The sequence below is a fragment of the Carex rostrata genome, chromosome 3 (assembly GCF_964058835.1).
Source record: "Carex rostrata chromosome 3, lpCarRost1.2, whole genome shotgun sequence".
Lineage (NCBI taxonomy): Eukaryota > Viridiplantae > Streptophyta > Magnoliopsida > Poales > Cyperaceae > Carex > Carex rostrata.
Genome location: NC_135920.1, coordinates 14,470,937 through 14,540,502, shown reverse-complemented (window position 1 = coordinate 14,540,502; position 69,566 = coordinate 14,470,937). Strand labels below are relative to the sequence as shown.

General features: G+C 35.2%; 7 protein-coding genes across 12 annotated transcripts in view; 6 read left to right on the top strand and 1 right to left on the bottom strand.

Moving 5' to 3' along the window:
* The window catches only part of LOC144551683 (serine/threonine-protein kinase SAPK3-like), a 4,387-nt gene extending 733 nt beyond the window's left edge, over positions 1-3,654 (top strand). Inside the window, exons 3-9 of the mRNA XM_078299750.1 lie at positions 828-929; positions 1,169-1,222; positions 1,341-1,433; positions 2,146-2,238; positions 2,477-2,581; positions 2,671-2,769; positions 3,187-3,654. Coding sequence (XP_078155876.1) covers positions 828-929; positions 1,169-1,222; positions 1,341-1,433; positions 2,146-2,238; positions 2,477-2,581; positions 2,671-2,769; positions 3,187-3,474 — 834 coding nt within the window. The 3' untranslated portion in view covers positions 3,475-3,654. The remainder of the gene's footprint in view (positions 1-827; positions 930-1,168; positions 1,223-1,340; positions 1,434-2,145; positions 2,239-2,476; positions 2,582-2,670; positions 2,770-3,186) is intronic.
* A 2,270-nt stretch (positions 3,655-5,924) lies between these two features.
* Positions 5,925-9,282, top strand: LOC144551682 (peptidyl-prolyl cis-trans isomerase). Its single transcript, XM_078299749.1, has 5 exons — positions 5,925-6,423; positions 7,173-7,271; positions 7,586-7,630; positions 8,050-8,187; positions 8,733-9,282. Exons 1-5 carry the CDS (start codon positions 6,052-6,054, stop codon positions 9,069-9,071), a joined length of 993 nt encoding a protein of 330 aa, XP_078155875.1. The 5' UTR covers positions 5,925-6,051; the 3' UTR covers positions 9,072-9,282.
* Positions 9,283-13,926: 4,644 nt separating this feature from the next.
* On the top strand, positions 13,927-21,382 carry UVH1 (Restriction endonuclease, type II-like superfamily protein). Of its 2 annotated transcripts, XR_013510855.1 has the most exons (11): positions 13,927-14,537; positions 15,245-15,510; positions 16,031-16,254; positions 16,633-16,724; positions 16,874-17,038; positions 18,355-19,110; positions 19,237-19,347; positions 19,639-19,899; positions 20,270-20,493; positions 20,835-21,206; positions 21,242-21,382. XR_013510855.1 is itself a non-coding variant. In XM_078299747.1 (10 exons), exons 1-10 carry the CDS (start codon positions 13,962-13,964, stop codon positions 21,043-21,045), a joined length of 2,886 nt encoding a protein of 961 aa, XP_078155873.1. In that variant the 5' UTR covers positions 13,927-13,961; the 3' UTR covers positions 21,046-21,382. The 2 variants fall into 2 exon arrangements, 1 of the variants encoding a protein (XP_078155873.1); XM_078299747.1 differs by having other exon boundaries at positions 20,835-21,382.
* Positions 21,383-26,218: 4,836 nt separating this feature from the next.
* On the top strand, positions 26,219-32,248 carry LOC144551701 (polyadenylate-binding protein 1-like). The gene is made up of 6 exons (XM_078299774.1): positions 26,219-26,431; positions 26,733-26,841; positions 30,511-30,587; positions 30,989-31,180; positions 31,553-31,677; positions 32,018-32,248. Exons 1-6 carry the CDS (start codon positions 26,333-26,335, stop codon positions 32,061-32,063), a joined length of 648 nt encoding a protein of 215 aa, XP_078155900.1. The 5' UTR covers positions 26,219-26,332; the 3' UTR covers positions 32,064-32,248.
* A 981-nt stretch (positions 32,249-33,229) lies between these two features.
* Positions 33,230-55,531, top strand: LOC144551680 (tRNA/rRNA methyltransferase (SpoU) family protein). Its single transcript, XM_078299746.1, has 35 exons — positions 33,230-33,528; positions 33,819-33,882; positions 33,977-34,071; positions 35,137-35,567; positions 36,495-36,690; positions 37,157-37,522; positions 39,046-39,202; positions 39,290-39,421; positions 39,536-39,617; positions 40,076-40,323; positions 40,639-40,752; positions 41,099-41,340; positions 41,662-41,859; positions 42,156-42,314; positions 43,891-44,028; positions 44,899-45,138; positions 45,507-45,628; positions 45,997-46,108; positions 46,187-46,351; positions 47,000-47,147; positions 47,610-47,710; positions 48,163-48,321; positions 49,228-49,275; positions 49,364-49,471; positions 49,845-49,919; positions 50,057-50,107; positions 50,334-50,480; positions 51,890-52,020; positions 52,303-52,390; positions 52,768-52,827; positions 52,915-53,095; positions 53,490-53,641; positions 54,071-54,141; positions 54,523-54,679; positions 55,132-55,531. The coding sequence occupies exons 1-35, from the start codon at positions 33,355-33,357 to the stop codon at positions 55,297-55,299; spliced, it is 5,280 nt and encodes a 1,759-aa protein (XP_078155872.1). The 5' UTR covers positions 33,230-33,354; the 3' UTR covers positions 55,300-55,531.
* Positions 55,532-56,892: 1,361 nt separating this feature from the next.
* On the top strand, positions 56,893-59,210 carry MED31 (SOH1 family protein). 2 transcript variants are annotated; one of them, XM_078299744.1, is made up of 6 exons: positions 56,896-57,054; positions 57,131-57,228; positions 57,673-57,769; positions 57,870-57,948; positions 58,309-58,583; positions 58,913-59,210. In XM_078299744.1, exons 1-6 carry the CDS (start codon positions 56,996-56,998, stop codon positions 58,923-58,925), a joined length of 621 nt encoding a protein of 206 aa, XP_078155870.1. In that variant the 5' UTR covers positions 56,896-56,995; the 3' UTR covers positions 58,926-59,210. The 2 variants fall into 2 exon arrangements, with proteins under 2 accessions (XP_078155871.1, XP_078155870.1); XM_078299745.1 differs by lacking the exon at positions 57,870-57,948 and having other exon boundaries at positions 56,893-57,054; positions 57,673-57,797.
* A 1,515-nt stretch (positions 59,211-60,725) lies between these two features.
* Positions 60,726-65,049, bottom strand: LOC144551699 (RNA-binding KH domain-containing protein PEPPER-like). 4 transcript variants are annotated; one of them, XM_078299770.1, is made up of 7 exons: positions 64,919-65,049; positions 64,304-64,829; positions 63,676-63,934; positions 62,902-63,050; positions 62,357-62,674; positions 61,903-62,097; positions 60,726-61,063 (listed from the first exon to the last, which is right to left on the bottom strand). In XM_078299770.1, the coding sequence occupies exons 2-7, from the start codon at positions 64,754-64,756 to the stop codon at positions 60,881-60,883; spliced, it is 1,557 nt and encodes a 518-aa protein (XP_078155896.1). In that variant the 5' UTR covers positions 64,757-64,829; positions 64,919-65,049; the 3' UTR covers positions 60,726-60,880. The 4 variants fall into 4 exon arrangements, with proteins under 4 accessions (XP_078155896.1, XP_078155898.1, XP_078155895.1 ...); XM_078299772.1 differs by lacking the exon at positions 64,919-65,049 and having other exon boundaries at positions 62,357-62,663; positions 62,894-63,050; positions 64,304-64,890; XM_078299769.1 differs by lacking the exon at positions 64,919-65,049 and having other exon boundaries at positions 64,304-64,890.
* Between the last annotated feature and the right edge of the window lie 4,517 nt (positions 65,050-69,566).

Genomic DNA, 69,566 nt, shown 5'->3' with positions numbered 1-69,566 from the left:
TGTTCTAATTGAATGAGAAATAACCAATATGTCTCATAAAGTACTCACTTAATTGGCTAATGTTTTTACCATGAAATTTCTTATAAGAAGCATTGAAAAAATTAAAGAAAAGCTCCTGACCATGTTGCAAGTTTGGAAAAACTTTTTGCATTTTTGCAACAAAAAATTCTCAAACGACCCTTATAAACAACATGAAGAGTTTAACCGTATGATTAACCTGTTTAGTCTGCAATTCAAAGATTTTTCTGTTTGCAATTTAATTTGTACTAGATACATGGTGGGGTCAATAGTTCTATGCAGGGGTCAAGTACGATATACAGGTGCTACTTTTACCAATTATCCAGTCCCGATCAGATCCCAAATGGATCCAATCCGGACCCGGTCAAAATGGGTAGAAATAGTTAAAAAATATATATGGTTTAGTTATGGGTACTCTTATTGAATAATTTTTTTATATCCAAACCGAGTCCTACCTTAGACCCGACACTATAACGGGTAGGATATAGTGTTAATGTAGCCACCCAATCCGAATCCGAATCCGTTCTGATAACCATACAATTACCCGATTATAGTACATGGGACATCCACAATAATTTTATATTATTGATTAGAAAAGTTATAAAAAAAAATCAAAAGTATTTAAATTGAAAATGAATTCTTTTGTTAATTATAAAAACAAATCAAAAGAATTAGTTTTCAACACAAATCATCGTACGGAATAAATAAGAACAAGACCAAACTTCATATCCCGGCCTATGTAAGTAATTTGACCTCTTCTTATTCCCTTTTTCCCTATTTTGATAATTACTCTGCTCGGATGAATCCAGATAGTGGTAACTCCAACTCACCTGGCTATTATAATGGAATATGCTGCTGGTGGTGAGCTCTTTGAGAGAATTTGCTCTGCTGGCAGATTCAGTGAAGATGAGGTGATTAACTTCTTTTTATCTTCAACACTAAATGTAGGATATGCAGACAGGTACTAGAGGGTTTGGTACCACGTCTGAAAAACTTTGTAGGTTTCGTTTCTTAATGAAATCGGTGGTATATACCACTTTTATCAAAAAAAAAATCTTCTACACTAAATTTTCACTTGCTTTAAATTTATCTTCCTATAATTTCCCTGACATTACACATTTGTTGATAAATTCAATATTGTTTTCAACAGGCAAGATTTTTCTTTCAGCAGCTAATATCAGGAGTCAGCTACTGCCATTCTATGGTACAGACTACAGAACCTTTTGTTTTCAGCGCATGCATAATTCTTGTCAAATAATTGAACACACAAGATTGGAAAAAACAAAACCAAAATTTTCATCTTCTTCTTTTTACTATTGCAGGAAATTTGTCACCGTGATCTTAAGCTTGAAAACACACTCTTGGATGGAAGCCCCACACCACGACTGAAAATTTGTGATTTTGGATACTCTAAGGTGATATTTTAATAGCCCGAGGTGATGTATTCTGGTCAATGGTTTGCAAGAACGACAACCACAACTAACATACAGAAATCCAGAGACCCAATTATAAGTAGTTCAGCAATGTGGTCCAGGAATTACTGTTGGATAATGTCCAAATTACTACCAATATGGTATCAGGTATGGCTGGTTCGTTTTTAGGCCAGTGCACTATTGCCTAACCAGAATGTGCAGTGTAAATCTTAGTTGAACTCGATTTGATCTTCAAGATGCATTTAGTTCTAGTTACAAAGCAGTGCACTATTGCCTAACCAGAATGTGCAGTGTAAATCTTAGTTGAACTCGATTTGATCTTCAAGATGCATTTAGTTCTAGTTACAAAGCAGTGCACTATTGCCTAACCAGAATGTGTAGTGTAAATCTTAGTTGAACTCGATTTGATCTTCAAGATGCATTTAGTTCTAGTTACTCTCCGTATAATCACGATCTACCTTATTTCACCCTAAATTATGCAAACCCTGCTTTGTACTGGTACTGACAGCATCGGTCACTCAGTGCAGCAATCCTCTCTTTTGTCAAGCTAAACAAGAGTGCGCGCGCACTCAAACCATTCACAAAAAGTGGTCCTGATATACATTTTTATTATTCTGATGGTCTTACTGATGTTAAACAATACCGAGTGGCTAAGTTAATGCTTTTCTTATTACCTGCTTTATATGGATTGCAGTCTGCACTGTTACACTCTCAGCCAAAATCCACTGTTGGAACCCCTGCTTACATAGCACCAGAAGTTCTTTCGAGGAAGGAGTATGACGGGAAGGTACTTCTTCTCTGTAGGTTGCAACCAAACTATCTTTGGAGGATCTGCTGTTTATATACCGATTAAACTCGCTGAATATTTATTTTTTGAATTAATGATTAAAAAGGTGTGAGGGGTTAGCTGATGTTTTTATTGATGGTTTTTTTTTTTTTTGAAGAAAAATTGTTTTTATTGATGTTAATGATCGTTAAAATCTTTCTAACTGCCATCCACTCTTTGTGCTTTCTAATTCAACCAGATAGCAGATGTTTGGTCATGTGGTGTTACCTTATATGTAATGTTGGTTGGTTCATATCCCTTCGAGGACCCAGAGGACCCGCGGAACTTCAGAAAGACTATAAGTGTGCGTTTATATTTTCTTTTCAACTGTTAAGCGCTTATTTATTCTATGTCATCTTGGCACTTGAGTTGACATAAATGTTCATGCTTCAGAGAATTTTAGGTATTCAGTACTCGGTTCCAGATTATGTGCGAATCTCTCTTGATTGCAGGAAGCTTCTTTCACAAATTTTTGTTGCCAATCCTTCCAAGGTATAGTATTCTGCCTCTTTTTTATTTGATTGTTTGGTTTCTCTCTCTCTCTCTCTTTTTCTAATACAGCCTGAAGTATCTTAGTCATGGTTTTATGGTTTAAAAAAGGCTTGAAATCAAAGTCTTTGAAAACCGTCTTTTTGAACAAATAGTGTGCTTAAAAAGCAGCTTAAGTAGGCACTAATACCAAAAAAAAAAAAAAAAGCTGGTTTCAGCTACTGATGCAGTTTTTGCCTTTTATCGACCCTGCTAATTAATATTACATTTTACTCTTCCCACTTAGCGATGGATTGAGCCAATTAATCATTAATCCCCATGTAGGAACTTAATTAGCAATGCAGGCCATTTATTGTGTCATCTCCACTACTCTTGCCATTTATTTGTTAATATTTTGATGTTTTTCAAAATTTGTTTCAGAGGATAACAATTCCAGAGATAAAGAAGCACCCATGGTTTTTGAAAAGCCTCCCGAGAGAAATTGCAGAAGGAGAGAAAACAAACTTCAGTAGTACGAAAGAAGATAAGGATACGACCATGCAAAGTGTGGAGGAAATAATGGAAATAATCCAAGAAGCAATGAAACCTGCTAGTAATGCTGCGAAGAAAGAGGCTGATCCATCCGGCGCTGAGCTAGCAGAGGTTGATGATGATGATGAATCTGATACTGACGTTGATACCAGTGAAGAATTCGAGCCGCCAATTTGAGTTCCTCCATGAGCAACAGTAATCATATACAAGTACAGTAATTAAATTTTGCAAAAAGTATATCTGTTATTTATGTCATGTTTGCGCTGTGCTAGTAAAAGTGTAATGGATGTAAAAATTCGCATTTGTGTTTTGAACATTTATTGATTATTATGAAATTATTGTTTATATACCATACAATTAAATTATTTGCAATGGTGCCAATTTTAGTTTTGTTGTTATCACATTTTGAATCGCCGATTCCATTGCTTTTATCATCTATCATTTATTGCCCAAAGGGTGAAATTGTCGCAACAAATTATTTACAATAGATGAGAAAAATATTTATTGTATGTAGCGGTCGCATATTAAATTTAATATGAAAAATATTTTTATTGTTTAATTTGTCCAAGAATTATTTTTTTAAAGGTCAGTGAGCAATTAGCTCATCCAGTGTTGTAAAAAATGCCCGTTTAGACCGATTAATCGGCCCCAAGTCGGCAAGTGCCCTCCGGTTTTGTCGTACGACTGAGCTGAGAGCACGAGTAAAAACCCGTTCCATTGGTAGTTGAAGCCGCGACTGGGTTTTTATAAATAAAATAACTCAGTTGTTAGCTGCCTCTCGAATTTTTCGCTCGTGTGAGTTGTCAGCTGCGCTTCCCAATTTTCCCTCGTAGCTAGGCGCAGGTGCGCCTCCCGTTTGTCGCCGATTAGTCCGGAGTTTCTCCGACTAATCGAACAATTATTTTAAATATGGCAGGTTATTCTCAATTGTTTCCAATTAATTGCTTAATAGTATTTTATCCATCCAACAATCGCATACCGTTATTTACAACACTGAGCTCACCAACTATTGCATTAAAGAAATGAAAATGTTTTTTTACAAGAGACTACAACTCCTATCCTACACTATTGTCCAAGAAATTGTTGCAAACGTAGAATCGGCCAGATCAATTTATAGTGTGGTTTTGATAAATTGATGAAAATGTAGGGTCCTCATGAAAACCTGGTGTTGAGACTAATATTGCCAATTTAGGGATTTTCAACAAAAAGTAGTGTTTTTCAATTAAAAAAATTTGAGATTTTTGGATGGAATTGGCTAGTTATGTAATATGTATAGACGCATGGTCAATAATAAGCGTAAATATATATATATATTTTATGTAGTTTTCACATGACCCATGATTAACAATTAATGTTTTAAACAGTTAACAGTGTATAAAACAATGGCTAGAAGAAGATGTGGTGGTTTGAGAATTCAGATTTAGCGGAGATATGAGTTGTCTATTTTAATACGTGAGATGAGAATAATCCTTGTAATATTAATCAGAGTCATAACATGACAACATAAAGTGTTATAATATGACAACAAATAATATCACTTATATTGATAAAATGAAGATTCTTCTTGTTTATCTGTTAAGCAACATAATAAAAAACATAACTTGTTTCAAGGTGTTATTATTGTTTAAGAACTTCAAATTCAGTTTCTAAAAATCAAATAAGAGGTTTTAGGAAAATGATAAATTCAGTTTCTTTAAATGATATAAAAAGTAAAAAGAAATAAAAGCATGACCAATCAATTATGAATCAATCGAAAAACTTCTTAAATGATATTTAAAAAATAGAAAGAAATCAGGACTAATTTGAAAATCGAGTATCTGGCAATCAAATAAGGAGATTTAGAAAAGTTTTTGAAAAAAAATGGGGTAAGAAGCGTAGGTTTTGCGAGATAGAAAGGCATCAACGAATACGTGTATAAATAAATTTAGACTTCTACACGTAAAAAAATATGAAAAAGATACATAAAAAAAAAAGACTATTTGATTTGAGGACTAATATTCAATTCAAAATTTTATATTTTAATCACAATAGTCAGGACATCTGCATGTTTAATAAGAGAGAAAATATTAGTGCAGATATTAAATTGACAAAGTAAGAACTCTCACCTAGAACAATAAAACAGTTTTCTTATTTCAAGATATCATATTTAAGCAATATCTTCAAAGATTTATTTCTCTCTATCGGATGTTGTATTATTTCTTTCTTTATTCAGAAAAATGTGAATTGCTGGCATAATTACTGCAAATCTTGTTTCTTTCCCGGTTTTATAAATAGAATAGCCTGGGCGAGATTTTGATATAAAATGAAATATTGAAGAGTTGAAGGGTGTGAGCGTAAGAAAAAATCATTCGTAGTAGAGTGGACCGCACTCAATAGTCTCATTCTCATACCACCTCCTCGTGGAGTTCGGATCCAGTGAAGTAACTCAAAAGTTGGGTTTTAGATCTGGACCGTCCGATTCGAATCCGTGATAATCCATCTATCCGAAGTGGAGAGCACACATCCCAGTAATGAATCCGAATCCGATGTGATCTCCAGCGACAGATTCAAATCGGACGGTCTCGATCCAAAATCCAAAATTTGGATTACTTTAGGGGATCCGGAACTCTGCTCGTGACCTCGTCTCACCATTGTTCGTTTCTTCTCTCTTCATAGACAGTCAACGGTCGTCTCTGGATTGTTGCAACTTATCTCCTATACCAGGAAGAGCAAAGTTACCGATACAACCCCTAAGTTTCATCTAATTCGCCAGAAATGGCGCGACAATCTCGCCGATCGATCTTGCTCGTCTCCATTGTCGTGCTATTCATCTGCTTGTTCGCGTACATGGCCTTCTCTTTCTCCTCCATACGAACCTCTCCGACAGCGGCATTTACCTCCTCTCCAGTTTCCATCGGTCCCGAAGTATTCAAAGAGGGGTTGAACGAAAGCCAGTGTTGCAGAGGCGTGAATGGATTGGAATTATGGGGCTCTGCAACGAAGTGGGGGTCAGATCATCGGCTTGAGTCAGCCGAGGCGTGTTGCCGTGCGTGCAAGTCTGCTTGTACTGGGCCTGGCGATCAGTGCTTGTGCAATGCTTGGGTCTTTTGTGGAGATAAGGATCAGTGCAAGGATAAATTTGGAGAGGTTTTTCTTTTTCTTTTTCTTGAAGCTTTATGCATTGGAAAAATAGCATGCAATTGAATTGAGTCGGTCTGCCAATTTGCTATATTAAGTGGTAAAAAATTATTACCAGATTGCCCAGTTTCTGACTGGTGTTCTTTGGAATTGGTATGATATAGGAATGAAGCACACAGCATGCTTCTTTAATCTTTTGACATATCTTGCCATCTATGACTTATCTGGCCTTTGACATTGCACACTTATAGATATCTTGTCCATCTGGAAAGCATATAAAGATTGGCCACTCTGTTTTTTTTCTTTTTTGAAATTAATCAAACCGTTGTCTCCTTTGGTTCCTATCTGTGCAGAGAGAAAGAGTAAGCAAATATGGCAGTTTATCTGTGTTTTGAACAACAAATTATGCAATCAGGGGTAGAAAAGCCATTTATAAAAAAAATTAGGTTTTGGAGAGTTATGCCCTTTTTTTCATTACTTCTCGTTTAGATTTAATAATGTCCACCAAGTTCCCAAATACGGTTGTTTGTTTACCCTAAGTTTTTTTGGGTGTTTGCAGATACTTTATACAAATTAAAGTTTCTACTTGCTTTGCATCACAGATGAATGTTTTTCTGTCCTAATCACCCATAGGAGCAGCTGCTTAATTAGTGCAAAAGTACATATGATAGTAGCAGAATGAATAAAGAGTTCCCATTTTTGCTCTTTGTTAAATTAAACTAATTTGTAATTATGCTGTGCCTGTTTATTTGTTGCAGTGCTGGCTGAAGAAGCAAAAGGATGTACTAGCGCCAGAAATTGTGTCGAGTGGCAATCATTTCATGTGGACTTCTGGCCTTGTTTTTGCAAAAGGAGAGGTACTTGTATTATAGGATCACGATTATTTACAATTTCAGGTTTCATTTGGATTTATGGCCTTAATTTTCTGATAAAGAGTTGGTCCTGAGGATTGGCACAAACTATGAAGCCAAGTACTGTTAATTTTAAGCAAAGTATGAGAAGATTTCATTTTCTTTGCTTTATGTTTAGCTATAGTTTGATAAGTAGAGAATTATTGCTCATGTATCTTTTTTTCTTTTTCTTTTCCGAACATGATTGCTATCAATTTCAATTAATAAACAATATAATTTTGTCTCTTTAATTTTCTTTAAACTGTTTCCTTTCAATGTAGGGTTTTTTTGGGCTTGAAACAAGTCATGGAACACTTCGTATCAAAGTAGGTTTTGTATTCACTCTTTTGATATTTGTTGTTGACCTGCTATTACCATGCTTTGACTATACTTGTCTTGTTGCTAATCATATGAGTGTAATAGTTCTCTGCAAAACAAACCAGAAAAATCAAAAGCAAATAAAAGTTAGTAGTTTGCTATGGTTTGAACTCTTAATCAGCAGTGTAACCATTGTTATACCATTACTAGGCCAACTTTTGCGAAGACCTACAGTAAGTGCAAACTGGTGCTGGACCTGGTTTTATTGTTGTATTTGTCAGTTATAATCAAGTAATGTTCTTTTAACCTGACTTTAATTTTAATAATAAATTAGGTTCAAATAAGCCAATTCTAATTCCTCAATTAAGCCTCGTTACTGCCATTTCCATTTCATCCTTATTCTCTCATGGTAAATACCTTTTCTCAGCTATTCCCTGATTGTGCACCACGATCAGTGGCTTACATAACTGAGCTCCTTGGTTCGCGCTCTTGTGGTGGCTGCCGCATTGTCAGGGCTGAAGATCGGGGACAGTCTTGGGATTCTAAAGGTGATCATATGTGGCGTGTAAGTTTCCTATTTCCTGTGATTGTGGATTATGATTTTGTACCTGTCAGGTCTGGTACTGTGGTGAATCGGTATAGCAGCTATAAATAGTATGATTTTGTACCTGTCAGGTTTGGCCCTTCAACAAGTCAAAAAACTGCAAAAGACTAGAACATACAAAACTCTGATAAGAACATATAGAACCCTTGACTGAAAACACTTCCTAGATTAAATTGAGATTGTTATTAACTTTTGGAAAGAGAGAACAGCCTTTCATCTGGGGAGCTTGGCCTGTTTGCTGATTTATTTCTTGTTCTCTGGAATAAGCTGAGGTTAAATAGGAACTAACCAATTAATAATATTACAACTCAGGTTTAACTGAAATATAGGCTAAACTGGGGCTAAATTTCATATGCATGTTTCAATATAGCCAAATTTGGTCAAGTTTTGATATCTAGTTAGGCAGCTGAGGTTAATTTGGGGTTTAATTTGAAGGTTTCAATGAGGCCAAGTGGTAGGTCTATCCTCACTAACTTCATTATTCCTTCCTATTGCGTATTGCATAGGCTTCGTTCGGGCCACCATACGCTGTAATCCAAGGGACATTAGAAGCTGATGGTATTTTATACAAGGCGATAACCAAGGAGGCTTGCCCGGGTATAAAACGAGGCTCGGTTGCATGGGTGGGACATGGCCCGGAGTTCTTCATCAGCCTTGCCAACCACCATGAATGGAAGAGATCATATACTGTCTTCGGTTTTGTTCTCCCAGAGGATATGGAAATTGCTGAAAAGATCTCTCGTCTTCCATCAAAACTTGATGTGTGGGGCAATGTCACTGTGTCAGTGCTTGAAAATTCAGTTTCTTTGAGGGTTGTGCGTGTCACTGGGCCCAGTGAATTGTAGGATTGGGAGCTTAGATGATTTTGATTGTTAGAATGATGGAAACAGAAAAGATTGAGTATACAAAAGCAATAGCATAGAGCGCTGAGAATTCGAGGATCAACAAAAAAATTGTAAAGAAAGAGGGATAGGGTTTCTTCTTTTGTTATTTTTTTTTTCCTTTGAACTTACTGCTAATATCTTGATTCAGTAGGATATGATTTTTTTGTTAGTACATGTGATTGATATTTTGTTGCTTTGAATGGTGACTATACAGTCCATCTTCTTTTTAAATAAAAACTAGCATTTTCAGATTCCGTCATTCTTTTCTGGGTCTCTCTCTTCAATTTAATTTGATTAAGGCCATTAAGACGAGTTAATAAAATGATTTGGAGTTCAGGGCTTCAAGTTCGAGCTTGAGTTGGTAAAAAATGTAATCGAGCAAGTCAAGTTTGGACTAAGATTAGAAGCAAGTCAAGTTTGAACTAAGATTAGAACTGATCTCAAATTAACCATGAGGTTGTGTTTTTCTTACAGATCTAGTTGAACTACAAAGAGTAGCATATGGAGAATATCAAAGCACGGTAACTAAATAAAGCACATCAGTTTAAGCAAGGCAATACTACGGAGGTATGCTTCAAGATTTTGCCAATTTAGTGTTATAGATTTTTTTTCTTCATGATGCTACAGATAAAAAATCGATAGAATAGATAATTGAAGACAGTTTGCCTCGCCGCACGTTTGATATTGAAATTAAAGTAACATTTTTTTTAGTTTCAGAACTGAAAGATCTTTTGTTATAAATTGGAAGAGAGATGATATTTTAAAAAAATTATATTACGCCTTGTTGTAACTATTTATAATTTGTATAAAACAGAATGCTACATATAAAGCATAACTTTCCCTTGATCGTTATTTCAAATTTAAGATATACTAACTTTATTAAAAATGCTAAGCAGAAGGAGAGAATTTATATCACCTGCATTTATAGTTAGGTCTAAAAAAATTTGGTAACATAAAATAAGTTGGTAATTACCGTAGACATCGTAGAAGTTTCAAATTATATGGATGTCAAACTTATTTAACAATTATTACGGCAAATAAAATGGTAAGCAAAATACAAAGGTAATATTATAGAGAGGAGGGATCCAATTACACCATTTTATGGTGACACATCTTGACACCATATTTTTATAAATTATTTTTGCGATTTTTAAATCCAAACAGATGATCCGAACCGTTCAACATGATCTCCACATTAAAATGTGCTTGGAGATCAAATTTTACATTATTTGAAAAAAAATTAGTATTTATTAAGATGTGTACAAAATTATTGATTTCAAGCAATTTTGGACCATTGAAAAACAAGAATTTAAAAAAATTCTAAATAAATAGTAATAAATTTCCAAAAAATGTAAAATTTGGTCTCCAAGCACATTTTAATATGGACATCACGTTGAACGGTTCGGATCGACTATATAAAAATATGGTGTCAAGATATGTCACCATAAAATGGTGTAATTGGATCCCTCCTCTAGGTATGTTCTCTATAATTTATATAAGTTGAGTATTTAAATTTATGCAATATAAAACTAATTAGTTTATCAATTAAACAATAATTAATGGTTAGAAAATTTTTCCCTGCACTAGTTAGTTTATCAATTTATGCAATATAAGTCAATTTCTTTGGATCGCAACAGATTTATTTTCGAAAAAATTAAGAAGAAAGAAGAGCCCCTACCCCCAAATTTGTACCGATTTTTTTATTAATCGAAAATAAAATGAACAAAATATCATAAAAGGTATTGTTCACTCAAAAGTATAGAACAAAGTTTCAGTATAGTAAGCTATACCTTGTAATCTGGACTACACTGTGATTCAAACTGCAAGTATACAATTCTATCGATGGTATGTCATGTATCAATCTAGAGGACGGTTTAAGTATTAACTAGATTTTACCTAAATTACTTAAAAACTAGAACTTGGAGAAAAGTTGATTTTGGTGTTTACGTTTCCTAAACAATTCAATAACATGGATTAAAAATAAGAGAGTAAATAAATTTGGTTTAATTCAAAAATAAAAAGGCGTTTCCAGGGTTTCTGATTTCATCTTCAACTCTGCCTCTCGGTACCTAACATGGGCCGCGTATTCTCATACGCGGGGTGCGTGGCCCTCGAGTTAATACAGCAACTGTCTGTTTCTGTGTCGAAAGTTATGTGTAGAGTTCTATTGATCGTACCTAATGTTCCTAAATCTCAACTCTCGTTTGTTGGCTTAATAAACTCGGTAATGGAATTGCAATTTTTGCCCTCTTAGGTTTCTAAACCTCAACTCTCGTTTATTGGTATTCTACCTAAGTTACTTGTCTGGTTTACTAAAGGTATCCACCATCTCTCGACGCATGGAAAGTTCACCTCTCGGCTCACAAATCTACCTCATGTACTTAGTCTGGTTGAGAGAAAGATCAAGGCCAAAATACAAGAAAGATGCTGCAATTCATCTAACAGTAAACCAAGAATAATCCAAACAATTTCAACTAAGCAATTAAAATACTACTCAAACAAGCAAACACAAATATCAACACAGATTCAAACAACTTGCATATAAAACAAAGTATTCGACTACATCATAACCCTAGAAACTAAAATGTCTAAACTAACATAATTAAAGATAAAACAAAACAAATAGAAAGAAGAAAGAAATGATAAAAATCCAAGAAAACAAGCTCCAAGCCGAGCCTCCTTTTCCAAGCCCTCGAAACAAGGTGGAGAAAAATGGTGGTATCTGGTATCTCAGAGATGGCCTCCCCAAAGAGGAGATCTCCCAAAAGGAAAGATGCCCTTCCTCCTGCTGCCTCCCTCTCCTTTATAGCTATTTTGTGACTTGGGGAGCAAGCAACCAAGAATGGAAGGTGAATCAATTAAGATCACGTGATATATGGCAATAAATTTCAGCTGATGCATTTCTAAAAAGGTTCCTGCGACTTGCACATTACAAATTTTGATTTATAACCTTCTTAGAATTGTAGATCTCGTTGTCCTCTTTCCAGCAAGCCTTTATTTGCCTAAAACGGAGTTCGTATGGCCAAGATATGGCAAAAATACAAAAAGATGTCGAAAGTTGGAATTTTCATATTTGCTCTGTCTGCTTTCTGCGCGGCCCGTGTGGAGTCTGCACTGTCCGTGTCCTGCCTCTGTTTATGCTGTGAGTCAAACTTCAAATGGGCATAACTCATTATCCGTAACTCCGTTTTCAGTGTTCTACCACTTTTCAGAAAGTTTGCGAGAAGATCTATAATTTGCTCAATTTCCTGAAATCTAAATAGACTTGGACAGTAACTTAATTCTTAGTATAATTATAAACTAAATTAAACTAAATTAACCTAAATACATGAAAATTGGTCAAGTTATTGATATGAAATCATAGGCAAAAGTATATATAATTTATGCTCATCAGGTATCAATTTGTTGGAAAATCAAAATCTAAGAAAAATGGGATGATTTATCCCGTCCAGCTACAGTTTCTGGACGAAATAAACCATCATGTCCAGATTAGTGCTCTATTAATCTCGCTAAGCAGAAGAAAAAAAAATTTTTGGACGAGATAGATTATCCCGTCCAACACTGTAGCATATGTGTATTTTTTTTTTGTTTCATCCAAGAAAATGAAAAAAAAAATGCTACAGTGCTAGACAAGATAATCTATCACATTCAAGATATATTTTTTTTAAGTTAAATCGCTAATTAGAATAAAAATTAAGAGGACGAGATGGTTTATCCCGTCCAGACACTGTAGCTGGACGGGATTAACCACCCAGTTTTTCCTAGATTCCAATTTTCCAACAAAAAGATCCCCTTTTGCGATATTTTTTTTATTTTCAATTAAGAAAAAGACCGGCAAATTCGTATCCTCTGCATTTTAAATTAATGAATTTTCAACTATCGAATCTATTTTAAAATTTGTGCAGACTAAATCCGCATTAATATTAAAGAGGTCTTTAAGTTATAAGCAGGAATTAAATTAATTTCATTTAAAATTAGACGATTGAGATTCATTAGCTTAAAAAATTCTCTTTTGAGTTAATGCAGACGATACAAAGTCCTACCCGGATAAAAAGAAAAATGAATATAAATAAATAAAAAATAAACAACAAAACAAATCTCATCACACCAGTACACGAGTCCGTGTCCCCCCAGGTACCTGAGGTGCAATTGAAAAAATTGAACGGTCCAGATTAATCCCAGCTAAACTAAACTCAATCCGGTGCCTGTTGAGGGTTGAGGCTGTAGGGGTCTTCTTTGAGATTCGTGCCAAGTGAGATGAACCTCGGGTACCTGGGGTGATACGGATCCGAAATTTTTATTAATAGGAAATTAATTAAATAAATATTCAAAATGAAGAATGCTTTTGCGTATTTTCGAGATATAGGGAAAACGTGATGGTTAATCACGTCATCTGGCCGTTATAGACTATCACAGCCAGGTTTAGCACTAATCACCGCACTTCTTAATTTAAAAAAAAAAAAAAATTTCCTGGCCGTGATTATCAATCACGGCCAGAATTCAAATCCAGTGCAATATCTGACCGTGTAGAATGAGATCTGAGTTTGTCCATTTTAATATGGCATGAGTCTGGCTGTGATTGATAATCACGGCCAGGAATTTTTTTTTTTTAATTAAGAAGTGCGGTGATTAGTGCTAAACCTGACCGTGATAGTCTATAACGGTCAGAGAACGTGATTAACTATCACGTTTTCTCTTTATCTCAAAAAAAACGCAAAAGATCGATATTTAATTAATATATTTCCTATTAATAAAAATTTCGGTGATACGGATTCCCAGTACACCACCCATAAAAACAAAGAAAAACCCCGGGGCCGGGAGTTGATCGATTCCTGACAGAAATGAAATAAAATGTTGTCTTTCCAGGAGCAGATAATCTCAGACCTCCTGGACGACGTCAATGGCGGGTTGGCTGTTCTCTCCTCTGGACTCCCTCTTTCTCCCATTCTCCTCTCGCTCATTCCTCTCCTTCCTTCCAATCTCACGCCTCTCCTACTTTCCGTCCCCGATTCCCTCCTCCCTTCCCTCTCCCAGCTTTCGCCACTTTCCATCACCTTCGACCTTCCATCTCACCAGCGTGCCTCTCTCTACACTTCAGGTCGCACTCTTATTCTCTCGCCTCGCATCCTCATCGCCGATCTGCTCACCTCCCGCTGTCCGCCCGCCTCTATTTCAGCTCTCTTTATTTTCAATGTGCACCGCCTCTCCGACACCTCCACGGAGTCGTTTATTGCAAGGTTACTAAGACTGTCATCTCCGCATAATCACTTGATCCCGATATTTGCATTCTCGGATTGTCCACATGCCATGGTGTCTGGATTCGCCAAGGCTGAAAGGCTCATGAAGTGTTTGTATGTGAGGAGGTTGCATTTGTGGCCGAGATTTCATGTGCTGGTCTCTAGTGACTTGGAGAAGGATCCACCAGAGGTACAAATGAAACTCATGCTCATGCAGTTTAGAGTAGGAAGTGCTTAAAATTAGTAATTTTAAGTGTGAACATTTGTGTAACTTTATGAAATATCTGATATTTGTCTTGATTTTAGGCCGTCAATTAAGCTTTCAATTAGCCTCAATAACTAAATAAGCTAGTAATCAAGGAGTTAGCAAAAAAAAAAAAAAAATAGGTCAAAGAAAGCACAAAAAATTAAGTTGGGATTTTCTTTGTTGAGCAGCCACTGGTTCCTTTTCCAAAGAGCAGAAATTTTACAACACAAACAGAATAAAATTCAGAAGATTCCCTAAACCTTGGGGATCACATCGTGTTATGGTTTCGATCAGATCAGTAGTATATAAGGCTAACTCAAGCAAAATATGTAGCATCATAGTATTTTTGACCCACAATGGCTCACAAGGCAATCTACCAGTCGAAATAAAAAAAACAAATAACGGTATCACAGGGTAACACCCCCTCTTACTACCTTATAACACCTGAAGTTTTGACATTCTATAAGGGTTGAAAAAAAGACATACTGAAAGCGCAAAGAAATTCATGATTTTTTTTTGTTTTTGGTGTTATCTAAAGTATTTATTCTTCGGTATTCAACCTGTGGTACTTTGGTAACATTTTGTGCATGTTCCCCTCCTGATGTTCACAATTGTGAACAGGCTTCTAACATTTTTTCCGGTTATTACAGGTGGTGGATATTAGAGTTCCTATGAGCCCAGCCATGAAGGGTATACAGGCTGCAGTTTTGGAGGCCATGGATGCGTGCTTGAAGGAGCTAAGACGAACAAACAAGGTTGATGTGGAAGATTTGACGGTGGAGAAGGGGCTGTTTAAGTCATTTGATGAGATTGTCAGACAGCAGCTGGATCCTATCTGGCATACCATCGGGAAGAAGACGAAGCAGCTTGTTAGCGATCTTAGAACTCTAAGGAAATTGCTTGATTATCTAGTCAGGTTAGAGTTTCGTAAGGACTGCAATTTTGATTGATTTGAGGGAACTTTAGCTGCCGTTTTTTTTCTATATTTGCCTGACAATTACAGTAATACACTGAGCCTAGATTTTATTTGACCAGATATTGGTTTTTAAGGTTGAAACTTGAAGGTCCTGATCCACACATATGACCTCAGTTAAAGACCATGCAAGCCAACAAAAGAAGAGGTAAAACCAGTAAACCTCGATCTGCGCTTGCACCTGCATTTAGGACAAACTCGTATACCTGGTAAACCCCGCAAGTACAGTGACAAAAACAGAGATTATTGTAGTTGTATATTCTTTCTTTTTTTCATCTAACTGGTAAAAAAAGAAATAGAAGGGTAAACTGACTTTCTCTTCATCTAGAATTTATTTAGCATGAGATAAAAGAGTGGATAAGTCAAGCTCGGACTTATCTTGATGGAAAAGTTGGGATCCTTATAACATCTGTTGATATAATCTTTTGAGTCCATGCAAATTTTTAAAACTTTTATTTATTAGGTATGATGCGGTAACATACTTAAAGTATTTGGATACCTTGAGGGTGTCTGAAGGGGTTAGGTCCATGTGGATTTTTGCCGACTCAAGTCACAAGATTTTTGAACTAGCGAAGAGGCGCGTATATCAAGTTGTGAGAGCAGATGGTTCCAGAATTAGTCTAGATAAGGCCATCCCAACCAAGAAAAGGAGAGTGGCAGGCGATAACAAGAAAATGAAAGAGATTGGTGAACAACTTTATCCATGACCTGTATTTTATACAAAAGATCAAAATACCTTAAGAGAATGATTACAATGATTACGTACTAGGTTTTACCACTTCGTTGGTGATGCCTGGTACTGGTAGCATTTTGCTTGAGATTCTTGGTGCACCAGCATACTACCAGTTTGGCCATATTTGTGTTTTTGTGGGTTGCTTTCTGTGTAACTGTTATCAAGTCGAGCATAAATTTGGATATATGTTGGTTTCATTGCAATCTGTCTTACATTTCAGGTCTGGATGGTACTTTAATGGGTCTTTATTTGAGCTGATATAGGTTTCCATTTGTCTACCCTGTTAAACATTATCTCTGATAGATGCGTATTCATTTCAATCTTTTTGGAAGATAATGAAGCTTCTTCATCTAGCAAGGAAGTTGGCGGTGGCATAGTCTTGGAGGAAGTATTGGAAGAAGCACCTAAATGGAAAGTGTTGCGTGTGAGTTAGTGAGTTTGAGCTCTTTACTTTGTTCAATCAGGTTATTTTTCTCCAGCATAGATGTCAATGCAAATTTTCTTCTGCTGACATAAGAAAAAAAATGAAGAATAACTTTCACAATGATGTCAGTGAGTTTGTGATTAATGCAGGAGTTGTTAGAAGAGATAGAAGAAGAGAGGATGAAGGGAATCCAAGTAACGGAACAAACCATGTCTGGAGAGTATGCTGATAGCACTGACATAGTTTTGGTTGCTTGTAAGGATGAACGCTCTTGCTTGCAACTAGAGGATTGCATTCTTAAAGGTCCACAGCAGGTGTAATATTAAATCTTTAGCCATGCCTGCCAGTACTCGTTTGTACTTTATAATCTTCAATCTTTGGTCTGTATAAGAAATTTACCTACCACTTCGGTTACCAACATGGTGATATGTACCAATGCAGTCAAAGGCAAAAGGCGCAATTAAAGCGCAAATGACTCCAATTGCCTGAGGCACAAGGCGCAAAAAAAAAGCACACACCTGAATAATACAACAACAACAACAACCAAGCCTTTAGTCCCAAACAAGTTGGAGTAGGCTAGAAATGAAACCCAACCGAGTACCGCCTGAATAATAAGAGGCGCATAATTAAGATTTGTAACATTTTGCATGATAATTCCATAATCTAATAATATCAATAGTAGTACTAGTAGTAGCAAATAATAATAGTTATTAAATGACCTGTTATTATTATTATTATTAACAAAATGAATTACTTAAACTTGTTACTGACACCTTTGTTTGTAAATGCGGAAACCACTTCTCTTTCAAATATTAAATCGATACTGAATTGAATATTTAATATTACTGCTTAATGTTACTATAATGTTTTTTATGTTCTCATTGTTCACATGTAATGTTATAGAAAATCTCGAAAAATATATTAAACGTAAATAAGGTTTGTTTATCACTATGTTCAAATGGAATTCTATTTTTGATGAGAAAGAGGATGAGTGTTTACAATGTCCAACTTATATGACGGGTCTTTGTTGGGAATGATTTTAGATAAATCAGACAGTATGTTGTACAAAAGTAAAGCTCAATTATAAAGCAAAGGTAGCAAAGTTAAAAAAAAACAAAAAAAAAAATGTGCAACAACGTTAGTGGGCCAGAAAAAAAACTTTGTTGTTTGACTAATTAATGAATAATATCACTCTTTTATGATCCAAGTGCACACTTTTGCACTTTTTTCATCTGCCTCTTAACCGCAAAAGGCGCATAAAGGTGCTCGTTCTCTGAATTGCGCTCATCCCATGAAAACAAAAGCGCTCTATGTGAAATTGCCTTGCCACTACGCTGAAGTTCATCAAGTGCTCGCTTTTAACTGCACTGATATGTACTACTTGACATGATCTGTATGTATGGTATGCTACTAGTACATTACCGGACTGATGGTGTCTCCTGTTCCGAGTTTTGGCTGCTGAATGAGGCCATTTTGGGATACATCAGTCTGCGCTTCATTCACCTGCCGCTTTGTTTTTTTTTTTTATTTGGTCAAGGTGGATGTGCTAAACATGTAGTGAATTGCATATGCATTTTGTTTTAAAATTTATCATTGCTGTAGAATCTCCTTTTAATCTTACTTATAATAGGCCATGCGAGGAGAATGGGAGAAATACTTGTTAGGCAAGATTGAATTGCACAGTTTATCCAAACGAGGCAAGAAAAAACCCAAGGAGCCAAAGCCAAAAGGATTTGGTTTAGTAGATGGAGGACTTGTCACAACTAAAGTATCCAATGAAAGCGCAGAACCTACGGCAATTAGTTTACTAGAAAACAAAGCCCTATTAGCTGCTGCATCAGAGATTTCAAAATCAACAACAAGACGAGAGGAAATAGAAGTCGAGCCCGCAGAAAGTTCGAAACCCAAGAAAGGCCGAGGTAAAGGAAAATCTAAGAAAAATCTAGTATCAGATAGCAAGCCTCAGAGTAGTGTAGTGCAAATTGAAGAACCCGAGGGGAAAAATCATAATTTCAGCACAGGTGGTTTGGCTAGTAGTGCTGTGCAAACTGAAGAAGCCCAGGGGGAATCTCGTAAGTCTACTGTAGGAGGTTCAGCTGATGTCAAGCCACTGCCTCCAATACAGTTCTATGCATTAGACAGCGATCAGCATATATTAGAAAAGTGGAAGCCTGCTGTGGTGATAGTTTACCATCCTGACATGACTTTTGTCAGAGAGATTGAAATTTACAAGGCTGAGAATCCTAAAAGGAAACTGAAGACCTATTTTCTTTTTTATGAGGATTCAGCTGAGGCACAAAAGTTTGAGGCAAGTATTCATAGGGAAAACAGAGCATTTGAATCTTTAATCAGACAGAAATCTCTTATGATGATACCTGTGGATCAGGTATTGTTTGATCTATTTTCTTGTTTCTCTTACCCCTTCTGTCAATACTGTTACGTAGGAAGTCCAAATAACATTTCCTCGAGTATCTCCTCAATTTTAGTAGTTCTGTTCCTTTGTTTTTCTCAGAATGGGAGGTGTGTAGGTCCAGCAACACAGAGTACTGAACCAGCGTCAGGTCTGTTGAATTCTGTAACTAGGAAGGCTGGTGGCAGAAAACCACTGGAAAAAGAAATGCAGGTAATTTGCTCTATTTGCACATTTTTTTTTTTTACTTATTTGTTCCTTTGTTGTTTGGTTGCATAGTTGTGGCTAACAAAGGTTAAATTAGTCCACGGATGTTAATCATGATTAACTGTAGAGAAAATGAAATATTTTCCTGGTTTTTCTGAAAATTGGCACTTGCTTGTCCTGGCTTAAAACTAGTACTTTAACCTGTCTTCAGTCCTCTTAGTTTGGTTGTGAAGCCTTAAGGTGACTTCAGCTGTGCCCTAACTTCATTTTGTATCTCATGCTTTTATTTTCTTGTAGGTAATAGTGGACATGAGGGAGTTCATGAGCAGCCTCCCGAATGTTCTCCACTTGAAAGGCATGAAGGTGATACCTGTCATGTTAGAAGTTGGAGATTATATTCTCTCACCTTTGATATGTGTTGAGCGAAAAAGCATCTCAGATCTTTATCAAAGTTTTGCAACAGGCCGTCTCTATAACCAAATTGAGACTATGGTTCGCTACTATAAGATTCCTGTCCTTCTCATAGAGTTCTCGCAGGATAAAAGCTTCTCCTTTCAGGTACTCTTGCACCATTCAAAAAATCCACAGGCGAATTTTATAAAATGCAAGTTCCTTAATGCGGGCATATATATCTTTAGATAGCAAAAGAGCTGGAGATAGAAAAAAACAAACAAGTTTAAATTGCATACATCTTCTGGACATCAGGAACATGTATAACAAGGGTCGTCTGGGGGTATATATACATGAATAGAAACCTTTGTTCAGTGAATGTGGATAGGAACATAAATGGTGCTAAATCTGGTAATATATGACCCCTTATTTTTGTAAGAATGAAACTAATGTTAGGAAGATACATTTCAAACGACCTGGATTGAGAATTAGTATGCCATATATTACCAAATGAGTAACCTGTTCTTGTTTATTACAGTCAGCAAGTGAAATTGGGGATGATGTGTCACCAACAAACATTATTTCAAAGCTGACATTGTTGGTCATGCATTTCCCACGCCTCAGGCTAGTATGGTCCCGGAGCCTGCACGCAACTGCCGATATATTTCTTTCCTTGAAGTTAAACCAGGATGAGCCTGACGAGAGCAAGGCTATGCGGGTTGGGGTGCCCTCAGAAGATGGAATCATAGAAAATGATGTTAGGTAGGTGGCAAGGGTAATATAAGCTTCAGTTGCATGGAAAGGGTCTCTTGCTTGCGAGTGCAAGCACGCATACACAAGTATCACAGTAGTCGGGTCTATTTATTTATTTATTTCTTTGGAGAATTGGGTGCTTGTTTTGGGGGTTCTCCTTTTGTTATAGTCACAGCTCTTGTTAAGTGGGGTCCAAGATTGCCTCAGATTGGCAGCGAGCAAGTCTAGTACTAAACTAGTCAGGTTCGGTGCATATATTTAAAGTAGGAAAGGGACTTACGTGGTAATTATTTGTTACCAGCACTTTCATGATTTTGGATGAGTAATTGAACTGATTTATGATGTCTTAGGGCTGAAAATTACAACACCTCTGCAATCGAGTTCTTGAGACGACTGCCAGGGGTGACAGACTCAAATTACAGAGCATTGATGGATGGTTGCAACAATTTGGCTGAGCTGGGCCTCCTGCCAGTTGAAAAGCTAGCAGAACTAATGGGAAGCCAGAAAGCAGCACGCACTCTGAAAGAGTTCCTTGATGCAAAGTGCCCGACTATGGTTTAGTCCCGATGTAATGTTCTCTCTCAAGTCAAGAATGCTGTTTACGTCAAATGCCACATTGTTGAGGGATATGGACTTCTGGGTTCGAAAAATATCATTTGTACGAGATGTTAGAAAGTTACAGAGCTTCATTGAGTACTGTTGTACCTGTATCGGAGTATTCAGTGTTATTTTTTTTTTATCCCACGTGGATCCAGAGGCATATTCAGTTTCCATTGTTAATGTAACCGGAGAATGTCATTAGTAGAAAATGTATACTGCCTTTTCTATTTATTAATTGGGGAAAATATTGGTTCTATGTTTTATTAAATGGTTTCTTGATTGAGAAATTATAATTTCTCAAGATACTTGTCATTTGCACGGGCTCAGAGAATAATATTCCATGCAACTAAGAAATCAACTTAGGGGTGTCAATGATACCCTTTTAGCCATTTACCCGATCCATGCCTTATTCGATAAGACAGTATGGATAAATTTTTTTGTTCGTTAACTATGGGTATGGGTAAGAATTTTTTTTGTTAGTTAAACAGGTACGGGTACGGGTAAAAGCTATTTCGTACCCATTACCCTATAGGATAATTATATAAAATATAATAATAATATGATAATTAATGAGTATTTTTGTTATTTGTGTATTGTTTTTGTTATAAGAAAAATATTAAATGTATTACTTTTATTTGCATATCTTGTTCTTTAATTAAATAATTGAATTTGTCGGAAAATATATTCTTGTTTTATAAAAAAATAAAATTTAGTTGAAATTGATTGCGCATTTATTTTTATTTTTATTTATTATTAGTAATGTCATTGCATTTGTGCATAATAAATGAGTTTTGATATTCTATTTGTTAAATGTAATAAAATAATTATTATACTAGTATTATTTGTTATTTACTCGCTACCGTTTCGTTACCCGATAAGAGTAGGGTAGAGTAAAGTCAATTTTTAATGGATAAGGGTAGAGTATGGATAAGGTCATTCTTAGGGCCTGTTCGGACGAATCATTGTTCACGTGGAAAAAAAAAATTAGTTCAACTGAATTTTTTTTTCCACAGGAATAGTGTTTTTTAGTTCAATTCCCGTGCCCAAATTCATTCTCATTTGTCGGCCGAACAGGCCCTTAGTGAGTATTCTATAAAAATGCTTCCACACTATCCATATCGTAACCATTGACTTGACTTTAAATTATCAATCATAATTCGGATGTTGCCATTCCATCAATTGGAGGAAATGAATCTGCTGTTATTCCAAAGGAACAAAAGGAACATGTTAGTCTGATCTCAACCATTTAAATTTTTCTGTGTGAATCTTAAAGAAGAAAGTTTTTCATGCACGGATCTCAATGAAAATAAACGATTGGGATCAGAATAACATGTTCCTGTTATTCCTTTGGGTTTCGTTGTTATTGTGACCCCGCAGTCCCGTACCCTCCTCCGAGAAGCGGGGCCACGTCCCGTGGCAAAAATGTCGACAGACAATATAAAACTTGAAGTCAAATTATTATTTTTCGAGAGCCGGGGCCACGCCTTGTTATTTTTCAAATTATTATTTTTCTCAAGAATAGACAGACAATAAATTATTAACTTATGGCATATTGGCATGTAGTGATTCTGAATTTGTCAACATAGGAAGTTTAAAGAAAATTTTAAATAAAAAGTATTTGCGTTGTTGCAGCCTCAGCGGTGGGATAACTGATAGCTCGCGAGCGGAGAGGTAGTCTTCTAGCAAATCTTCACTGGCGTTAGAATTTCTCAAAATTTTGAGGATTTTTTTGGAGAACTTTGTAGTTGGCCACAAAGTACGTAGAAAATTTCTAAATATAAAATCATGTTTTCCAAAATTATGAACTATCTAAATAGTTTTGTTAGTAACTTTCTGATAAGTAGAGAATTACTTGATCTAAAAATTATGAACTATACTTACCTAAAAAAATCTAAAAATTTAAAAATTTGGTATTTTAGTATATTTTTATATAGATATCATGCAGAATAGTTCAAATTAACTGTTTGAATTATAAAATGAAAATATAGATTTATAGTACATATCGATATGCACTTTGTAAAGTACTATAGTTTAGGACTGTCAACGAGCAGAACTAGACAAAGCTCGAACCCCCTCGTGTCAGAATAAACCGAGCCACAAGAGTCACAAGAGCCTGATTTTAGAAATGCGATCCACGGTATGTTACTATGTATTTGAAATTATAGGAGTTAGGTAATATTTGAACATTTTGATCCACTTGTGGTTATCGGTGGAAAATATGCAAACAAATTATTAATTTTTTCCGCTGATTGATGTCGAGTAAACTTTTTATTTCACAATTAAACTGTCAAACAAAAAATAAAATCTGAATTAATTTGAAATAAATTATTGTATTATTTAGATGGATTAACATGCTCCACACTTATTTTATGAACTATAATATATAAAAAAATTATTTTGTAACATTTTACTTTTCAGATAAATTAATTTAAATCATTATTTAAATTGTAAGATGTATAATATGAAGAATGAGGTAAATAAATAACTTCAAAAAAAAATATAAAGAAAAAAACGTAAAAACGAAGGTCACATGCTCGCATCTGAAAGTACCGAATTTTTTTATTAATAGAAAATAAATAAATAAAATATCAAAAAAGGGGATGGTTTTTGGGTTTTATCGATATATAGGTAGATCGGAATGGTTTGTCCTGCCCAGCTATAGTGTTCTGGACGGGATAAACTATCCCGTCCAGATTAGTGCTCCACTAATTTTGTTTAGTAGAAAAAAAAAAAATTTTGGACATGATAGATTATCCCGTCTGGTAATGTAGCTTTCTTTTTTTGGTTTTTGGTTTTTGGTTTCTAATTTCATCTTAGATAATGAAAAAAAAATTTAAAAAAATGCTACAGTACCAGACAGGATAATTTATCCCGTCCAAAAATTTTTTTTTTTTTTTTTTTTGCTAAGCAAAATTAGCAACTAATCTGGTCAGATAAATTAAAGAAAGCTGGACGGGATAATTGGTATCGTCAGTTGGACAGGAAAATTCATCCTTTTTTATATATATATTTTTTTCTATTAATAAAAAATTCGGCTGAAACTACGGGGTTTGTGTACCCCAAAAAAGATAAATTAGGGTTCAGTTTAAGAAGAGCGGCGGCAATAGAAAACAAAAGAGGTGGATCGTGTGTTGACGTCAGAACGCTTGAAGTTGAAGGTTACGAATGAACACGTGGATCATTGGTCCAATTCAAAGTAAAAGGTTGTAAATTGTTGCGGTGCGTGTATATTATTCTTGGTGAAAGGATATTCAGTATTGTAATGCGGGGAGAGAAATGCATGAGTTGTAGTTTACGCAGAGACGGAGCCACGGAGGAATTTACTATAACGGTTCTTTAAAAACAGTTAATTATACCATTGGATTCTTTTGTAATTTTACAACCTTTTCACAACAGTGATGGATTTAAAGAACCAACTATTTCAAATAATAGTAGCTAAAAAGCACAACCTTTAGGACCGTAGAATATCCCAAAAAAAAATAAAAAAAAGCGCGCTGTATCTAGATGTTTGATTTTTATTCGGATTAAATTTAGTGGTAAAAATAAAATAATTTTTTTGAATTACGATTGGTAATTAGAATTATAAGTTAGAGTATAAAAAATTATAAGTCCGAGTGTTGAAAAGTATAAGTCAAAGTATTATTTTTTTATCGAGTACTTAATTAGTTAATAAGTTTAAATCCGATTCGATAATTTTTTGTCTTCCTCGATGAAAATTCTGAATCCATCTCTGCCTCGTATGTTCATATTATAAGCCCGTTGCATATTCCGTATATATTTTCAAGATTTTTGATGTTTAATATCTCGGACGTAGATCAAAGGCAGCAAATCAGGAAATGATCTAAGCCAACATAGTAATCGGGAAGACACATGTCAACTGTAGAGAACTGAAGAAGGCATTATGAAAAATGGTTTTCTGAAATGATTTAACATCATAGTGTGAAGCGACACATCCTTTTACAAATCAGCCTGACTTAATGTTCTTTGCATACAGAGATGGATTACGTGTATGCTAGAAGTGCTAAGTCATCTTATGATTTTAAATTTTTTAATTATATATATTAAAATTTAATTAAATCTTCGTATTTTTTGAAATTGACTAAAAAGATACAAATTAAAAATATCATAATCTAATTAATTTAAATTAACATTCTAAACAAAACCGAATCCCCCTCTACCTGTAACGTACCTTTTCACTCTCCGTCTCTACCGAGTTCAGATCCAGTGAAAGTAATCTAAAGATTGGGTTTTAAATCGGGACCGTCCGATTCGAATCCGAGATAATCTATCCGAAGTGGAGCGCACACATCTCAAGAGATAAATTCGAATCGCGAAACAATCTTGAGCGACGGATTTGAATCGGACGGTCCCGATTCAAAACCCAAAGATTGAGTTACTTTAGGGGATCCGGACCCGTCTCTACTCTGGTAAAAGAAGAGAGAAATTTCATATGTACTTCTCATACCTACATATTTCTTCCTCTAAGATTTATAATATCATATTTATTACCCTTCTAAATTTTAATAACGCTCAAATTTATTAACTTTTATATTAAATCTCATTTAAAATTTTTAAAATATAAATTTTATCCTTAATTAAAAAAATGTATATTATGTAAGAATTTTTTTTTTCTAACTGATCTATCTTTGAGAATAAATGATTCATTTCTCTACCTGTGCTTGTGTCACAATCAAAGGTTTAAATAGCATTTATCGTGTCATAACGGAATGGCTAAAAAAACAGCGCTGTGCCCATATAGCACCGCTATAGAACACTATAGCGCCACTATAGTGCGCTATTTAGAACCTTGGTCACAATTTAAAAAATGAACAATTTGCGCTCAAAATCTACAAATTAAAAGACTAAATATTTCTCTTAAATATGTTACATATTTTTTATTTTTCTAATAAAGAAAAAAATGTATATTTTATAAATTCTAAATGAATTTTAATAAAAAAAAGTCAATAAATTGAGTATATTTATGAGTTTTTGAAATTCAGATGGGTAAATATGATATTATGAATTTTAGAGAAGAAATGTGTATTGGAGTTTTTTTGAGGGGTGTAGGTGAAATTTTCCCAAAGAATACAGACTGCCACTGGGCCCCATCCCCAGGCCACAGCGCGCTTTTCCATAACCCTTGTGTCTGTACAAAACGATAAACTAAAAGAAAGAAAACGGGCATATCTCAAATTCCCCAAAACCAAACTCAAAAACGAAAGAGGCGATTGTCGGCGCCACGATTTCCATGGACCCCAATCCGACCTACGAAGGCGAGGAGATGGAGCCTGACTACGCTGACGACCACATCCCCGACACCGCCGCCGACTCTTCTTCCCACCCAGAGGTCTCTTTCATGGTTTTTTGTTTGCTTTCTTCAGTTTGTTTCTATCGAATTCGGAATTATAGTCTGTACTCTGAAATTGGAACATAGTAACCTGTCCAACCCGAGTCTATTAGAAGAGGGAATTGGGAGAGCGAAATTTTGAAGTCATAAGTGGAGATGAGGAGAAACAGCTTCTATTTTTGCAAATTGTCAAGCAAAGAAGATAATTGTTTTAAACTGTGGTGAAAATGGGAACATATTGAAGAAAAGCTGAATTTTTTTAGTCTAGGTAGTCTCTGATTTCTTTCTTTTCTACAAGTAGGAAATCGAAGACATGAAGAAACGATTAAAGGAGATGGAGGAAGAAGCAGGAGCTTTACGTGAGATGCAAGCCAAGGTTGAGAAAGAAATGGGATCATCTGCCACATCAGGTACTTGCTCTCTCCATTAAGTGGTAGATTTGTGATTATTTGTATTTTACGAGCAGATGGATGCTATCGGGTGTGTTGGACGAACTGCTTTGATATTAATAACGCCTTAACTCTTTAAGTCTTGTGTATCATCGAGTTAGCAATATGAATATTTTTGTGTTTTTCCTGGTCAAATTCACCACTCTTTGTATATCATACAGTTTGTTTGACATTGCTTCTGCTACTTTTTTTTCCTTATCTGGTCATTCGCTCTATATTATTTTCCTGTATTGTTTATTTTTAGAAAGAATTATGTACACAGTACACTAGATAGCTTTTTGTGCGCTGCTGTGGCCTACTGAATTTGTTATATTGTTAACAGACTTAGAATATGCCATTATCGCAACAGTAAAATTACCAATTAACATATATATTTCTACAAAATGAAGCATGGGGGTACTTGTCAGTTGTCTCATATATTACTGAGCTCACAACCCTGTCACCTAATTATAAGTGCTAGACCTCCACCCTAACTAAAATATTATCTTTTAAATATTTTACTGTCATTTGTGCCACGCCTACCTCCTCTCCTCTGCCCACCAACGCCATGTGATGTTAAACTGCACAAGGAAAAAGAAGCAAGAAGTTAGGTGAGTTTTACAGTAGTAAGTAAGATAAGAGTTTTGGGAAGGAGTTGATAAAGATGGTACAGGAATAATAGTTCAATAAGAATAACAGAATATGCTAAGCTGGGCTACATGATCTGGAAAAGTGCGTGGTCGGTGGGTGTTATCACAAGTGCGAGTGATCATCGAGTGAACTGATGTACTGACTGGAGGGGAAGTAGCAGGTGCAGGTGATGGTGTTTGAATAGCATGTGGATTGGTTTGATTATGTAAAGGAGAATGAATATTGGGCTGTGGAGAAAATTGATTTGGGGAATTGATTGGCTCGGACATCCCAGTAACTGACGAATTGGATGCTCCAGCAGTAGATCCAGTTCTGAAGGAAAACAAAAAGAGAAAGTCCCGCTTGTCAACCATGCCCTGAGCCCAAAGGAAAAGTGGATGGACGATTAGTCTGAGCATTACTTTTGTTGAATCGTCTACTGTATAATTCAAATCATTGGATTAAATAGTATCTTCGGTGCTTTTAGTGAAGAGAATAAACAAAAACAAACTGATATTTTCTGGCAACCTTCATGAATTGCTATAATGTGCAGCCTCCAACTTTGTTGCTTGGTTTACTTTTCTTAACGCCTTATCCTGTTGATCCACTATCTAACATAGTGACCAATAATAATAGATGAAAATCTGATACTCTCTTTTTAGATGGTGGAGAATTATCTGTCTTCTTTCTGCCTGACGTATCTCTGCATTTTGACCTGTATGAAGTCAGGTCCAGTTCGGGTCTGAATTAGCACAGACCAAATAGTCAGTTCGGTACACTTTTTAGTTCCATCTCGGCATCTCCTATAGCTAACAATAATTTATCATGCACACAAATATTGTGATATGATTTTCGGGCCTGTAAATATTTCTACTTGCATATTTTTAGCAAAAGAACAATATTATGATAATCTTATTTGTGGAAGGATGGCTCTTTATAAGAAGTTAGCTTAAATCTGAATTTTTAAGAGATTCTTTTTAGTCATATATCCTAATTCTAATTAGAGGCGGGGGGGGGGGGGGGGGGGGGGTTCAAATGCCTCCATTTTTAGAACTTCAATAACTTAAAATTTAAAACTTAAATGTCAAAATGAAACCGTTAGATATGATCTATATCATTTTCTCTCCGCACATGTGAAATATCACGACACGTCGATATTGTTTTGATTAGTATCAAGAGCTTGCAAAAATACACCGATGTGGACAAATTTTGGATGTTGATTTTTCAACTAATTGATTCATATAAAATCAAAATTAAAAGTGATAATTTTTTACGTGCATGTACAGAAAATAATATAGATAATATCTAACTGTTTATTTTGACATTTAAATTTTAGAATTTTTGTTATTAGAAAATTAAAAGTGGAGGCATGATGGAGACACAAAAAATGGAGGCATTTGAACCCTCAATTAGAAATCATCCTTACTTTCTAATTGACCAATAAACCAGAATACTAGAAAAAATTGCAAAAGCAACTATATTATGTACATACCAATACATAAGAGTTTTCTTTTGTTATGGCTGCTTTTCCAGAACAAGCTTAGTAAAGCAAGATTTTAAAAAGTATAAACTATGAAGTCAGTTGTGGATGGAGAGAGATGTAAGGGTTTAGTATTATACTAAATAGGATAAGGTATGCCATAAAGTTAAATAACATACAATACCTTTTCATTTGCTGATCTTGTCTTTCACAAAATTAAGTTAATTTCTCCCTAATTAGTTGAGTATGGTTCATAAATCAGAAATCAACTTTTACCTTTTAGATGAGAGAGCGCTGGACGATTGCTGCTAGAGAAACCCCTCATCTGCTTCGTGGTATAAATCTGTCTATAGATTGGTGAATCCTGGAAGGAGAAATATGTCACAAAAGAGATTCTAATCATAACAAAAACAATAAAATTATATGCAAAAACAATTCCTTGCAACGACCAATTGAACTATGCGTAATACATATTGAAGAACCAAGATAATTATTCATGTGCAAATTGTTGTTCATTAAAAACATACTGAAACGATTCCTCAAACGTGGCACATTCCAATGTTTTTTCCTAACTAAGAGAAGAAATATTAGAAATCATTTACTTGCCAATTGAGCCCAAAAGTCTAAAAAAATTCAAAAGTAAACATTATAGTGATAATAAAAAATAATTACATTTAAAGAAATATTTGCCTTTTTAACTATATCATATTATATACTGAACTATTAATTATAAACATTTGGTTGCTACCGGGATTATAAATGAACACAATAGTAATGGCAACAGATATTGAAATTTTGGGTGCAAATCTGATCATTGATATTTTTACTTTCTAATATATTTGTTCTGTTGGAGATTGTTTTTAAATGGACTGATGCATATTTTGATTGTTACATAATAAACGAGTGTTTCATTGAAAAGATTTGTCAACATAAGATAAGAAATGTACTATTAAAGAGGAAGAGAGTCTGGTGAGAACTTGATACTTTTGAGCCAAGAATGGCTGGTAGGGTTGACATGTCCAGTGTGCAGATCAAGTGGCTAGTTCAGGGAGGAGGTGGTTCCATTGGACTTCACGTCTTCACCTTCTTTCTCCAAGTCTTTTGAAAGATAGGAGGGAGTACCCATATGGAGTTTCACTTCAGTGATAAGGGAGAGAATCATGAAATGAAGAAGGCCTTTCGGGAGGAGCAAAACTTGGTTGGAAGCAAGTCTAGTTCGGAGGAGTTACTAGAGGTAAGAGGTTAAAAAATGGATGTTTACCCAGGCAATTGTTATTGAGAGAAAGAATAAGGTTGGAAAGAGAGTAGAGCTGTGAAACATCGGAGAGATGAAGATAGAACAAAATCCAAAAAGCTTCACGCGACAACGTATTTGTTGCAATTTTCAGTTATGATCTGTGCTGTAATATAGAATTTGATCCAACGATTTGGATTACTGTCAAGCGAACCTCCCTTGATATTATATATTATCACTTTATCAAGCTTGCTTCAAAACTTATTATTCTTTATAGCTTGATTAATTTATTTGGTATTTACAACAGATCCTGCAAATGCTGCTGCAGACGCAACACAAGCTGAAAAAGAGGAGGTTGATTCTCGCTCAATCTATGTCGGCAATGTAAATTTCTTTTATCCTTCGCTGTCTTCTATATCCAAAATATCTTAACTGGGCTTTACTATTGCTGTTTTATCTGGTGCTAACCTGGCCGTTCACTTGACTGCTATGGTATTTTATACTATTGTACTTTGCTTGTACTAGTAGGCAATATTTGCCAGATTTGATTTTTGGTGATTAATTAAGCCTGGTTCCGACTTTCTACATTAATTTAAATAAATGTAGAAGAAGAACAGAAAAGCTAAACAAAAGAAATATTAAAATAATGGACAGTGCTCAATAACACAAGCTGTGTAATGCAAAAACTTCCAGTGCAAAGCCAGGCCACAAGACACACATCTTCTTCTCTTTATCACTGAAAGCTAAATTGCTGAATCCTAATTTATTTACTGATTCATATGCAGGTTGATTATGGGTGCTCTCCTGAAGAAGTGCAACAGCACTTCCAATCTTGCGGGACTGTCAATAGGGTTACCATTTTAACTGACAGGGGTGGCCAGCCAAAGGGGTTTGCTTACGTGGAGTTTGATGAGGTTGAAGCTGTTCAAAATGCTATCTTGTTGAATGAATCTGAATTGCATGGCCGCCAGCTGAAGGTTCACACTCTATATTTCTTTTATTTATATGCCTAAAATTCCAATGTCCCATTCATGGTGACTTGTATGGAAACTTTAATTTTGAGGGTGTACACATTTATTTTATTATATATTAACTTGTACACATGGATTTTAGTATACATTTAACTATTGTAAGTTCTGGTCAAACATAATATGATGAGCTGACCTGACTGGTTGAAATAGTTGTACTACCATGCTGGGATGTTTTGGCCAGAGGAAGGGTAAAGAAAGACAATTTTAAGAAAAAGCCAGTGGAGACTCATGTGTGTCATTACTGCTGTGAACAAGTACAGTATACAGGACATTTTCCTTCTGATTTTGTATTTGACTTAGATTTTGACTAATATGCAGGTATCTGTTAAAAGAACCAATGTACCTGGAATGAAACAGCATAGAGGAGGTCGGCGTCCTTATTATGGGGGGTTTCGACCAGGACCCTACATGGCACCACCATTTTATGCACCTTACGCATATGGGTACAGTATTTGACAATCTTTTGTTGTATTATTGTGATTGGCCTTGACATATAGTCTTGTCCAGTACCATGTTCGGTCTGATGCACATTGTTGTGACTTGTAGTCTGTCATGGTAATGTTTATTTTTTTATGTGGGCCCAGATTGTTCTGGAAATAAGTGATACAATATCTAACTAAACTAGATGACAAAAGTAGGGACTGCAACCAAAACCAACCTGGTATTGTACCTACTACAGGATAGCTGACCTGAGTACTACCATTATAATGTTGATATATATCTTTGCTATTTCTTCTCTTTATTGTTGATTTATAAACTATGGTTGCTGTATGCTTTCTGCAGGAAGGCACCGAGGTATAGGAGACCGATGGGCTACCGACCATACTAAATTTATTGTTTGCAATAGCTAATGGTGTTGTTGCATACTCCAGAAGCAATTTAGGAGGGATTAATTGTTATCCTATTATGTATTGACTTGCTTGTTATGGACAAAATTAGCATGTAGCATAATTTGTTAGGTGATGACCAGATTTAATATGCTTTTCGTGGGGTTTTGAATATTTTATTATTATACACTTAGCTATCAGAAAGGAGGATGCTGCTTTTCCAGCGAGCACCATCCTATCTAAACTGGATGAGTTGGATTTTGTTGAACGCCTCCATATCAATAAGCCCCTTAATGCCCTTATAAGTCATCAGCACGGTGGAATTGGTCTGGTCGTTGATGGGGAATTTTCGTCAGCTCGTTCTAGGATCGGAAAAGAAGGATTTAATTTCATATGATATAACATGACTATATATTTTCCTCTTATCTAGAAAATTCTGATGGTGATCAAGTCTACAGATAAAATTGCAGATGTTGTCAGCATGATGGCTAAAGATAATTTAAGAGTTATCTGCGTAATCTCTCCTCTTTATCAAGAAGCTTAATGTCTAAATTCTGTAAGGGTTCTGATTTTTTTTTTTTTTTCAAAATGATGCTCAGCCGTTGAATTTTCAGATCGCACATAGATAAATTTTTCAAATTATGAACTTCAACACTTAAGTATGCATTGGTCACGCCGCATATGATTCCAGTACCCGTAGACCGTGCGTCGCATTCGTGGACTAGAGTTCACATGTGTCATCTTGTAGATAAATATAGTATTTAACTATTTTTCTCTACAAATTTAATTTAAATTATCTCTCCTCCTTATTAAGAAGCTTAATGTTTTATACTACATAATTTGCTCTAGTTGCTGTGCATGAGCACAATTACTAGTCTTATCTTATGAAAAGAGAAAAACAGAGATGTCACTCTTTTGACCTTCAAATTGATGCATAAATAATATACATTAATTTTCTCGCCCTCCCAACAATTTTTGTACCATCAAATCGAAGCGTAAAAAAGATAAAAATCCAACCTATTTTTTCCGCGAGTTCGGATCTCTGCATTACCTTACTGTTTGAGTTTAAAGTTGGACCATATGATCAGAACCCGGACAAATTTGGTCCAAGCTGTAATGCACGGGATTTGTTTACGATTTGTGCCAATATATAACGAACGGACCGGATTTCAAACTCAAAGGGTGAGTTGGGTGATATGAATTCATTGCTCCCTGGAACTCAGTGATCAGGGTTTAGGGTTTTGTTCGTTGCAGAGACTCCAGCGCAAGCGCAAACCTTGAAGAATTTCTCCAATGGAAACGTCCCCGCCTCCTCTCGATCGCCACGTCGCCGCTTTAGTGAGGAGTCTAGAAGCCGTCCCGCCGGAGGCCGTGCCGTCGATTGTCGACTGTGTTTTGGCGTCATCTTCTCTTTCTCCTGACACGCTGTTCTCATTCCTTCTCAATTCTTTCCCAATTTCGACGGAGGTAAAACAAATTTGTTAGCAACTTCCTCTTCGTTCTAATTTCTTTTTTAACGCGCAATGGACATAAATAAGAGCGAATTACCCTTGAGGTTTGTGCCATTGCCATTGTCATCTATGGAAGTAAAAGTTGAAACTGGCAAATGCGTCAATTTCCATTTCTGTATATTTTCTATTCTATCTAAATACGTCATGATGATAGCTTCATTACCGGCATCTGGAGTCTACATTGAAGGTGCCCATCACTTAATACTCATTTATCTAAATCTGATCTTTTGGTCTCTTCTATCGTAGGATATGGGCTCCTGTAATGTTGCATCTTACTCCACAGCTTTATGCCACTTGATCAATGACACAAGTAAATGATCCAGTTTGAGATTCGATTTGATATTCACATGGTTACATATATTATGCTTACTTCATTAACTCTTTTTTATATAAATGTTCTTCAGATTCTCCTTCATGTTCCTTGACGCTACTAATTCAAAGAGTGTTCATACCAGTACTGAAACAAATAGATTCAAATGAATCTGAACTACTTAATCAGGTGATTTTATTCATCTAATTTGAAAATTTTGTAATCAAAGTTTAACATTTATGAACTTAAATTCTCTGTAATTTTACTTTTCCCTAGCTGGTCACGGGAACCAGTAATCTTGTCAATTTAAGACCTAAACAATTTGCTCTGTAACCAAGTGCTGCAGTTATATTTGGTACTGAAATTTAGATAAATGCTGTTACTGTACCTGTTTGGGACTAAAGGCTTGGTTGTCTGTACCTAGTACCGAATAAAAAGTTTTGGAGAAAACTGTGTTTTATGTTTTAGTCTTTTAGATAAGTAAGAAGGAGACAGATTAAGAATATTGGTGTAAAGAAATTTCTCCAAAAACATCAGATGCATTGTAGTCTAGCATTGTTTGGCACACTTTCTAAGTTGTAGATAACAACTATCCGGCTGGGATTTTGCTCTTGAGGAAAACTAATCATGACTGTCGCCTTCCACACATTACCGCATTTTTCATTTTTTGCAACCTTCTGCATGCCTAGTTGTGTACTCATACTGGGAAATCATTTTCTTTTTTTACATAAGAACTAAGAGTTACATAGTTCTCTTAGATGAAACATATTTTTTATAAATAATACACTGTAACCAAGAAACTTCATAATAGACTGTCCAGCTAGAATGTATGAAATTTTTGAAAGTAGACTCCTTGGACTCAACAATCAATTCATTTTTAACTCTTTTTCCCCATTGCGTTACTAACTTGACTGAACTCTGGCTGGACCTTGGACATGTCCCCACTCCCTAATAAATTGCAGCACCTTAACATTAAAAGGTAATTTTGCTCATATCCCAAGTTTTTAGCCTAAAACTATGATCCCTACATAAGACCTCAATTAAACCAACTGAAGCTGAGAAAAGCTATTGAACTGATAATCAAAATTCAGAGAAAGCATGTAGCAACGGACATGGGCTAGGTACCTTTCTCGTACAAGTGCTTTCCTAAAATCGGAGATGGTGATACTTAAATCTAGTCCGTAAACCTTTCAGCCATGGCATGTTTTCTTCTCTAAAAGCTCAGCAACTAAAAGCAAATTTACGTCTTTTCAGGTCATTGTATTGCTATGCTGTGCTTCTTTGAAGTTCAACTTATTGGAAGTAATGGAAGAAACCCTGATACCATTGTGTCTCAGATCGATATATGTTGACATTGGTCTGATAACACAAAACAATGACTCAGTTATGTATCCGCGGAGCACGGAAAATTCCATGAAACAGGTGTATTTACATCCTGTTAATGCGATCCATGTGTTGGCATCTGTAGCTGCATCGTCATTGCAAAAGAGCGGAGGGAGACTGACCTCCAAAATTGTACCAACTTTGGCATGGGAGCTGTCTACTCTGATACATGAGCTGCTCAGACAGTTGCCGAACTACTTAGCTACTGCAATCAGGGTGCTTTTACCTGTTGTACTATGTTTGGTCAATGAGGTTTCTGGAGCATTGGTTTGTGTCCGTGGAAAAGAGTACAAACTCTCCTGGTATTTTTTTTTTACTCTCTTGTTATTTGGTCAGAAGAATCAATTTTTGACACTACATATTAGTTGTATATTTTTTTTGGAATTTTCATGTTTAGTCCTCAATAGCTTAAGAATGGAGAAATTACAAATTATTACCTTAAAAAGTATTTCTATATAAATATTATGTACCCTAGAACATTCTTTTGCTTCATAGGGGAAAAAAAGAGTCTTGTATTTTTTGTTTTAAAAAAAAACAGGGAGGACTGTGGCAAGGGTTGACAAATATCAACATGTTTTCACAGATGGGGCCTACATATAGGAGTAACACTTTAATATATTGGGTTTGGGACCTTTGGGTGTGGCACCGTTGTTCTTATATGAAAATAAAATTGGGTCAGGTGCAATTAGCAGACCTTTGTGTTTCCAAAGATGCTGACCCAAAACTTATTGGATCGGACCGTCTTTAATAGTCAGCATTGTCAAGTTCTCAAGTTCAGTGGATGCATGAGCTGTATACTTCTTAACTGGGTGTGTTTGGTTTGAAAGTGGGGTTCGCGAGGTTAGCAGCTAATGCAAGAGTTCGGAACAGCCATTAACCCAACCTTTCATTGGAATAGTGGAATAGCAGGGGTTAGTGGCTATTCCAAACAGCTACTCACTGATCCAAACACGGAATAGAGTTCGGAATAGCTCGCTAACCTAGGCTAGCACACTATTCCTTTATGAAAATATTGGGATAATGGAAATATCCCACCTTTAATTATAATAAAAATCAAAATTGCCAGATAAAATGGGTCGGAATCAATCTTACTGTCAGACATATTTCCAGTTAGCCAATTGGTCAGCCTTCACAGGATTATGTCTTCAAGTCAAGAACTGACAACCCTCAGGTACATAAAAGAAAGTTTTTAATATTTTGTATTATTCTTGTCTAATTTCAACTGTCAGGTTTAGTTTCTTGAGGGACACGTGGGAATGCTGTGCTGCGCTCCTCTCCTTGGGAAACTTGGAAAGATTGCATGCTTATAGCATACTTGCTCTGTCCTTGTCATTTATCTCCAAATATGCTACTAATGGTGGGAACCCTGAGGAATTTGTTATAGTTGACCAAAAAGAGTTTTGGCAGGAGATACACAAAGGACTGGTACATTGTTCTATTTCATTTTTTGCTTTTTCATAATTCTTTTAGCAACTTCTGGCTTCAGCTTCAAGTTACTTTACCTTATGAATGAAGTTGTTTTTTTTGTCGGGTATCAAGTAATTTTATTTTTGTCCCTTGAGCATTTTTCATTTATATGTTTTGGTCCTTTTCGAGATGATTCTTGTGATGGTTCATGTGCATCAACTTTATAACAATTCCAGCCTTTTATCTTTATTTGGTTAAGAGCATAAAACTATTACTTTCATCATCTTGGTGTCTGTTTCTATGAACTTCTTTCGAAAGATTCTATCTAAAACCTCAACTGAGGTTAACACTAACAGTCCAATTGCTTCTTCTTTTATATACGAGGGAACTAAGGGGGATGTGTCCAATATGAAGAGTATTTACATGATTTTTTTTTTATAATTTTCTGCATAACCTTTTTGCCTGATGATCTGAACTATTTCAGGTTGACAGAGATTCTTTAGTGAGGAAGAAGGCTTTGTATCTCTTAAAAGCATCCCTCAACCACTATTTCTCATCCACCACAACATTTAGCAGTCAACTCTCCAATAATACCGACTTCCATTTTGGTACCAGTAGCCATCCAGCTTGCACGCCCAGTAATACTGGGACTGGTTCAAGAGGTCATGTTACCATGACCAAAAGAGAGAGGTACGCTAATGAAGAGGCGGAATCCATGGGTGTTGGTGAGGCATGTAATGTGAACAACTCTTGTACAACCAGTCAAGATAGATGGAGGGTTTTTATATTACTGTATGAGATGCTTGAAGAATACGGGACCCACTTAGTTGAGGCTGCTTGGACCCACCAGGTTAGTGCAGAGTAGTGAATCCGCCAATACTCATCTTCCACCCCAGTTGACTCGGCACCATATTAATTTTTTGCTGCCATCCAATATTCATTATTTTATTATATTCCTTTACGGTCTGTACAAATTTGATCTCACGGTTGAAATTTGATTGAATGATTGAGATAAAGGAAGGTTAGTATAGTAACTTTACAAGAGATAAACATTGCTGAATTTCAATAGGTGGAATTAATGGCCGAAATAGATCATGGTGAGCCAAGTAATTTCCTATATTGAGAGGAAATCAATTCTGAAATGGAAAAATTAGGAAAAGGAAAGAAACATCGCCTTTGTCTTTCCTTTATCCTTTTTCCTCTCGCATGTGAATGCATATCTTCTCTGTTCTCTAGGAATACATGGTCTTCTTTCTTAGACCAAATCATGTTTTCATCCTAATCATTCTTTATTTGTTAGATGGTAATGGTTTTCTGTCCTTTATTGATACTTACTGGTACAAATTTGGATACCGGGTACCTTTCAATCCTGGCAAGAGACATGGGAATTGAGAGGAAGACTGGGAAAAACCTAAAATGGAATACAATTCTGACAAAGATTAACAAATTTTATACAAAACATAATATATCTTCTTTTCCCAAAGAAGTGTCTTAATCATTTGGATTTTCCTTTCAACTAATATTTGGTGTACTGGAGCATATTTCTTGAATATATTATTTGCTTCCATTTGTTTAAACAAAAGTTGCTTAGACGGCCAAAACCCTTGGCTTTGGAGCTCGCTGACTCAAGTTTTGAGTCATGGAAGTAGAATTTTGTGTTTGGATACTCAAAAGTAGCTAATAACCTCTGTTCCATATAGTTTCTCTATTATAAGTTCCCCCAAAACAGACCATTATAACCTGACTTGACTTGATATGAATCAGCTCAGAGAAGATGAGATCGATCCGAACTCGGCCCAATTAAGCTATTAGGTTGGGTTGGTCGAGTTAATGAATGCCATCCCTGGGACTCCAATAACGGGCTGATGTCACCTATATACACAACTAAATTGATTGTCGAGAAAGGTAGGTTGGGGTTGGTACTGTTCAGTCCATGTGCTAGCTGATGTCACCTATGTACACAATTATATTGATTGTCGAGAAAGTTATATATATGTTGAAAGGTTCAGCTTAAAAAAAAAATGCTTCAAATGAAGTAAAATTACTTCATAATATTTTTATTTTTGCATCTTTTTAGAGCTAGCAGATTGACATTATAGTGTACAAACAACATTTGTCTTTATTGGGTAGGTTTGTGTCGACTGTCGAGTCTACATGGCAGAAAAGCCAGAATAATCTATCCACTCATTCATGTTTATAGAGATGACCTTATTTACATGTGTTATATCCAGTGACATTCGAGAAGTTGTCCCTTTTTCATTATGGTATTGGAAGTGTTTAAGTTTAGCTTTATTTACCCATAATATTTTTATTTTTGCATTTTTTAGAGCTAGCAGATTTACGTAGTATATGAAAAACTTCTTTCTATATTAGGTAGGTTTGTTGATCGAGTATACATGGCAGAAAAGCCAATACAAACAATCAACACATCCATGTTATCAAGATGACATTATTCACATGAAAGACCCAGGAGTTTTTTATTGGATGACTGTTTTGTGGGAGCGTGGCTTTTGTCATGAAAATCCTCAAGGCTAGTACTTTTTTTTTAATGAAATCAATGCTTCTGCTCAGGTATTTGGCTTCTACAATTTTGAGATTATTTGCTTTGTTTGTGCAGTTCGATGCTTAATAATGGAATCCTTTTTGCAAATGGCATGGGAAAAGCATGATGCACATAAAGTTCCTACTGACTTTGTGTTTGGTCCTTTATTGCGTGGACTAAATGATGTGGTTCATCATAAAGATTTTGGTCAGTTCCGAGCTTTAATTACAGTATCTTTCGTTGATTATTGAAACAGTATTCCTCCTCTTCTTTTATGGGAAATATTGGTTAAATTGTATATTTCTGTCTTCTCTTTTTAAGGGATTGGAGGTGCTTATAACTCGAAAACAATAAAAGGGGCAACCAAATTTTTTAGTGAATTTTCCAGTCAGCTAACATTGAGGTATGCATGTTTTTGTTATATCCAAGTGTATTAGTTATGTGATGACTCTGTTGCATTGTGTAAATATGGGGCTGTGTTTACTACATATTTGAGAACTAGTTTTGCCATTTTTATAATAATTCCATTCTCCAATTATTTGATCCTTCTGTTGACTTTTGATTTGTCAGAGAGCAGCAATTTTGTTTCTTCTCTTTGAGAGCTTGTGGCTAGGAATGATATATATTCGAAATTGAGAATTGATTATAACATCCATGGAGCACTAAACTAGCTGGATCCAACCGGTATCTAATTGATATGAATTGTGTATTCAGTTAATATTTCTAGTGGGACCAAATACTAGATCCAAGAGGTGTCAAATTTCTAATGTGAACCCTTGTCAGTATATATGATTATATATTTTGTATACAATGAATGACGCTCCAAATTAGTGCAGTCATTCTCATTGTCATCTATTGCAGTGACTGCCTGTTTTTTGTTTGGAGCTTGGCATCGGCTGCCAGACATGACAATTTTGGCCGGGCGGGTTTGATGGCTCTTTCTTTTTGCATAGCTTCCGCTTCTTGCCACTTTAGCAAGCAGAAACCTGAATATAGTACATGCATGCTTTTCAAGGATAAATTTGCGACTCCTGTTGATTTATTGGATGCGCTGGGAATTGTAATAGAGAGAAGTAAACAGCACTTCAATCCAAATTACCGGCTACAAGGTAATGTATATGTATGCATATGCATGTATACCCTAACAGAGGATAAAATTATTCTGTTTCTGTGTGATTTCTGTCGTGTATGGTTCAATTTTGTTCTGGATGTTACTAGCGTGACTGAATTGATCTGGAATTTTATTCCTTTTTTTCCATTTCTAGCTTTGTTTCTTTTTTTCTTTTTTTCTTTTTTTATTGTGGTTAACTTGCACTAGTTTGGTGCTTCTTTGAGGCTTAAGTATGAAGATCCAGTTTAGACCGCTGTGAACCCACACACATACTATTTAGGTAAATTGGTCACCCTTATTCTGTTGAATGCAGTTTGTGAGAAGGTTCTGGACGCTACGTCATCGTTGATAACTGCAACAGAAATCCAGCTTGACCTGCTCTTACACTTCCTTTCTACAATACCTCGAGAGTTTACTGATATTTCTGGTACGCTTAGGAATTTTCTCTTTTTCTATTACTTCAGAAAAAGAAAAGGCACATGCAAGGTTTGCAGGGTTTTGGGTCTCATGTTCACTTTCTCCTGGGCATTACATCATTACATTTTAGGTCCTTGGGTGACACTGAAGCAGCAGATTAAACCAAGGTTAACTGGGACTAAAAACATCAACATAGGTCGAAGTAATCGGGCAGTTGGGAAGTCAATGTTTAACCAGGCCATACAAATCAAATTCTAGTTTATTCTGGAAAGATTTAAGAATACTACAAAAATTGCAATTTGTGGGTTTATTCCAAATTGCCATTTCTAAGTTCTAACATATAACCTTCTATTTAGGGTCATTGAGAGAAATAGTTCAAAAATGGCTTGGCAATTGTTGTTCTAACATAAACAATTCGCCCCTTTTAAAAGAGCTTACGGAGTTTCCAATAAAGTTCCTAAAGCATGGTAGCTCAGAGGAAGGATCACCTCTCTTTGATGATGAAGATGTGCTTGCATGGGAATACGAGGCACAGAGATGGACCCGCATGTTCTTTCTTGTAGCCTTAGAGGAGCAACAATTGGAAAATATATTTGTGGTTTGCAGTTTTACTCGCCTTTGCAAATCTTATCTTTCAATCTAAGAGTGCAAATTGTTGGCTTTACTGGTTCGTCCTCCAAATGGGTATTAAACCTGGGATGATAAGACCTAGACTCTTAATTAATTCTTATTATATAATTAATGGCTTAGTTATGTCTTGATCTAGTCCTCGCCCAGCCCCATATTATTCGGCCCAATTTGGCCTCATTATGTCATCAGTTGTGCAATCAAGAAACAAAGAAGTTGAGGTATAAGAAATATATAGTAAAAGAGTAGGAAAGCTGTACATAACAGTGAGATAAATTCATTATTTGTGCAGTTTTTCCAGAGCTATGGAAGCTCTCTTCATCATCTGGATTGCAACTCAAAATGGAGGCCCATCAAGTTTCTAATTCTCATGATTAGCTTTGTTGAAGAGCTTCAAAGGGGATGTAAAAAGATTAAAAAATCAGATTTTTCTCATGATCTTTTGCCATCATGTCATGGAAAGCTAATGGACATGTTGGTTTCTATTCTGGTAAAGCTTATTCTTACTATTTTCATCCATCATTATGTCACTTTTATTTTAATACTCTAATGACGGCAATGTTGGAAAAGAAAGATGATAAAAGGAATGGTTTGCTTTAAGAAAACTAGTACATTTATCGCAGACCTTAATGGGTAAAAAATTTATTGTTTGTTAATATTCCATTGTCGATTTGGTAGGAAAGCAAAACATCAAGATTGGGAGGAGCTTTTTAAGATTCATAACATCCAGCTAGCAAATAAAATTATTTATGCCTGTTATTTCTGGTGTACTTTGTAAAAATGCAGGAAAATCTCAAGGCTTTTGCTGGTACAGCAAGTTCAATACTCTGGTCAGAAGATGATATGGAAAAAGGTTCAGATTTACCCTCTTCTATAAAAGGAAAGTTGGGAGGACCGAGTCTACGACGATTGACATTATCTCTGACCCCTTCAGTTTTGCAAGCTGTAATTCTCTTTCTTTCTTAATATTTAGTTCATACATATTCTGACCAGGACTGGTTGGTGTCTAATTGAAACCTTGACACAAAATAGACCCCTATTCAACATAGGAGCAAACAGAAAAGAAAATGGAAGAGGTTCCGATGCACACTTGTTCTGGGCCCTCCTGGTCAGAATATGAAGCTAATATTAGGAGGCAATCCAATGTTGCTTTAATCTCCAAATTAAGCTCGATTCGTTGCCTATGTTTTCAATCAACTCCAAAAAAAAATGTTGCGGGTCCAGATATGAGTTGATACATGCTGCTGCAGGACCTGGCTGGTATTGAAATCAGGCGTTTACCCTGTTTGCAGAGTGGCCAGATTTTGATGTTTAATCTCCATCCTAAGCTCGATTCCTTCCTATGTTTTCGATTCGACATCTAAAGAACCTGTTACAGGTCCAGTTATGAATTGTTACACGGTGCTCCGGGACCTAGTTGGTATTGAAATCAGGTGTTGACCATATATACCAAGCACAGGCTTTCTCAAGTCAGTATGCCTAGGGCTTACTATCATATTCTTTCTATCCAATTACCCTAACCTTATTCCATAATCTGGTTATGAGTCAGATTTTCATTTTTTTGTTAGCTTATTGGATAAGAGTAACAAAGCATTGTTTCCAATAGCTTATGGGTGAAGTAAGATTAGTTGTTTCGTACCAATTAACCTCTATTGTAAATACTTAATTATGTTTATATTATTTAGTATTTAGTTATTTACTAATGCTAACAGTATTAATTTGATCATGTCTAATTTCAATTTGTAATCAACTATGTGCATTTTTTTATCATAGATAAGCATATGTATAACTTCGTTATTTTTTTGTTCCTCAAAAATAAGAAAATACGCTTCTGTTATCTTTTGGACTGGATATCATGTTGTCGGACCTCTTTTATTTTGCACTTGTTATTTATTATGCTAGGGTTGAAAACAGGTCAGACTATCCACTTTGATCTGAATTCGCATCCAGAAAATTTAGATTCAGATAGTAATAGTATTATTCTAAGTGTATCCTGGCAGATACGGATATTTTCTCAGGCAATATCGATATGGATTCAATATGGACATTCATAATAGGATGTGTATATAATCCCTGACAATATTGTTATGCCTAGAAATTTGGTATCCATATGAGCACTCTCTATGATTCGTAAATGGATGCCACTGGGAAAAGTTCTTTTAATTACTGTCTAGATCTGCAATATAACTCGGGTACATTTTAGATGATAATTAGAACAAATACATAACATAAATAAATTCTTTTTTCATAAAGAAAATATGCATCATAAATGAACCTATCTGATAACCCGGAAGAGTAATGGTAGGATCAGTATAAAGCTAATTCTTGAGGGTAAGAGTAGGTTATGGATCAAGACAGTAAAACTATGATATCAGCTATAAGGATACCTGTAATCTACCATTGGAATATCAACATTTGCTTTGTGTTTCTGAAACTTAGCAAGGATTTATACAAAAGCAAGAGAGGAAACGAAGAAAAATGGGACACTGACAGGCTATTAGTTGTGTTTGATATTGAGCAGATTTTTGCTATGAAGGCTATTAGTTGTGTTTTGTCATGGTGCCGTCAATTTAAACAAGATTACCGTCTTGAAAATTCATCTATTTTCCTGTGGGATTTTTGTTGGAGAGTTATCCGATCTCCTACCCGCAACACAGAGGTATCATTGTTTTAAAAAAAGTTCCTTTTTAAAAACAATTTCATGATACTGTTGGTATTTTCATTTATGGTACTTTCAAATTCACTGTGGCTGAAACCTTGCAGAGGGTCCTTAGGCACTGAATATGGATATCTAATTGTGGGTTCAGGCTAGGATGTTGAGTTAATGAATATGAAAAGAGCGAGTCAATGGCACCATGCATAACACTCATTGGACGGGGTACCAAGGAAATCTCAAGTTTTGAGATCAAGATGGTCAATCTCAGCTACTCAATTTGATCTACATACTGAAACCTTGTAGGAAACCAAATTTTACATTTTTTAGTTTCTTTTACTATTTTTTTGGACAAGGAGAAAACAACTCATATTCAATGATGTAGAATTTTTAAAGTCAATAGTTTTCACCCATTCAAAAAAGATAGTAAAATAATCTTAACAAATGTAAATTAAGATTTCCTACAAGGTTCAATTTGTTGTTCGAATTGCGTGGCTTGGATCGACCGTTCGAATCTCAAAACTCTAGATTTGCAGCCATAGTACCGGCTGATCAGTGTTATGAATAGTGCCATAAGCCTGACTCATACTATATACTGGTTGTTAGGACAAGAAATAGTGGGATATACAAAAAGAATTCTGTCTAGGTAGCAACCATCTTGGTGATTTGGGAGTTGGGGGCAGTCTAATTGGCCTAAATTTGTTCTGTACTCTTTATAGATACACCTCTGCTATACCTGTATTGAATCTGACAGGCAAATCAATACCTATGACTGAAAACTCTTTGGAATAGAATTCTCAAAATCAATCCATATCACCAACTTCATGTACTGGTTGAAATCTGATCGGTAAACATGTCTTTGTTTTGCTAGAGTAGACAGGAGCTGAGCTTCAGTTGGCAGCTTTTGAAAGCCTTTCACATGTGCTCAAGTCACTCTCTGCCTGTTTTTCATCACTCATTCATACTCTCACCAACCAAAGAGCAGGCCAATTGAATGGTATGTTGGAAGAACACTCTTTAGATCTATTCATGGTTGGATTTCTCGAGAGCATAAATTGTCTTCTTGCAAATGGAGCTTTATCGCGGAGCAGACGAGCAGTTCTTATGAGCTGGAAGGTGCTTTTCTTTTGAGCTGACTTTTACATATATGACCATTAAAAACCAGAGAAGGAACCATTTTATTATAAGCCAACTTGTGCAAGTAGAGACATAATGGCAGTGAATGATATTGAGCTGTAACTCAAATTGGCCACTAATCTCATTTAAGCATCATTTGCCCCCCACCGCCTGAATCTTGAATATTCACCATACTAAATTTACCTTTATCATCCAATTAACATACAACTGAGCGAAGTTTCTTTATCTAGTACCTGCATACATATACTTTCGCAAGGCCCCTGGCTTTTATAAAAGATGGATAACGTTCTAGTTGCCATTGCAAATGGTAAAGTGAATGAAATTTGACATAAACTACTTTCATGAAGTGGCTTTCTATGGAGGCGTTGCTTTCCATTCCTTACAATGCTGTCGGGGAAGAACCCTCGTCTCAGAGTCAAGCACTCTCTGATTCAACTCTTAGAAGCATTTTCCTGGATATTGTGGAGAGGTAATGTCTGTGTTATCTTATATGCATGTATTATAGTTGCAGCGTCGACGAATTGACTGAAATACCCTTGTAATTGTCTCCTAGGAGTGGGAACATTTTGCACCTTAATCCGAGAATTACCTTCTTGAACTAGTGAACTAGACATAGTGCTAGTTGGATACAGTTCTGGTGTGTGGAGTTTTATCCTAGGATGGTGATGAATATATACCTGTTAGCTAACATGCAGGTATTTACATCCATTTTGCATTTGGATTATTATGGAGGGATCAGGACCTAATATTGGTACTTTTAATCTGTTTTGTTGGATTCTTACTATAGAGATTTATTTTCAGTATCTTTGTGTTATATATTTCTGTTGTTGATATCAGCCTTGAGCATAGTGGTGAAAGCTCGGTGTTGTCTATTTTGAAGTGTGTGAGGTTGGTTTTGGGGATTGCGAAAAAGCACCATGAAGCACCCTCATCTTGGCTTGATACCGAGGTAATATTTTTATTAAGTCTCTTGACTGATTAGTAAGAAGTTAAAGAGGTTTAAAGACCAAACCATTATTTTAAGCAGATGGTGATGCAATTAGTGAAGTCTTCCTGGATTCTCCATGAGAGTTGCAATAAGAGAAGAGTTGCACCAATTGCTGCACTTTTGTCAGCTGTTATTCACCGGGACATCTTTTCTGACTTGGAGATGCATGAATCAAGTAGAGGTGAAAAGGGTCCTTTGAAATGGGTCAGTTTATATTGAATCTTTATGTGCTTCTCAACAGTATTGTAGAACCTGATGCCAATGTTGACTGCTCCTGTTCCTCTTGATGTTAAATTTTTGTTTATATCCTGACCAATTTGTAAAACATCGACAAAATAAACCAATGAAAGGCTGGAGATGCATGAATCAAGTAGAGGTGAAATGGGTCAGTTTATATTAAATCTTTATGTGCTTCTCAACAGTATTGTAGAACTTGATACCAATGTTGACTGCTCCTGTTCCTTTTGATATTAAATTTTTGTTTATACCCTGATCAATTTGTAAAACATCGACAAAATAAACCAAGGAAAGGCTGGACACTAGACAATACATACCAAAATGTATTACCCATGAGGTATGGCATGGCTCCTCACCTACTGTTTATGGCACATTGGTTGGTACGATCTGTACATACCAGTGCAGTCTGGTATAAGTGGGTCCTGAAATAACCAGACACCAAAGACTGACATTTTGACCCTTGGTGAACTGAGATGACATGGGAATACTGAAATCCAAGGTTGACAATCATTTTCTTTTTTGATTGAAAGACGTGACTTCAAAGAGGTTGTGTCAGTTTTATTATTTTTGTATCCTCATTTTATGTCTTTAAATTACTTCCTTTTTTCTTTGTAGTTTATTGAGAAACTTCTCGATGAAGGTGCAAGAAGCCCACGCACCATTCGTCTGGCAGCTTTGCATTTGACTGGATTGTGGCTGTTGTATCCGGAAACCACAAAGTACTACATTAGGGAGCTGAAGTTGCTATCCTTATATGGATCTGGTACAGTGGTACTTCCGGCATTCCTAACATATCTAGCACCAAGGAATTTAATTTTGGTTATCGTTACCATTGTGATTGTGTTTATTAAGAGGCCGTTCTGGTTACTGGCTTTGGTCATATATATTCTCTGTTTTTTTTTATCTTATTAGTTGTTTCTTGTACTTGATGTTGAATTGAGAGTGGCTTGGGTCAATTTTGTTATATTGAGATTAATTTTAGCCTGGTGGATTATGCACAATGAGGATAACTTAGTTATATCATATGGATGCTTGCATCGCAGTAAATTTGATTTGGTCTACATTGCAAAAATTGGGACCCACAGCACCATTTTTTACATGAACTCCAGTTCCTTGCTGTTTATTGCACTGTTTATATATTTGCATTTAGCTAAATAATGTAAACTATTTCTTTCTCTCTAAGTTTTCTTTTCTTTCTTGTCTTCTGTTCTTGTATACAAAATAGTTGCATTTGATGAGGATTTTGAAGGTGAGCTAGCTGAAAACCAAGATGCTAAAGCTGAGGTGTCTATGTTGGCTCAAAGTCCAGATTGTGAATTTACCGAGGTACAGTGCATCTACATTTTCACATTTTCTGCACTTATCTGATTCTCCATCTCATTATTTGTTCTCGTAAGCTTTATGGATGGAACTATTCCAAAAATTATGCATGGATGAATTTCTTGTGTACTATATTGCTTTCTGATTGAGCCTCAAGTAATCTCAATTAATTCCCAGCCAATTTTTAATTGCACGATTATACCTAAATATGGCTCAATTCAGCTCATTTATCCCTCATCTGTGCATTTGAGACTCAGCTAAGACCCATTTGTCCTCAATATGACCTAATGTTGCTATTATTCTTGCATTAAGTGATGCAAAAAAGGATTACACTTTGATAACTTGATCACAGTTAACTGCACTGAAACTGGTTATCCTGACTATGGATTACTTCATTTATCCAACTATTTCTAATTCTTGGACGAAATCAGTTATGTATATATTTTTCTGCTTTCTAGGCCTTCATCAACACTGAATTATACGCCAGAGTATCAGTTGCCATCCTGTTCTATCGGTTTGCGAATTTTTCAAAAGTGATAGAAGCCATCAGTGCCAAAGATTGTTCAACCGCCCTTTATTGCGGGAAACTCTTTCTTTTAGAACTTCTTGATACTGCGGTATGATTATCGTACATTTGTATTTTTTTTTGTTATGGATGATTGTGTTAAATGGGTTCTCCTTTAAATAAAGTTTGGACCTTGGTTATAGGCTGCTTGTCGCATATCATTTCTGAACTTCACTAGTGCGATGCTTGGTTGTATGATAATTTAATAATAATTATCAAATATTTATAATTAAACAATAATGATAATATTATCGATATTGATAATGATAATGATGATAATGAAAATATAATAACTGATGATGATGTTGATGATACAACACCTGACAGCTTCTGTCATGTGTTTAAAAAAGATGATGATGTTGATGATAGTAGTAATGATAATAATTATAATATTATAATTATTGATGTTAGTATTCATAAAAGAATAATAATATTTATCATGATTTTAAGAACAACAATGATGATGATGATGATGATGTAATAATATAATATTTGTAACATTAATAATAATAATTTTAGTGTGAATCATGCCCCTCCCCCCAAGCATAACTTGAGGCATTAGTTATTTACCTTGTAAGCTGCATAAGTAAATGGAGCCATAACTCTTATCATCGTATACGGCTCCTTATTACTCACTTGTGTTCCAGCCAAACATGGCCTAAAATTGGTATTTAAGGCTCTGATAAGACTGAATAAGTCTCAATCAAGCAACAGAAAACAAAAGTAAAATAACAAAAAGAAAGGCACACGATATTTTGAGAGTTGCTGGTCACATAATGGTGTATTTATACTGTATAGAAAAGGTACAGTTATCTTATGCTTTAAATTTCTCCGTGGGCTTAACTGCAGTTGTCTTGCATATGTGATTAGTACTTGTTACCTGGTCAGTCTGATTTTGTTTTGCATGAAAGTTGGGATTGCTTAATAAACCGGATTGACCTTTCTATCTTTATTACAGGTCAATGATAAAGACATTTCCAAAGAACTTTACAAGAAGTACAGCAGTGTGAGCATTATAATCAACTTACAATAAATTTTTCCTAATATTACGATTATTTTGTGCATAATTTTGTCATCTGTTTCTTTATCTTCAGGTCCACAGGCGCAAAGTTCGTGCATGGCAGATGATTTGTATACTGTCTCATTTTGTGGATGATGATATTGTTGAAGAAGTCACTTCCAAGTTGCATCTGTGCCTTTATGTAATTACCTCTCTGTTTTAACTCCCATAAGTATCCAAATATTAATTGCTATATTAGATTTGTAGATGATATCCATTCACCAAAAATAACCATTCATTTTGGTGAGGCCATTCCAGATACTACTGGAGACTGAGCCTATAGTTGTGTGGATTTGAGGTCCTTTGTGGGATGTGGGCTTCATTTTGAAAAATGCAGCTACATGTAATTCCTGTTACTATATTATCTATATTATATTCTGGTATGATATCATCTATATACCTATCAGCCATGTTTAGTACAGGAATACACTGGCTAAAAGTTCTCCTGAATGTCAGAAATTTAGTATTCAGACATTTTATGCTTGCTAGACTAATATCATATATTGCTTTTGTAGAGGACTAACCTGCCAGCTGTCCGGCAATACTTGGAAATATTTGCAATTCAGATTTATTTGAAATTTCCAGAATTGGTAATATTACTCTGTTTCATACGTGACTATTGTTTTGAGATGCATTACCTAATCTTGTCAAATTGGTCAAGTCCCCAAAAATAATTTGGGAAATCAAGCTAATTTGATAATTTTTGTTTTAAACCTTTTATATTCAGGTGGAGCAGCAACTGCTTCCAATCTTTCAGGACTATGCCATGCGAACGCAGGTGAAATTATCACTTCAGATTGGAATTATTATAATTTGTTAAAATAAAACTTTTATTCGTTTGTGTCTACGGCAATTTGTGAAACCCGCACACCCCAAACCTATCTTTTCAAGCTTTTTACAATTATGATTCCAAAAGGTGTTGTTTGTTATACAAATCTAATATGCTTATATTATCTTTGGTATATTCATTAAATGAGGTTATCAATTACAATCATATGGTCCAGGCATTGTCTTCATATGTATTCATAGCGGCAAATGTGATACTCCACTCAAAGGAATTGGCTCTTCAAATTAAACATCTCAAGGGACTACTTCCGTCCATAATCCCTTTGTTGACCTCACATCACCACAGTTTACGTGCTTTCACCCAGGTTAAGCTCTTTCCTCTAATGACTATTTTACCATATGTTTTATGGTTTGGTTTTGATATAAAGTGGTTTTAAGGTTGGGTTGCTTTAAATTGGTTTGTTATCTATTACAGAGGTCAATATTGGGTTATTTCTTAGTAACGACCAGGCTTAGTTCAGGTCTATGGGTTTAAGGTCAGGTATTTTCACTGGTTGCCTTTGTTAGTGGTCATCTTAGGTTCAAGTGGGATCAAGTTTCGTGTCTTTTGAATTTGTATTGCAAGATTGTCAGTTTCACTTTTCAGAATTATCAAGTCTGGTTGGTGTACGGGTTTGGGGGGGGGGGGCTTGATGTGTAAAGTCAAATAAAAGCGAGGGATCGGCAAACTATCAAGGCATTATTTTGAAACCATGCTTTTTTTTTATAAAGGTGGGAGTATCCCTCTGATTTCAATCATACCAAAACCATAACAACAAGGGAACCAGTACCAAACAGCTGGTACCAGTCCCTACTGTTCACTTACTATTACAACTGAAAGAGTACTGATCAGAATTACCTCCCTAAACAAAAGTCTTATAGCTAAAACAGCAACAGCACCAAAACATAATAGTCTATGACAATAAAACATCAACAACAAATCAGATAACAGTTTTTGGAGCATCAGTCAGAATCTAAACTTTCACCTGAGTTGTTTCCAAACCCAAGAAGACCATTCTCCTCCATCATTATAGAGCCTTCCTCCTGTAACAACAAAATTTTGGAACCATGCATTAATAAAGTTAATTTGCCATATATAAACAACTAAACTAAATCAAATATTACCATTTAAGAGTATAAACTATGCTACTATAAATAATTGCTGCTGTGATCTCCATCAAATGGTAATATCAATCAACTGGTGGTGCAGCAACACATAAGACTCCACAAAGACTTGTACCCTGAATCCACTTGAGGATAAAGTCTGATGATCGTACAATACAGAGAGGTGTTCCCCAACTTGTCAACCCAAAAATGTACATCTCTCTGTACAACGTGAGATCCATGTCTAAAGGGGAACTGTCAGTACATTTTATATTGGGATATTGCGAACTATGCCTAACTATTAATCCAACATAAATGTCTTGTCAGTACATCAATTATGCTAGTTTTGGATACTAGATCTGTGACTTCCAGGACCACAAGTGCCTACTGTTGAAATAGAAATACAAAAAACTGCAACAGTCAGTAACAAGAGCAACAAGAACAATGATAATAAGAATAATAAAATAATAATCACGATAATGATAATAATAAACAATAATTGTAATTAGAAGAAGTGATAGTGATGATCATCATCATTGTAGTCGTCATCACCATCTATCCATAAAAGTTTACAAAGTTTTTGTTTTTCGAGGGTTATAATGCTGTCAACTTGTAATTTCATCATCTACAGTTGCTTGTGCATCGTGTGCTGACAAAGCTGTGGCCTTTTTTGGGGCTAGATAATTTAGACACCAAATCTTTTGAGAGAAAGTGCTTTGAAGATTTGAAGGTTTATCTTGCTGAAAATCCTGATTGTGCTAGGTACAAACTTTTCAGCTTTTCTCCTCCATAAATGCTTTCTAATGTAAAGGTCTCTCTCCCTGTAGAATTTTTATTTGTGGAGTCAGCCTGAAGCCTGTTTGTTAGATTTTGTTGATTTTTACATCATTTGTGGCAGGGCATTTAATGTCGGCTGATAGGAAAAGAAGAAAAAGGATATAGCTATTGCCATGGATTCTTGATATTCTAATGTTTACTGTAGAATTTTTTTTTTTTTTGCATTCCTCCTTTATTTCATTTTTTTCTCAATGGTTTCTTTTTCAGGTTGAGGGCTTCCATGGAGAGCTTTTTTGACAATTTTGATCCAGTCATATCTTCGTTGCCAGCTGGAGTGTTCGGCAGTCATCATGAGGTTCAAATTACTTTAATGGCCTAACCTTTTTTAAACAATGGACGTCCCACATCAGATGACGTTGGTTAATACCACTTACTAAACAATAGATCAAATACAAACTTCAAATAGCCATTTAGTTTAAATTTGTTTTTCATCCAAAACTTAAAAACAAAGGTTTAGGTATAAACTGTGTCAGTTGAATTAATTATCAGCCAAGATAAAAATAACCAAAAAGGGTATAAAGAGTTGAAGAGATGCAATGAGTGGGATGTTTCGTACCAGCACTTGAGAGTTAATGCGGTATGGTGCCCGCATAAAAAATGGTAATCCTATTTAAATTGTGTAACTGACTTTTTTATGCTTTATCTGCTAATTGTGTTACTGACTATTTTTAGGGTGCCGACTTTGAATGTGTTCCAGTCTCACTAATGGATCAAGTGGTTGACTTCTTGAATGTAATTATAATTCAAAAGAGATTAACACTTATCCTTTTTTTTCTTATTTCTTTCTGGAGAATGATTGCATGATCTAAATAATTTCAGGAAGTAAGGGATGACTTGAGGCATTCTGTAGCAAAGGATATGGCGACTATAAAGAGTGGAAGTTTTTCACTTTTGGATTCCAGTGCTGATAACCATGTCAAGGATATAACTATTGATTTTCAGAAGAAGATTACTTTGGGCATGGAGAAATCTGATTCTGATTTGCCACCGTTACTTTTAGGTTTGCCTTTTCATAATTTTATTCTGACTAGATGATTATTAAATGTTTACTTGCTATTAAAAATTTGTTCATGATAGTCATAAAGTTCTATGCTGTTTAATTTTGTTGGTTAATCATTGAATTTTTGTAAAACCTTAAATGCTTTCTTGAGCTGATGTGGACTTCCTCCTGGTTCATTTCTGGAAATGTAACGGGTTTACTGGTAAAATTATCTATTAAGTATCAACAAAAAGAATGCATGGAATATTTTTACTACTCTTTTTGCTAGGAGTAATGCATCTTACCACACTTATGTCCAAAAATAATTGACACTCTTACCGCATCAAGCCTTGTGAGCAAAGCAAGATTGCATTTATGTAATATAGCTGTCAATACTCACATAATAACTATATAGAGATGGAAAAGGAAGACCAGCTATTTAACTCAGCTTTGCAATTGAGAAGTGAAGCTCTGGAGAAGATAAAACAAAGCCAACAAAACCTTGTTCTTGTAGCTTCTTTAGTGGATCGTATCCCCAATCTGGCCGGCTTGGCACGTACTTGCGAGGTGATATTTACTTCTTTTGTGGTTCCTCCTTTTTGTCTGTGTTTAGCACAACTAACAAGTTAAATGCCAAATGACTATCTTGCCCCTGAGCATTTCATAATACCTCAACCATGTTGATTATTTCATATAAAGTTGAATCCCAACATATAAACCGGCTTGACTTATTTTAGTTGACCTCTGGCTTCTCAAATAAATGACTTGTTAAAAGTAGGGACAGCTGTCAGTGATTGAGGAAAATCTAACTTTTCTACAAGCCTAACCTAACAGTTTGGTTTTATAACGATATACAATAGTGGAAGTTTTATTCGCATGTGGTATGGTAAAATATTTGTAGTAGTTACAAAACAATCTTTAATTTTTCATGATGGCATTTGCCATATGTGAAGCAAACAATGTTTGCTGAGTGGTTAATTGTGTTTCCTTTGATAGGTTTTCAAGGCTTCTGGATTGACTGTTGCTGACACAAGTATTCTTCGAGACAAGCAATTTCAGCTTATAAGGTAATGCAGCTCTTTGTTTAGGACAATTATCAACCACCTATGTACCCTTGCAAATAACCTAAATTGTATACCCTTGTAAAACGAGAAAATTACATTTGAAAAATTGTTCTCGTACTATGCCCAGCACATTTTTCAAAATTTTCAAAAAGCTTTTTTTGGACCAATTCGGGAGGGAGGGAGATACATCTCATATTATATATGATGATAGTTTAGGAATGCTTGTGCCAAAAATCACACTTTTAGTGAATCAGTCATTCAGCTAATATATTATTGCTTAGGAGTGTGTGTTATTAGTACTTATCTGCATAGATGCTTGTGCTCCTTTCCTTTCTCCTTCTAATTTCGATGGTTGTGACATGCTATAATTTGGTTTGTATTTAGTGTGACAGCAGAAAAATGGTTGCCTATATTGGAAGTTCCAGTTAGCAGTGTAAAAGCTTTCTTGGAAAAGAAGAGATGTGAAGGTTATTCTCTCGTAGGCCTAGAGCAGACTGCCAATAGCACTCCTCTTGACCGGTTTTCCTTTCGGAATAAAACGGTGCGTGCCAAAAATATCTTTGATTAAGCCTGTTTTAGTCATAGTACTTTTTTGCAAACAAAACTAAATATTTCACAATGATTTGAAATAAGAACGTAAACTCCACATCTTACTGTTGAGAGTATTAAAAAGCATCAAAATGCTGTTAGTGGTTATTATGTTAGTTCATTGACCCATCCTGTTACTGGTTTGGATTCACTCCATGGGTGAATATCTTCAAATCATCAAATTCGTAGTTCCTGGTGAATTTTTCTCGTGTTTTTTGTAACCAAAACTTTTGCCTAATTGGAGTTTTGCCTCTTCTTTTTCTTTAACAATGTAAACTAAGTTTTTTTATGTTAGCAATAAAATTTGTGGACCAACTTCTGCATACGATGATTTGCAAATCTGTCAAATGATGAAAGGAGAAAGACAATTTTTTTTATCTCGAGATAATGGTGTATTGTTTTTAGGCTCTTGTTCTTGGTCACGAGAAAGAAGGCATTCCGGTTGATATTATACACATGTTAGATGCTTGTGTGGAGATTCCCCAATTTGGGATCATTAGATCACTCAATGTTCATGTCAGTGGCGCCATAGCTGTGTGGGAGTACACTAGGCAACAGAGATCCCTGCAATGAAGTCGAGCGTAATTTATTTATGTTGTGTGTTCCCCCCTTTTTGTCGGCATCTGAAGGAAATTACTTAGATCTGGGTGAAGCCTACTGTCCAAATTATTTATTTGAAAATTACTTCAATATAATTTTATGGGAAAGGTCATATTGATTACTGTGTCAAACAGTGACAGCATTTGTTAAAAAAAAAAATGTAATATGTTATTTATTGAAATATTGATTTTAAGTCTTGCTGATATTTGATTGTGTTCTAAACGGCCGATTGACTAAATCAATTTGATAGACAGTTTATTCAAATAATAAAGTCTGAGTGTGTGTGTGTGTGTGTGTGTGTCGCAGCAAAGTGTTCGTCTCAGTTTTGAGGGTTGTTGCTATCAGTTGGCCTTTTTATATAATCCTTGACTGTATTATTTCGAGTTGTAGGTCGTCTGCTTTTCTAATGCATATTTGGTCAGTGAACCCTTACAGGCTTACAGCAGTTGCTAATCGATTTGTTTAGGCCTTAATTAACTCTGCATTTTTGTTCTCTTTTTTCTTTTCATTTCGGGTTCCCCCGTGGGAAAAGACAAAATAAAATTATTGTATGGTTGTAGTTTATACCCAGATCGACGAACTATTCTCACTAAGAGGGTTTGGGCTAAATCTTTTTCAACAACAAAGAATATGTGAAATTATTACAATGGTTTTTTTTATTAATTATCATGGTTTGTGATCTAAAGGCGTATTCAATTTCATTTCAAGATAATTAGTCTTAGTTAACGAAATTAACTGTTTGAAACTGGAGCATTAACGGTAGGTTACTGCTTAGAATTTGCAACTGGAGCATTTACTCTATATGTCACATGGTAATGGTGAGATTGACATTCTCCGATATTTTTTTTAAGGATTGCATTAACAAATGATCCTCCGAAAGTTAGTATGAAGATGCATTTGTACATACAGTTTTATTTTCGTAAAAATAGCTGTCCAATACTTCAATTTCTAATTTCAAGCTAAGGGAAAAAGAAAATAATTTCAAGTTGTACAGAAGAATTGATTCGGATCTGCTGATTCTCTCACATTCTTGCCCTGTCCAATAAGAAGATAAAACCTCTGAACAGAGAATAAATTGATCAATTTTATTTTAATGTCATTTTTTGTTCCTCGTCATGCCTTAATTTTAAAAACTTTAAGAAATTAAATGTTTAAATAAAACCTAAGATATAATTTATATTATTTTTTATTTACTTATAAAAAATTATGACATTTTAATTTATTTAGTATTAAGAGTTTGAAAAAAATACACTTATATGAATAATTTATAAATGTTGATTATTTAACTTGTTGATTCATATATAATTTAATCCGAAAAATATTAACTTTTTAAGTGTACGTAGAGAAAATAATACATATTAAATCTAATTATTTTATTTTAACATATAAATTTAATTTTTTTATTATTAAACAATTTAAAAATAATAAGAAATTTAAAAAGTGGATGCCTAATATAAACAAGTAAAAATGAAAGACTATTTAGTATTTTGATGTTCTTAGGAACAAGTTGCTGTTTTTATCAAAGTTTGAACGTGATTTCGCGTCGAATGAGACCGATTGAACGAAGCATTTGGTTCCGATCGGGATCGGAGCGTTCACCTGTTCGTGCTCACCAATTGATCTCTTTCTCTTTACTAGCGTCGGTCTTGCTGCTGCTCTTCAGTTCCCCATGGATCCGGCGGCTCAAGAGGGAACCAACGATCGCTCCTCCACCGAACCCCAATCTACGTAAGCCTCTCTCTATTCTTCCCAAATTTTCCTTCTCCAATCGACTTAGGTTATTTTCCTTTTTGGCTGAATGCAGACAGAAGAACGCGTACAGAGACCCAGACGATGGAAAGCAGAGATTTCTGCTGGAGCTGGAGTTCATTCAATGCTTGGCTAACCCTACCTACATACACTGTACTCTCTTTCGTTTTCTCTTGTTTCAATTCTTGGTCCTGAGCAGTAACCAATTATCTTTATGTTTTATCTGAAAATCGCATCCAATAGCTTTCTATTAACTTCAGGGATCATAAGTAACTGGTGCCCCTGATGCTTTAATTGTGTAGCAGTGTAGGTAAATTTTGTACTTAAAAAAAAGGAGCAATTCAGTTTACAACAAAACATCTAAACCTTGTTGTTTTGATTATAGTTCTGTTCAAGGATAACTTTCACAAGTTTAAGAATCACCTATTTTGCTAGAAAGCATGTGAATTTGTGAACTAATGGACCTTGTCAAATTAGAAACTGGTACACGAAGAAAGGAAAAATCATAGCAGCTATATCTGAGATAATTAACTTATGATTTACTTGCTCATAAATAAATAAAAAATAGTATTTAACATATATCCTCTTAATAAACAGATCTTGCCCAAAATCGTTACTTTGAAGACGAGGCATTTATAGGATATTTGAAGTATCTCAAATACTGGCAAAAGCCAGAGTATGTTAAGTTCATCATGTCAGTTCCCTTTCTCTGTCTTTTTAAGGTGTGTATATGCTTATGATTTGCTTATTTGTTTCTTCTTTGCTAAGTTGCATTGATGAGTTCTATATCTCAGGTATCCTCATTGCCTTTACTTCCTCGAGCTTCTCCAAAACCCTAACTTCCGTAATGCAATGGCACATCCTGGAAACAAAGTAGCTTCTCTGTCTTTTTTTCAGGAAAATTATATGTTTGTACTCCTATAATTCTAGGGACAATTGTAGGAATGCTACTGTAATACCCCAAACAGTATCATATCTATACCTGCAGAATGAGAAATGTCTTGTAGGTATACTACAATAAGATGTGGAGTTTTAAAAAAAAAACCACCTATGCCCAATGTCGAGCATCTTGATAGGAAAATGGAAGAAGGGGTATGTAATATTTCGACGTGTTTTATTGGGTAGATTAGGAGTTCTTGTTTGCAGGTGTGTATGGACACTGTAGGCTCACAAACTGGTAACTAATACTTTTCTCTGAGTGATTGTCACCTGTTTCCTGACTTCATTTGACAGGAGTTAGCTCATAGACAACAGTACTTCTTTTGGAAGAACTACAGAAACAATAGATTGAAGCACATCCTACCTAGACCTCCTCCTGAGCCAGCCCCTCCATCCTCTCAAGCTACATCAGTTCCGGTTTCTGCACCTGTGTCAACCTCTGCACCTTTGCCACCAGCGGGTACAATTAATGCTTCTAGTACAAACTCTCCTATGCAACACTTTGGAAGTGGTTCAAATCTACCAAAGGCTGATGCGAGAAGTACTATGGGAGATCGTAGAAAGAGAAAGTATGTAGATTTCACATATCTCACAGTAAATTATTCAATTCTAGCTTTCCGTTAAACTTATTGTTATTGGATTTTGACTGAAAAATAGTTAAGATCTGTTCAGAAAAAGCAAGAAAAGACTTCTTAATTAACGAACTAATTCCTATATATAATTCAGACATATATATTGGGTCAAAAATGGGGTAATAATATGTTGGTAAAAAATGTAAGATGGCAAAATGAAGGATACTGCAGTTATTTTGACATTACTTTGCATTGAAGAACACTTATCATTTGTATTATGGATTGATGTGAGGCCACCTCTATCATCGTTTTTCTTGGCTGTGCAGGAAGGATAATTAAGGCAGCTGCCATGTTATGTCAAGTTAATGGCAAGTTCATCCTTCCTTGCCTAGAACCTTAAAATGAAAGGCCCTTGACTTTCCCTCTCGGGGTAGGATGTATCTTTATATGGTTTGTGATGGATGCAAAATCATTTTGTGATATGGAGCTTACTTTCTCATGATAAGTGACTCTTGTTGAGTGGTTCCAATGTATTATCATGACCAGGCCCTTTCTTGTGTACTAGATCACACTACTGGTAACATGATTTTTAGAGTTTAGTGGATAATTTAAATTATTATCTTATTGTACTTCTATTTGCTATGTTCTGGTCATGATTTGTTTCGGTGAAAAGGGTAAAATGACGTTCCAGCATTTTGTACTCGAACCTGTGCCAGTAAAGGTTGGTAAAGGTCCGGTAGCATTGTTTTATAATACTGTAATAGATCATGCTCGATCTGACTCATCAAGAATCAAAATGTAGGACCCCAATCCAATATGTGCCAGTTACTAATTAATCTAATCTGTTTAAAATAGATCAAATTTTGTACTCGTCACAAAACGGAGGATATCATGGTTAGTGAGGTTTTGTGTGGCGTGAAATCGGAGGTGGTTCGAGTTGCTTTTTATTGAAACAGGTTGATCTTGTACATTATACATTTTTTTTTACTTTTTAATGAAAGTAATTTGGGTACTTTAGAAATTTAAAATGAGTTTTAATAGAAAAGGTAATAAAATGATTAAATTTGTGAGTTTTTGAAATTTAGAAGTGTAAATATGGTAAGTACGTAATTTCAAACCTTTTGAGTATAAATGAAATTTCTCATTTTTCAAAATATTAATTTCTATTCTTATGCATCCAAACATACATAATATAAATCTCAATTCAATTTTAATAAAAAGGTAAATGATTTTTATATTAGCACAATTCGATACACATATAATAATTAAATGATGTAGAACAAAAATACATCTATATTTAATTTTCTAATATGAATAACATTTACAAAGATAGGAAAATAAATAAATCATAAAAAATAAGTGCGAGGTAGAACTATGCTTTAAATAATTGAAAGAACACTTTGGTGCCGCATGACAAGGAGTCGATAACTAGATCAGGATTGAGGCAAAAATATTGGCAGAGCTATTTACGAGTTTATTACAAGTTTTTGTATTCAAATTATTATCAAACTACTAGCAATAAAATTAAACTGAATGCTATACGAAAAATACTTATAACACTTGAAATACTTGTTTTTTTTTTTTTTGCTCCTCTCCTGACTTTGCCCCTCTGAAGGAATGTACTAATATACACTATCAGCTGAATTGTGATTAAAAACGCCCTTAAAATGTACAAGTTGTATTAAATTATAATTTTCATGTTTCTTTTACTTGGAACCAAAATAGACATTTGTTTTCAAGAAACAAATTTAGCATAACATGTGCACAGCCTTCCGCTTTTGTGCACTCCGTAAGAAAAATATTATTCTTCAAGTGATTATTTTGAGAAGCAATATCTATGTAATTAATTTATGGACCAGATCATCTCAAAAGTATATCCTACTCTGCTAGAAAAGAATATTTTGTTTGAAGGGAATCTTACTATCAATCTAGGATTACTTTTCGGCTTATCAGTATTTACTCCTACGAAGTCTACAATTTTTTCTAAGCAAATGTACCAATGGCCATCCCATTTGAAGACGGTACCGATTAAAGGATTTCTTATGCAAGGCATGGTACCTGGCAGGGTTCTTTACCTTTTTTTTCTTCTTTTTTGCAAATCAAACAAAGAGTATAGGAAAAAAAAAAGTCCTCCATACATAACAGTAATATACGGCTAGGTAAATTGAAATGTTGCAGAAATATGTATTCTGTATCAGTACATGCTAAGACAAATAAAAAGGCTTAGTTGACAATTTGCTGATAAAGAACTAGGCCAGCAGATGCCAACAAATTACATGTCAAATTATGATGGCTCAGTACCTATAACTACCATAACCACCTCCCGACCTAGGAGAACCTTGGGCCCCGTAATATGGACTGTGGGACGGAGGATAAGAAGAGCTGCTATACTGAGAATAGCTTGATCTATAACCAGTATCTAGACCACTTCCATAAGAGCCTCTTGCCGGCGGTTCTTTATGTCCCGCAAGGAACTCCTGCATAATCCAAAAAATTTTAAGTGTAATTATCATTCTATCAGTTCCTCCGATCAATGTTTTTGCAAAAAGTGAGTTGAGGTAGGCACGAAATCCTATATAGGAAGTGGTAGTTTTAGCAGTTTTAATGCCTGCTCTCAAGTTTAGTTTAGAGGTGAATGGAGGGAGGAGGAAGAGAAAGGGGAGAAAGGCTTAGATTAACCTTGATCCAGAGTTGAATTACACAAGGTGAATGGAGATGAGTGGTAGAAAATGGGGTGAATTGCTCTATATTTTCCAACTTTTATTCACCCCCAATTTGGGATGTAATCAATATAACCTCCTCCCCATTTCCTTTCCTTCCCTTTCCTTTCCCTTCAAACTCCCCATAAAAAACATCAAGCTGGTCAGTAGTAGTACAATAGCAACCCAAAATCCAGCTTGTTTGAATGGTTCAGGTAGTCAGTACAGTTATAAGAGTATCATGTATCATGTCCTCCCAATTTCAGCCTAATCACCCTAAATTTATCCCAAGTTTTACTTGGACTGCAATTACTGCTTCAATTTACAATTGTGCCTTGACTTCACACAAATTTACATATTTTAGTACCATTCTTAAATAAAAGACCAAGAAAAAGCTATATAAAAGAAAGAAAGAAAGAAAAATTGGTAAATCACAGTATAGACTATAAATTTGAGTATTAGCTTCACAACTCCTGATTAACTGAGTCTAAAATTGTACCATTTGAGACTTTATTGGGAAAATTTTGGTTGAATTGCATATATGATGGTCACAATGACAAACCACTCCGGTACATAAAGGCCATAGAATGCAAAAAAATTGGCCTTGTTCTTTATACCTGAACGAGCTGTTGTGCTGCTTGAACTTGAGGAGACGTCCCTTTGATTTCAACTGTTATTTCTTCAGATGTTCCTCGGCTCTCTTGCACTGTCACCATAGCCCCACTTGTAGCACGTATGTAAGATATGTTGCCTCCACCTATTCCTATAATATCCTCGGCATATGACAAAGGAATTTGCATCGTCTGTGTTATCTGTACAACGTTTACAATATATTGTTTCAACCAACATCAAACAAAAGCCCAAGTTTCAAAAACAAACATACTCATTACTTCGTATATCAGCTCATGCTATGACATTTAGGCCAGAAAAAACCAATGAGTTCATATAAAGGAAATCATAATGCAACTTAAACAGTAACCACATGCTTATTAGAAACATCCAATAGGCAGATGAATCTTGACCAGGAAAGGACAAACAGCACATTTAAAGAAATATTAATGCAGGATTTACCTGAGTAACTAGTGGCCCCCCTGCAACTGCACGTCCCGGACCAGATGAATAACTCGATAAAGCCGGGTCACGCCCGTACAGAGAAAGGCCGGTTCGCGAAGGAACCTCAGCACTGACAGGCGGCTCTCGGTCTAGAAAGAGTGGTTCACGCTTCATCGGAATAGGTGGATAATCAGCACCACTGACTGCTGATTGCTGAGGTGGCATTGGCCGAACCATTGGTTGGGGCGGTGGGGCCACGTCAATGGCCCATTTTTCAATCTGTGGTTGTTGATGTTGATGTGCTGATGGTGGTGGTGGTGGTGCTGTTGTGTTTCCCTAAATGATGAAATGAGTTCAAATTAGGTGTTTAAAATGTGATCACACCGAAAAATGCGCAACATTTTTGTTCAGGTTAGTCTACACTTTTGCTCCAAAGCGTAAATCTCATGTTTTATATACTAAAAATAGACAGTTAGATGCTTATCTAAAATTCATTGTGCTTTCTGTTCTTGGTAGTCTGCACTTTTGCTCCAAAGTATAAATTTTCAATTTGAGAGACTTACAGTCTTCTCGAACAGAGGAATAATGCTCTGGTCCACTAAAAACTTGCGGAGATGGCCCACGACACCTAGAAGAGCCTTTTGGACATTTGGAGTTTCTCCTTGTATCTCCACTATTCTTTCGTCTTCAGATGCATAATAAGGACGCTCTTCTGGCATAGGAAGCCATTAAAATATCAGCTTATCATATTAACTTGAAGAGATAAGAGAAGGATTAAAAACATATCGGCTGCTAAAGAACTTTTAGCTTCATATCTATTCAATAAAATTGAATACGACTGAGTCTGTATGCAAGTTTAACGAACAAATACAAGTAATGACAAATTTACAATAGTTTCCCGTATCAAACATGCAGGAACAATATCTAACTATTTACTATGCTCTCTTCAATTGAAAGATGCCTACTTTGAGACCATGAGTTGATACTCAAGTATAAATTAAGCAATAACCCAAGCAAAAACACAGTAAGCCAGAGAAATAAGGACAATGATTCGACAGAAGTGGTAGAAAATTGAATGGAAAAATCTAATAGGTCTTAAATACCATTATATACAAATTGTAGAGCCAATCAGTCAAAATCTGGAATATTACACTGTACATGCTGGACAGAAGCGATATTGAAATCGTCATGTACTAGTAATCCAGCATGGAACATTCTTCTGTGGTTTAATCAGCCATATACCAGCTATCAGCCATTGATTGAGCAAGCAAGTTGCCCCATTTAAGCATGGAACAACAGAACAAAGACAAACTGTAAAACACTTGTAAAGCACATACCAGGGGTAATAACACGTATTGTAGCACCACTTGCCTCCTGGATTGACTTGATACAGGATCCTTGCTTTCCAATCAAATTCACGGCTTGGGCCGAGACAATCAAGAGTCGAATAGCGCATAAAGCTGGCACCTGGGCTCCACTTGCCATGTTATCTGTACCTGGCTCTGGAATTCCATTAATCCGCTTGAATATTCTCAATACTGCCTCCATTGCTGCTGAGATCTCAGCCTCGGGCTCTTCTTTCCCAGATACCAAAACCTACATTGTGCATCAAATATGAGAGGCAAATATACTAATTTGTTAGTTATCAATGCAGATTCATTGTACATTGTTGATGTACTACCAGCAAATTATATACAAATGTCACAAAGTAACCTTATATTAGCTGTTTGATTCTTGTCCGAAAAAGGGTTTCGACAATTCCATATTGGAAACTACCTAATTTTCTATTACCTTTCACCTGCTGCAATAGCCCATACCAGATTGCAACTTGTTAATCTTCTCAATTTTTGTTAGTTAATTTTTTCACTGCCATTGAGTCAACAATAGCTTTTGCTGGAGATCAGGTCTTGGAGAAAACAAAAAACATTCTAGAAATAATAAGTATCAGTAAGAAGTAGTACTTACTACTCTTTCAGTAGTGCCAATGGGACCTTCAAGGATTCGAACCCGAGCCTTTGTCTCTTCACAGAGCTTCTTGATTAACTCTCCCTTTCGACCTATTATACTTCCAACCTTCAAAACGGGAACAATTAATCTAAATACGCTGTATCCCGGCCATCCAGGCCACTTAATGACCGATGCTTCACTTTGCACCACTGTCTCCAGTGTTTTTTCCAACAAATCAGCTGAAGGAGCGGCGGTAGCTTCAGGATCCTCCATTTGCTCCTCTTCCTCCACCTCCTCATCTTCGACTTCTTCCTCCACCTCCTCTTCAACCTCCTCTTCTACCTCTTCTTCTTCCTCTTCCTCTTCCTCTTCCTCTTCCTCTTCCTCTTCTTCCTCCTCTTCCTCTTCTTCCTCCTCTTCCTCTATCTTTGGTTCGACCTGATCTTTCATCATCTTTCTTAATCTCGCCATGGATTTGAGAGAAGGTTTTGAGAAGAGAAGGGCAGAGAGAGAGACGCAAGGGTTTTGCGCGAAAGAGGGCAGGCTGTGAAAGGAGATTCAACAAAGAAATTAATTCGTAAAATTATTTGCTCGACAAATACAATTATACGACAGTACTCAGTATCTTAGTACCAAATTCGGTCGTGCCCGGTTGTAACCGTTCGATCAGCACTACGATTCGTGCGTAATCCGATGACCGTCGAATCCGGGTCAGCTGGGGAAGATGGCAATGCTGAGCCCTTGAGCGGAAGGGTTTGCTACTTTGCTCTCTGGAATCTTGGAGAGAGAGAGAGAGAGAGTTCGTCTTTTTGGGCTTAATAAAGAGCACATCTTACTGTACTGTTTGGGTTTCTCTTTCCTCTCTTTTTCTTTGCTGAGGATTCTTTCTTTCATCTGCGGCCCAAATTGAACTATACTCTGGCCCAATATGATCCATTTTTCCAGGCACCAAAGCCTTATATTTGCGCAAACTATTTTAGTCACCGGACTTCTGGAATGCTAACTGTCAGAGCGAGAAAAGGTAATCAATCCGAATCCGAACTAGTATCATTTCTTACAGGATCGGAGAGGAGACGACAAAAGCTCATGCGACCAAGATCGAGGTCACATGACTGGTGATTAAATCCACCAAAAAAATAAATTAAATTAAAAGGCAAGGAATCGTCTCATGTTCAGTCAAGTGAGAGATTGCTCCAATTAGCGCTGTTTGATCTAAAGTGCAAATAATATCTTTGATGCCATTGGCACAGAGGTTCTATCAAGTGTCAACACGCACAGTTTGTTTGGTTCCCTATTGGATGCACGTGATGATATGATTGCCTCCTCTCCATTTCTACCAATAGCGATTATAACATTTATGAAATCTTATTTGGCAAGAAAAAAACCATCTATGAAATTTCCAGATAAGATTTTAAATAATTTATTGCCTTCTCTCCATTTCGTATCAATAATTCAATAGCGATGATAGGCATTAATGAAATTTTCAAATATTATTTTAAAGAATTTATTTTTTAGTTGTGCCTATATAGAAGTTGATTTTGATTAATTCTTTCATGTGAATTTATTTTTTCATATATGTTAGGTATTGCAATTACGGTTAAAAATTAGTGGTCTAATAGTACTCAAATTTTATACATAAAGATATGTTTACAAATAATATTAGAGCATTTTCATCCCACTTACTGAAATGTTGCATATGTTGATGTCACAATCACGATTTTAGTTGCAGGAACATGAAGCAATCTTGCTACAAGTGATATGTTACCATTTACATTTGCTTCTATAAGTGCCATATTATTATTTGCAATGGTAAAAGTGTCACATTATTAGTTAGAATTGTCACATCATCATTTGCAATTTCATGATGCAAACAAATAAATTACAAATTTTTGAAAAAAAATATATATATATTATAACATTTCACATATCTCATAAGTTGAAATTAGAATGTAATTATAGAAATGGAGGTAATGTGAAAGTAACTGAGAATTAATTTCTAAAGTTGGTGATGGGATAATTTTAAATATATTAATTGCAAGGATTCTGATGCTCTTAATAAACTTATCTAATTAAAAAGAAGAATAATTTTCCATAATTCAAATCAAACGAATTGTTGGATTACATATAATTTCACATCATTATTCACAAGAAAAAGTTATAATATACTAACAAATTCCCTCTATTACAATCATTGGTTCACGAATAGTTAGCTTCTGAAGAACTTGAAACGATAAACCAAAATACCCAAGTTGAGCTATCCATTGTTATTTGAAAATGGCAACCAACACAGCATCTATCCAGTGATGCAGAACTGGAGAAGATGCAAATAAATGATGGTGAAAATTAAAGTGGGGAATAGCGTACACTGAGAAGAGGAAGGCCGCATGTGGATCCGGAGAGGCCAGGCTGCTTTTGTTTTTTATTGTAAATGGGCCAAAATTCCCACACCCATGTTCTTTTCCAGCTCATTCCTCCTTGTTTCTTCTTTTTATTTTATTTATATTTATATTTATATTTATATTTATACTATAAAGTTCCATATTTTACCCTAGAAATTATTTAAAAAGTTACATGGATATCGCCTTAAAACAAGGAATACCAGAATTACCTAGCCATCTCGGTTTCATAGGAGGATACTATTTATTTATTTGTTTATTCAATTTTTTTGGGATGCTATTCTTTTTTCCAGTGTTTTGGACCAAGTATGCACAAGAAATATTTTTAAAGGGCAAATTTGAGAGAATTCAGTAAAACAGGTGTTGTTGTAAGCAATACTTTAATTACGCTATTTGACTAATTTGTAAAACATATGATTATTAAATTTTACTATTTTTTTGTTTGAGATTTTTGCATATTCACGATAATCAAAATTGCTATATGGATTGAATGAACCAAAAAAAATCATCAAGAAACTTATCAAAATTTAAATTGTAAAATATAAATTTGGTAAAATAAATTTGAGGTTGAAATTTAGGATAAGTGTTCACAACGGTTGACTAGTATTGTATCCGTGCGTTGCAACGAAAAAATAGATGTCCATTTTCTCAACAATTTAGCCAGTAAAATCAAAATAGATACGAATACTATCAAGTTTTAAAGCTTGGTCTAATTTACTAAAATTTAAAATACTCAAAATGATCCAAATTTAGATATCAATAAGGTCTTAGTTCCAGCGCCTTTAACATCTATCTTTCATTTATTCGTCTTTTTACCACGTGAGCCTGAAGGCCACTTAAATCCCTTACACACACATAGAAAAAAAAAATTGTGCTAGAAACTTGAATATAAATACATGTGTAAATGAAGACGCTTATTGCTTTAAAAGTATGAAGTTTATCAAACCTTCTGAGTTTGAATGAAAGTATAGAAATATTATTGTCACCGTCTTCCTCCTCTATCTCAGTTTCATTGATAAAAAAATATTCAATATCGGAATCTACCAATTTGTATTGCATCGGAGCATTCTTTATATCTACAGCTGTGAAAGAATAGATCTATTCTAAGCAATAGCTTCATTCTTTTCCTTGACAGATAGTGCTGAACATTAAACTTTTGCTCGACTCATACATACAAATTATATTTGCGGGATAAATAGAGATGAAGAACAGTAAATAGAGTAAAGGGTTTCTTCCTCTTTAATCTATGAAAATAGTAAAAGATAAAATGAAAGAGACAATGAACAATTTGTAAAGCCGATGACCAAATCTTTCTAAGTTGAAAAAATAGAGACCATGAATAATAAGCAAAGTCAAATGATATAATTTTCCTAAGTTGAACTTTTATAAAGCAAAAAATACCGATCACCTGTCTCATTTTCTTCCTTCTTCAGTTTAATTTATGTTGTAAATTATTTTTTCTTCACTCGGTTTTATCTTCTTCTATAGTAACTGTGATAAATGACTCAACAATATTGGATTGTAGGTCACTATTAGTGACATCTTCATTCACACGAGATTCAAAATTAACAATTAAGACATCATTGGTTGTCATGTGTAGCAGTACCTAGTGAGTTGTGTAATGATTAAGTAGTAATTATTCAAAGTCATAAAAGCTGCACATTAAAATTGAAGAAAAACATCAATTACAAAATATTTAGAATTTACCATTCCTCCCCAATTATTGTACGAAACCCTAAGATTTTATATGAGTGAGTCTATGGTACTATGCATATCACGGGTTGTTACCGTGCTACGGCTCTATATTCGAGTTTTCAAATCCTAACAGTCGATCCGAACTGTTCATCTTGTTCTCCATATAAATATGTGTTTGGATACCAAATTTTACATTTTTTGAAACTTTTTTACTATTTTTTTAGATATTTAGAAAATCACTTGATCTGAAAATTCTGGACCATCCAAAAACAGTGATTTTCAATAAATCTAAAAAAATAGTAAAAAAATTTCAAAAAATGTAAAATGTGGTCTCCAAACACATATTAATATGAAGAACAAGATGAACGGTTCGGATCGACCGTTAGGATTTGAAAACTTGAATATAGAGCCGTAGCACGGTGCCAAATCGTAATATGCATAGTACCATAGACTCACTCTAAATATATTCTAGATTTTTCTATGATGTTGTTTTGATCTATATAGAAACAAACAAAGAAAATTATGGAAAAAAAGAAAAAATTAATTTTTCGGTTGTGATAATTTGTATAGAAACAAAGGAAATATAGGAAACAAAAAATAGGAAAACTAATTAACGTAGGAGAAACAAGGAAACAAAATATAAGGAACGAAAAAAATGTGGCTACAAGGCATTGTATTCAATTTTAATTGTAATATATTGTGTGATCGTACATGTAGCGAATATGTTTTTAACTAAATATAAACTTCTACACTTAAAAAATATGCATTTGATCAAAAGAAGACATATTTTTTGATTGGAGAGCTAAGATTAAATCTGAAATTTCATCTTTCAATTATAGCCGTTGGCGGTTCGGACACCCAACGTGCTTAATAATAGAATGGAAATAAGCGTTCGAACGATTGGATTAAATTCTTAATTACAAAAACTAGCATCTTTCGCCAGTGTGCAATCGTTTCAAACAGTTACCAATCGTTGGTAACGATTACAGTATTTTATAGATAATTAGATTAATTTGAACTGACCGTTCAATATTTACCATAATCATTTGAACGGTTAATTAATTCAAATGATTAAACGGCTAAAACAGAATTTTACCCAACCGTTGAACGATTAGAGGCAAAATTATAATTTTGTTTTCTTTTTATATAAATAGAAAGTTTTGATTGCTTTCTATTATCTCTTACAACCG

Coding starts and splice junctions, on each gene's coding strand:
- LOC144551682 (XM_078299749.1), top strand. CDS start 6,052: ATGGCGCGACAATCTCGCCGATCGATCTTGCTCGTCTCCATTGTCGTG. Junction 7,272..7,585: donor TTGTTTTTGCAAAAGGAGAG/GTACTTGTATTA, acceptor CTTTCAATGTAG/GGTTTTTTTGGGCTTGAAAC. Junction 8,188..8,732: donor AAGGTGATCATATGTGGCGT/GTAAGTTTCCTA, acceptor CGTATTGCATAG/GCTTCGTTCGGGCCACCATA.
- UVH1 (XM_078299747.1), top strand. CDS start 13,962: ATGTTGTCTTTCCAGGAGCAGATAATCTCAGACCTCCTGGACGACGTC. Junction 19,111..19,236: donor TGATGATACCTGTGGATCAG/GTATTGTTTGAT, acceptor TGTTTTTCTCAG/AATGGGAGGTGTGTAGGTCC. Junction 19,348..19,638: donor CACTGGAAAAAGAAATGCAG/GTAATTTGCTCT, acceptor ATTTTCTTGTAG/GTAATAGTGGACATGAGGGA.
- LOC144551701 (XM_078299774.1), top strand. CDS start 26,333: ATGGACCCCAATCCGACCTACGAAGGCGAGGAGATGGAGCCTGACTAC. Junction 26,432..26,732: donor ACTCTTCTTCCCACCCAGAG/GTCTCTTTCATG, acceptor TTCTACAAGTAG/GAAATCGAAGACATGAAGAA. Junction 30,588..30,988: donor GCTCAATCTATGTCGGCAAT/GTAAATTTCTTT, acceptor ATTCATATGCAG/GTTGATTATGGGTGCTCTCC.
- LOC144551680 (XM_078299746.1), top strand. CDS start 33,355: ATGGAAACGTCCCCGCCTCCTCTCGATCGCCACGTCGCCGCTTTAGTG. Junction 42,315..43,890: donor CCCCTTCAGTTTTGCAAGCT/GTAATTCTCTTT, acceptor GATATTGAGCAG/ATTTTTGCTATGAAGGCTAT. Junction 52,391..52,767: donor TGTTCGGCAGTCATCATGAG/GTTCAAATTACT, acceptor GACTATTTTTAG/GGTGCCGACTTTGAATGTGT.
- MED31 (XM_078299744.1), top strand. CDS start 56,996: ATGGATCCGGCGGCTCAAGAGGGAACCAACGATCGCTCCTCCACCGAA. Junction 57,229..57,672: donor TAACCCTACCTACATACACT/GTACTCTCTTTC, acceptor CTTAATAAACAG/ATCTTGCCCAAAATCGTTAC. Junction 57,770..57,869: donor GAGTATGTTAAGTTCATCAT/GTCAGTTCCCTT, acceptor TCTATATCTCAG/GTATCCTCATTGCCTTTACT.
- LOC144551699 (XM_078299770.1), bottom strand. CDS start 64,756: ATGGCGAGATTAAGAAAGATGATGAAAGATCAGGTCGAACCAAAGATA. Junction 62,675..62,901: donor TTCCTCTGTTCGAGAAGACT/GTAAGTCTCTCA, acceptor TTCATCATTTAG/GGAAACACAACAGCACCACC. Junction 61,064..61,902: donor CAGCACAACAGCTCGTTCAG/GTATAAAGAACA, acceptor TGGATTATGCAG/GAGTTCCTTGCGGGACATAA.